Raw genomic sequence first — 72,089 nt, 5'->3', positions numbered from 1 at the left:
TGAGGAGGGGATGATTGCTCAGGCTGGTCCTCTATCCAGGCCCAGCTGATGGAACCACTCTATCTCAAGCAGAGGCCAGCCTGGGAACCAAATATTCCAGCCAGCAACTACACATAAGATTTCTTATCATCCCTGGCCTGGACAGGTGGCCCCACCTTGTGCCCAGAAGGAAGAGGAGGGAAAAAAATCAGAAGAACAGCAGTACTGATTCCGTGGCTTTCATTGGTGAGCAGGGGGCCAAGCATCAGCCCTGGCTAGTATAATGTCGTGTAAACCCAGAACTCTAGAAGCCATGTTTGTGGATTTCAAACATGTTCAGGGAGCAAAACTTTGATCATTCCAGAGTCCACTGCTTTCCAAGGAATGGCCCCTTCCCTATTTTCAGTATCTGGCCACACAAATCACTAACAAATAAAAAGGTCTCTGCTTTGCTTCTTTCACAGGCTACCCCTTCTAGGTCTCCATTGTCATCCTTTCTCCCACAGCCAGAAGGTCTGGAAAGTTCTGTCCTGGGCCTCTTCCCACCCTGAATGTTCTCCTGGTGACTCCAGATACTTCCCACGTATCCACAGTCTCCGTATGGGTATCTTTACCCAGACCCCACATCTGGGCTGACCCATGTCTGGGGCTGCTGCCTCTACCCTGGATTGGGGTGACCCGAGGTCTCACCTGTCCACCCTGCTCTCTGCACATCAGCTCTGCAACTCCCGGTCTGACTGATCTTGCCACTGTCTCTCAGGAACCACAGCCACCACCCTAGACATCTGGGTGATGGCCTCTCCCTCCCCCACACTACAACTCTGCCCCTGAGTGGCTCTCAACTCCATTCCAATGCCATCTCCCTCTCCAGATGAGCCATTGACATGTTTTGCCTAAACTGCTACGACAGCTGCCAAGTTAATCACAGAGCATCCAATCCAATCTACGCTCCGTGGGGCAACCAGAAAATCTTTTATACTGCCAATCTGAGCATGTCACCACTCAGCTGGAAGCCCCACAACTTTCACTTACCCTTGGGCTGAGGTCTGAACTCCTCCATCTGGCCTCTCAGGCTGGGCACCTCTCTTGCTACCTTCTCCCGCCACGGGCTCTTCTCCCTCGATTTCCCCTGCCTGCCTTTGCCTCTTGGACAGGACAGCCTCGTGAGCAGACAGTCCAGGGCAATGTGTTTGACTTAATACTTGGTTGTCACCATCTTAAAATTCCTAATTTTTTTTAAACAAGAGGCTCTGTCTTTCCACTTTCCATTAAGCCCACCAATTTTGTAATGAACTTGTTCCTGGAGAGGGCTTCTTACAACTCAGGACCTTGTGCAAGCCCTAGTCCCTCTGTTGAGTATGCCATTTTCTCTCCTTCTCTCCCATTAGCCTTCAGTTCTTGGGATATGTTTTTTTCCCAGAAAACCTTCCCAATCCCTGGGATCCCAGAGCCCCTGGACCCTTCTTTGTAGCCCTCATTATACACGTGAACACTGATCAGTCTTCTCTCTAACCTGCAAGTTACAAGGGTGGGATGTAATCACAGATGTGATTACAGTGTGGTCAGGCAACACATGCAGAGAATGGGAAGGAGACGGACTCAGGACATATTTGGCTTAGACTCAGATCCTGGCCTAGACTCACATCCTTCCTGGCTGTGTCATTTTAGGCAAGTCACTTAAGCTTTCTGTGCCTTAGTTTCCCAAAAGGTTAACAATAGCACTGAGTTAAGTTTGAATTTTAGATAAACAAGTATTTTCGAGTAAGTGTGTCCCTTAAAATATGTGGGACATATTTATATTGAAACATTATGCATGGTTTATCTGAAAATGAATTGTGAAGGGTTATTGTAAAGATTAAACAAGTCCAGCAAGTTGAGAACTGAGTTCCACTCTCTGTATGATGCATGTGGTCCAAGCACCATTTACTGTTATTATCAGGAGCCCGTAGTCAGGGCTTGGACATTTGCCTAATCATCAGGCAATTGTTGAATAGATAAATAATGCCTTCAGTGAGAATTAAATACCATGAAATACATAAGACACTTAGCACAGTGCCTGTTACACAGCGAACATTAGATAAATATTAGCCATTATTATTTTATTGTTAGAATAAAGTTTCATGGTAAAGAAGTGTTTGTCGGAAAAGCTGTGCTGTAATGAGGCCCAAATCACCCGGCCAGGAAGTGTTTATCGGAGTTAATTTGTGTTGCACATTTGCCTCAAGGGAATGTGAAATGTATTTTTCAGATTCATGACGGGAAGCAGCTTGGTAACTGGGACACGGCTGCTTGGGACATGCAGACCCAGATGCCCTCCCCTCCCCAGCCTCGAGCCCTGGCCGTCCTGGTGATTTTCTGCAGAGTTTTAGCCCCCTCTGAGAACCTACAATGCTGCCTCTCCTGGACCACCCACTTAGGGACCCCCAAGAGGCAATGGGTGGACATGTGAGTCCTCTCCGGTTTCCTCCCTGCCAGTCTGCCACACTTAGAGAGCAGAAATGCAGGGAACCCAGTTCAAGTTGAATTTTAGGTAAATAACCCTATCTAAGTATAAATATGCCCCCTGCGCTATTTGAAATATACTAAACAATTGTGCAATGCCTATCTGAAATTCAAATCGAACAGGGCATCCTACCTGGCAATGCTACACCAGTCTCCCCTATCCCCACCCCGCGTCCTCCAGGCCCCGCATCGATTTCCCACTCTGGCCCCTGAGTTCTTCCTCAGCCCGAGAGGCATGACCCATGTGCCATCCTCAGCACCACTCCCTTCTTGGCTTTGATTCCTCTTCCCTCACGCCAGGTGAGTCCCTCTCCCCAGCTGACCACAGGAAATGTGGTCTGAACCTGGCTCTGAGGACAGGATAATGGTGGCCACAGAGACACTTGCCTCATCTGCTCTGTCTGGCTCGTACGTCATTTGTTTTCCATCAGGAAAGCTCTTCCCTTCCCGGGTGGGAACATTCATCCCTTTCGCTGTCCAAAGACCCATCCACCGTTCCAGGAAAGCTCCCTTCCCAGAGTCAGAGCTGTAGGTCCCGGCCACCACCTCCCCCGTGGTCTGTGGCTTTTCAAGTCGCAAAAGGAAGCCAGCCATGCTGACAATTTCTTCACTACTCAGTTACAACCCTGTGGATTTTCTTTCCTTTTCTCCAGAACAATTGAATCTCCTTGACTTTCTTTTACACATACGTTTCTCTTCCCATCTGTTTCACTTATCCAGAGAGTCTCATCAGTGTTACAGGATGATAACCGGATTCTGGAAAATCGTTGCACTGCCTTCACTCATTTTGTGAAATGGGAAAGTTCTTTTCTCAATACTGAGCAATAAAGGATAGCTTTATTTTCAATGATAAAACTATTTCAGAATTTTTAAAGGATCTTTTATCCTGGTGAATCTTTGGCATTAGGGTTACAAATTAACTTAACATTTCCTTAAATTGGAGGTTGTCAGTGAATAACTACATGTGAATCCTAATCAAATTGTTCATGTCAACGAGGTAGTTCACATCAAAGTGGAAAAGGCTTTTAGCGCCTCATAATGAATTTTGCGTTTGCCTCCCAGGGCAATCACTCCAGAGCTACAGATAATTTAATGACCACGATGGGTGCCATCTGCTTTAACTTGCCTTTCAAAAGCCCGTGACTAGAAGTGAAGCCGAGACCAGCCTCTCTGTTCTCTCCTCAGGGCCAGGTACGACAGTGTTCCTCATACCTGTCAGTTCCTTTCAGCAGCTCACATCCTTGAGGCCTATTCTGTGCTGGGTGGGGAGAAAAAAGTCAACAGGCAAGACTTGATTTCTGCTTTTGAGGAATTTACAGGGTGTCCCTTCATTTGGGTCATGCTGATCCCTTCCTATCAAGAGAAGGAACGATGAACATGTACCCTGATGGCTGAAAATGAAGTTAGATCAACTTGAAAATAATGTAAGGTGTATCACGCACACCAAAGAACAGTTCATGAACCGAAAATCGCAAGAGGAGGCTGGGAGCATGGCATTACACGCTGACTTGTAAAACAAAGATGAGGAAGTGCGTTGATCTCCACCGTGCATGCAGAGAGGCATAAGCTTATATGTAATGGCGTCGTGCTGACAAGAAAGAAAAGCTTACGTTTCGTGGCTAAAGCTAGCATTTTCAAGGAAATCGGGATGGCTTCAGTTTAATTACGTAACAGCTGCCCCGGGGGGGGTCCATATCTAAACTGTGGCCTCTATTTTTATTTATTTATCGATCTAACACAATCCCATATAAATTGTTTCTCCTTTGTATGTTTCAGATGTTTAAAGTTCCACAAGTCATCAATATAGTTCCATTTTGGTCAAACTAATTTTAACAGATAAAGTCCCGGTCTGATCATTAACTCTTCCTAGTGTTCGACACCATCATTTTTCTGAGACCAGCTCTTCCTGATATACCAAGCTCTGTGGGAAGAGGGTGGGAGCATTTACGTAGCCCTCTGCTCGGGGACGGGTGGACAGGAACGGGAGAGCAGAGTGGATGGTCTTTTCTTCTGCTCTACCGTCAGTCAAGGCCCACCACAGTTCAGCAACCCTCCACTCTCACGAGGTATCATCTGTGGCCCGTGGCATGTGCCTTTGAGTTCTCACAACATCCTCTCACAGTGAAACAAGACGTAAGACCTCATTACTTACGGATGCTGTTTGTTCCCGTGTTGGCTTCATTGTCTTCCAAATAACTGCAAAAGTCAAACCACATGGCGCACATAGCCGCCTGAATACTTTATCATTTTAATAAAGTTTAAACCCTGTCTTTGACCTAGTAGGATCCACGGCACAGCTCCAACAAAAGCAGGTTCTGTGCTCTTAGCCACGAGCGAGTCCAGCCCATCGGGACTGTTTGAAGCAGAGCAGGGTCAACGGCATGTAGAACTGATCTGTCAATGGTTAATCCAAATCCAAGACAACATGGCTGCACCCTGGCTGACTCTTCCTGGTTTGTGCTCGTGAAGGTTTTGTCATTACGTGCCACAGCAACTCTGGAGGTTCAACCCTATGACATATGACCTGCTTGTGCCCTCGTTAGGCAGAGAGGCCACGGGTAGCAGAGGCACAGAGGCTCTGAGTGGAAGGACGCTGTCCTCAGCCCTGGGAAGGCTGTCTGTGTGCCTCAGTCCAGCTGTTGACCAGTCACCCTCACACCTGTACCAGCAATGGCAAGTCGATACCCCAGAGCCTCAAACTCTCCCAGAATTCTGGGCTCAGATGACATACTGCATCCACTCCTTCGGATGAAGCAATGGCCGGAATCATTAAATCCTCTCCTTCCCAGCATGTTCCATGTTCACTGCAGGTGCCAGGCCCGTGCTGTCTGTGTTTGCATGGATGACCATGCTTCCATCACTCGGAGAGTCCATGTCATTACCCACTGTCATCAGGAATCTGTTCAAGGTCAGAAACAGGTGGAAACTATATTCAAATTCAGAACGGAGAAGTTTCTGAGAGCAGAATCTTGCTCTTTCTTTTTTTTTTTTTTTTTTGAGTTGGAGTCTCACTCTCTCGCCCAGACTGGAGTGCAGTGGCCGCTCCCGGCCACCGCAGCCTCGACCTGCTGGGCTCCGGCGATCCTTCCGCCTCAGCCTTCCGAGTAGCCGGAATTACAGGCATGCGCTACCACGCCCGGCTGATTTTTTTGATTTATTGTGGAGATGAGGTCTCGCTGCCCAGGCGGGTCTCGAACCTGCAGGCTCAGGAAATCCACTCACCTCAGCCTCCCAAAGGCGCGGGATTACAGGCTGAGCCACCGAGCCCAGCTGAATCTTGCTCTTAAGACACCACTCTCCCCCCTTCTTATTTTGAAGATGGACCTAGATGTCTATTCATAGAGAACTAAAACCCTATCACCCAGTAGACGAACACATGCCATCTGCTCACTGCATCTTCTGGCAGGGATTCACACAATTCCTTTGTAAAGCAGTCCCTGCAAGTGTGTGCAGCACACCTGGGCACCCTTGACATCAACCATCAGCCAGGAGCTACGTTTTTCCTCCAGGAAGCCATCTAGATGCTAAAAATGCTATAAAGGAGGTCACACGGTACACGGTGCCTGCTACTTGACCTAACAGGCCAAGGAAACTGACAACAAATCTTCAGATGGAGTTTGCTGCAAACATCCGTAGGCCTCCTGCAAGGAAGAAGCCCTCCTGCAGGAAGAAGGGTGGTGGTTGCTTGCTCAAAACTACCTAAGGGCTCTCCCAAGTAGCAATTAACACCTTGGGCAAATATCTGCAAACTAGAGATTGCCAATTACTTTTTTCTCCTGTATAATGAGTCTGCATTTAGATTAATTGTATAAAAGAACCTGCAAATAATTGAATTGCTGAGGACACTGCTCCACACATCGTAGAAGTTCAACAAATACATTTTAATTGAATTGAGCTTGACTCAAAGAACCTCATCTGCGCTTCAGTCCCTATAGCAAAAGACAAGGTGGCACGACCAGGCCAAATGGACCGGGCAGGCCGGGCTCGGTGCCTCAGCCTGTCATCCCAGCGCTGTGGGAGGCCGAGGCGAGTGGACTGCCTGAGCCTGCGGGTTCGAGACCCGCCTGGGCAAGTTGGTGAGACCTCATCTCTACAATAAATCAAAAATTAGCTGGACGTGGTAGCACGCGCCTGTAGTTCCAGCTACTTGGAAGGCTGAGGCAGAAGGATCGCTGGAGCCCAACAGGTCGAGGCTGTGGTGGCCGGGAGTGGCCACTGCACTCCAATCTGGGCGACGGAGCGAGACTCCGACTAAAAAAAAAAAAAAAAAGCAATGCACCAGGCAGCTGGGGCGATATGGGAAGACAAGGCACAGGTGTGCCACATCTGTTCAGGGAATCAGGCTGCCTGCTGAATTAGCCTCAGGGCCCTATTTCAGGCTTACGTGGGCCTTCTCCACCTGGGCTTGGCCATGACCGTCCATGACACATATCCTGGATGCTGTCTACCTGTGTTTTCCATGGATGCCAGAGCCCTAGTCAGATGACTCCAACAGGCAGCCAGAGTCTCAAGAGGGCCCTTGGACTCATATGGCTCAGCCAAGGCCATCACAACACAGGAAGTCATCAGAGTCAGCTTCTTTCATGGTCGCCTGCACTGAGATGTGACTGGGCCTCGTCCAATCAGGAAGACCTTAAGAGAAGAAAGACTGACCTCCCCAGAGGAAAAGAGAATTATTCAGCAGACAGCATTCAGGCATGAACTGCAACACTACTCCTCCCTGTGTCTCCACACTGCCCACTCAGCCAGACACCCTGTTGGTTCTGCTTTCTCTGGAGAATCCCAACTAATATACTCACTGAGGCCATGTATCTGGGGACAGGAGGGAGCATGACCACGGAACAAAGATGTCTCTAAGTGAAGAGCTGGTCTTCTCTGAATGCCTTAGAATAAACCCACATTTCAACGGATGCTCTGGGAAATACATGGTCTCTAGGACGGAATTTGTTGTGCTCTGCGATTAAGTCAGGGACTTCTGTTTCATGCCCCGTATGGCATACGGGGGGGGATGCAAATTTGTCCTCACTTTTTAACCTTCTTTTTCCCCATAGGACACCTTGGGGCTGGTCTTCTGGGCACTGTCCCTTGATACCATCCACCAGAGCACTCTTCCTGAGACACGAGGCGGGACTTCTGGCTCTACTGACTTCTGAGTGGGGATGGAAGCCCTTGGTGAATCAATCCCGTATAGCCTGGGCCTCCTGGCTGAGCACACCCGTGCTCATCTTGAACCTCAAGAAGGAGCAGTTTCTCTAGTCAAAATCTGCCCATCCAGTATGTACCCACTCTCCTCTCCTAGTCAGATCCTGTCTTTAAAGGCATTTCTAAATCATGTGAATGTTTGAAAGACCGCAGCTCCTCCTCCAGACGGGTCCAAGTTTCCTCCGGCATCAAGGACATTTCCACCTCTGGGCTTCCAGACGTGTTGCCACCTTGGTCCCATGTCCGGATCCTGCCAACCGCAGCCCAGATGTCCTGCCATGTGGGGTCTTCCCTGGGCCCCCAGACCAGTCAGTGACCGCCCCAGACCCAAACCACCCCGAATCCCTGCTTTCCCGCAAGGGCTGTGAACTCCCAGAGTGTGGGAACGCAGCTTATCCATCTCAGTGATTCCAGACACCTGGACCATGCAGAACCTTGGATGGAGCTCACTAAATGTTTGCCAGGTGGATTGGGAGCAATAACATCTTCTCCCATTTGTGGAGCTTTTCAGGGTTTACAAAGTGCTTTCACCTACGTTAGCTCATTGCATGGGATTGAGAACACCTCTGCTGACCAAGTGACCTGGTCTTTCACTCGGGCTATTTGTAAGTGCTGCTGCACGCTGAACGCTTTCTGTGCCTCCCATAGAGTTTCCAAGCGCTGTCCTTGACATTCTTCTACTCTCCTGGCTGTGATCTCTGCACTCTTCTCTAAAGCCTGGCATGTGCTTTGTAAAGCTCTCCATTCTCTGCACTGTACAATAGAGTGAGTGAACTCTTCAAAATAAGCATTCCCTGGTGTTGGAAATTAGAGCTTAAACTATATTTTAAATAAAGGAATAAATAATTGAGTCACAAGTGACTGAAGAGCTGGGCTTGGTGGCCGCTCATTTGCAGGGGCCACACAGGGGTTACGGTTGGGATTGATGCAGTCTTGTGGGCTGATCTGGGGAACCCGGTCTCTCCAGCATTTCTCACAGGAGAACATTCTGTTCTGAGATGAACTGGTAACTCTGATTTCCCTAACTCCTTCAGAGGAGAGTTTGCACTTCTCTGAGTACCTCTAAAGAAACAAGATGACTCTGAAGGGGTTAATGAATCCTCTGTGGGGTGAGGGTCAATCCATGCAACTATTTAGCCATTTCTTGGAGTTTCTGAAATCCCACTGAGGCTTTGAAAAATCTAATTCCTGCTGAAACAACTTTATTGATCCATTTTTTTTCACCCCGAAAGGGGAAAAAGCAACAACAAAAACTGTCATTTAGTGGTTTTAACCTCTTGAAGACAGGTTCATTTTGGAGGTGAGTTGCTCCTCAACATGGAGCAAGCTAGGTAGCACCAGGTAGTTTCAAGCAGCAGATGCCACTCTCTGTAAAATGTGAAATCCAAGGGTGACCCACATTCTATGTTCACCAGCACCACACTTGAGCCCCAGTGTCCCACTTGAGTAATCTGTGCCCACCTGACACCTGTGCCCCACCTGAGTAATTGTGTACAACTTTAGTACCTGTATCCCACCTGAGCACCTGTGCCCGACCTGACACCTATGCCCACCCTGAGCACCTATACCTTACCTGGGCACCTGTACCCCACCCGAGCACCTATGTCCCACTTGACACCTGTGCCCCACTTGGCACTGTGTCCCACTTGAGGACCGGTGTCCCACCTGCTACCTGTGCCCCACCTGAGTACCTGCGCCCTATCTGACACCTGTGCCCCAGCTGAGCACGTGTGTGATGGACTCTCTTCACAGGCTGTTCAGCACCTTGGCCATACGCACAGCGCCAAAAGGGAGGGAGGTCTGCTGCCCTGAGGACGCCCCTCAGTCATCTGTGAGCTGTCCTGGCCTCCTAGCCTTCAGGTAGACAGTCCTGGGGACTTCTCAAGGGGTCTTGAGGGATAGAGTAGCCTTGGCCCACCGTGGCGGCCTCAGGGTGCCTTCTGGGGTGGTGTTCTCCTGTGTCCCAGATCATCTCCCAGTAAACTCCCTGCTCTAAGTCCAGGCTCTGCTTGAATAGAGTCCAACGAAGACAATATCCAGATGCAAAGTCATCGCCATCCTTGGTTCTTGGGAGACTGAGGGTGTGACCTTGACATGTTTCAGACCAAGAAGCCGATCTCTGCCAGAAAATGCGGGTTGTTGCACGTGGTTTTTCAGAGCTGTGTCTCTGCATTCTGGAGGACGGTGAGGACATGCCTCTTCCTCTTTCTGGTTCCGCTCTGGCTCTAGGCTGGTGCTTGCCCTGGGGACCTGATGTTGGGGACACTGATAGGAAGAGAACCCATGGGTGGCTTTCCCTCACATCAAGGGAAAAAGAAAGACCATGTGGCCAACAGTGAGACATTCGTGAACCTGCATCAGCCAGAACAAGCCCACTCACTATGCTTTGTCGTGGACCTTTTCCTGTAGAAGGTAAACATCCTCACGCTCTAACCACCTGGGAGGGGTGACCCTGAGGCAGAAGAGAGGCAGGGTGGGGGGCATCTGGGAGAGCGGGAAGGGCTGCTCAGGGGGCCTGGGCCCCACCCTGAGCGCTGCCGTGGCCAGGCAGGGAGGCAACACGGGAGGGCTCCAGAGGGGACCGAAGCAATGAGGGGCAGAGACCCCACCGTCGTCTGCATCTCCTCAGACTCACCAGGCGACAGCAACAGCCTGAGGGAGGCCCCAGAGGAGGTGGCGTGCAGATGGGGAGACGGGGCCAGAGGAGATGGTGTGTGGGGACGTGTGGGTCGCTTGGCAAGAAGTTCAGAGTAGAGAGGTGCCAAGGAGTCCACAGGTGCCTGTAAGACAAAAAGTGACGGGTGACCTCAGACACGTAGATGCCCCCTGGCCAACTTGGGCATGGAGTGAGTCGCTCTCGTTAGAATGGAAGGCACCGGGCTCGGTGGCTCAGCCTGTCATCCCGCGCCTGGGGGAGGCTGAGGTGAGTGCATGGCCTGAGCCCGCAGGTTCAAGACCCGCCTGGGCAGAGAGACCTCATCCCTACAATAAATCAAAAAATCAGCCGGGCGTGGTAGCCTGCACCTGTAATTCCGGCTACTTGGAAGGCTGAGGCGGGAGGATCGCCGGAGGCCAGCAGGTCGAGGCTGCGGTGGCCGAGAGCGGCCACTGCCCTCCAGTCTGGGCAACGGAGTGAGACTCCGACTCAAAAAAAAAAAAGAAAATGGAAGGCATGAGTTCGTGCAGAGCTTGGGGGCTGATGGAACCAGGCGCAGGGTGAAACTTCTCTCCCACTTATATGGGGGTGGCAGAGGGGCATCAGGGTTTGGTGGGACATGAGCACTCTTCAGGGGAACCCGCCCCAGCCCCAAGCCCCAACCCAGCATCCACGGTCCTCCCTGCAGACATGACTGAGATGTGAGGACCTGCTTCTAGTCAAACTGGACTGCATCCCTGATGGTCCCAGGGCCTTGCTCTTCTGCAGGTGTGTCCTCCAGGAAAGCCCCAGGTGTGTGTGTCAGCTTTCCCCAGGACATCCTTCTCCCCAGGAATGAGGAGTTGCTCAATCCCAACTTGCCACGGGAACCCAGAGAAGAAGTCAGGGAATCCAGATGCCTGCACACCCCGAGGTGCCTTCAGACAGACAGGCAGGGGCAAACCCTTCACCATTCAAATGACCAACACCTTTCCTACAAGTCTATTTTCTGGGGCCGCAGGACACCTTTATCAGGAACTAGAAGGATCCGCTGACTGCAGCAAATCCTGGGTCCAAACTGGAATTACAGCAAGTCCTGGGTGCAAACAGCGCCCTGACTGTGCCACATAGGACCGCCTCTCTCTTGGTTCCTCTTAGCCATGACTTCCCAGCTGGACCAAGTGGCCCGGTGTGGAGCGTGTCTCTGCCTGGAGCCAGAAGCCTTGGGCTGGCAGCTGATCAGACTGTCTCTGTGGAAACCTCTTCCCAGCCAAGATTCAACCAGAAGTTCACACGCGCTTTCTTTTGGCTGGTATCACGCTGGCCAATGCTCCTACCCACACGTTTTTTAGGCTCCTGTGGTGTTTTTCTGGACCTCACCCAGAGGGCCCCTGCAAGTACTGCAGGGAGACACACAACCTCTGACCTCGAGGTGACAAGTCCATTCTCAGCTGGTGGAGAAAGCAATTTTCCAATAACACTGAAGAGCCTCCCACTGAATCACCCGCCAGGTTGGTCACTAATTATTGTTTCAATATCTGGGTCGCTTTTCCCTTCCCCTCCCCTGCAAACCGGGCTCTCGAGCCGACTGCTCCCCACATCGACTGCCCTCATGTTTCACTTCCATCACCTGCCACTGCCACCGCCGCAGGGGCCCGCCCCCCTTCCGTGGGTTTCTCAGTAGTCCTCTGTCCAAGGGTCCAAGAGAGGCTCACCCTGGCCTCCGCAGACACACAATGCATTGTTGTGCTTGGGGTGAGACATCCCCTGGCCCTCACCTGCCAAATCTCAGCTCTCACTTATCACATAAAGCATCTCAATCCCCCTTAAGCTGTAGGAGACATTAAATAGAAACGGTGTGTTGCGGGATACCAGCTCTTCTTTTGCTAACGTATTATAACACCTTGAATGAAAGTCCTATTTTCCTGGTGCTGATCTGATCTTTTTTTTTTTTTTTGAGTCGGAGTCTCACTCGGTCGCCCAGACTAGAGTGCAGTGGCCGCACCCGGCCACCGCAGCCTCGACCTGCTGGGCTCCGGCGATCCTTCCATCTCAGCCTTCTGAGTAGCCGGAATTACAGGCGTGCGCTACCACGCCCAGCTGATTTTTTGATTTATTGTTGAGATGAGGTCTCTCCAAGTTGCCCAGGCGGGTCTCGAACCCGCAGGCTCAGGCCATCCACTCACCTCAGACTCCCAAAGGTGCGGGATGACAGGCTGAGCCACCAAGCCTGGCTTGCTGATCTGATCTTTAAGATAATGCCCACCTTACCTACTATGCACACGCACTAAGCAATTAGGAGGAGAGATCCTTCAGGAGTGTCACATGCTGAGCCCATTCTTTGCAAAGCCATCTTTTATGAGTTAAAATAGGAAAGAGGGAGGGTCTCCTTGTGTTCTGACAGAGGTCCAGAAAGGCCCCCAGCCAATGTCAACAGAGTCCGCGTTCTTTTTCACCCCCATTTTGAAATCACCAAGTGCCAGGGACATCAATATCCAGAGACGCTCGGAGAGGCTTCGAGTTCACCTCAGCCCCAGTGGACGTGCACAGCCCTCTTCTCTGCAGGCTGCAGTGCAAAAGCCCCTCCAGACCATCCTCACAGGGAGCTCGGGGGCCAAGTTCCTCTCACTGTCAAACCCCGGCCACAAACCCTCTCTCCGCTTCTCTCTCTCACACACACACACCACCCCGCATACAGCCACACACACACCAGCATACACTCAGCCTCCTCCTCTTTGACTCTCTTTATCTGTCTCTTGTCCCTCTCTCTCCCACACACTCATTCTCTCTTTCTCTCTCTGTCTGTCTCTCTCTCTCACATGCATTGTCTCTCTCACTCATACAAGCATCATCTTTCTCTTACACACACATTATCTCTCCCTCTGTCTCCCTCTGTATCTGTCTTTGTCTCTCTCTCTCTCCCTCCCTCTCTCTGTCTCTCTGTTTCTCTCTCTCTCTCCTTCTCTCTCTGTCTCTGTCTCTCTCTCTCTCTGTCTTTGTCTTTCTGTCTCTCTCTCTCCCCTGTCTCTCTGTTTCTCTCTCTTTCTTTCTTTCTCTCTCTTTCTCTCTCTCTCTCCCTCCCTCTCTCTGTCTCTGTTTCTCTCTCTCTCTCTCTCTCTCCTCTCTCTGTCTCTGTCTCTCTCTCTGTCTGTCTTTGTCTTTCTGTCTCTCTCCCCCATCTCTCTGTTTCTCTCTCTCTCTCTTTCTTTCTTTCTCTCTCTCTTTCTCTCTCTCTCCCTCTCTCTGTCTCTGTTTCTCTCTCTCTCCCTCTGTTTCTCCCTCTCTTTCCCTCTCTGTCTCTCTGTTTCTCTCTCTCTCTCTCCTTCTCTCTCTGTCTCCGTCTCTCTCTGTCTGTCTTTCTGTCTCTCTCTCTCTCTCTCTGTTTCTCTCTCTCTCCCCTTCTCTCTGTCTCTCTTTCTCTCTCTCTCTCCTTCTCTCTCTGTCTCTGTCTCTCTCTGTCTGTCTTTCTGTCTCTCTCTCCCCCCGTCTCTCTGTTTCTCTCTCTCTCTCTCTCTCCCTGTCTCTCTCACACTCACCCACGTTCATATCGGTGTCTGCCTGGAACTTACACAGCCGTCCCTTGAATAAGAGCAAAGACAACCGCCTAGACAGGCCGCCCCTCCCTGACCGCCCGGCAGAGATCACCAGCCTCGGCTGAGGAAGACATGATGGTGGCCACTTGCCCACCGGCATCCAGGCCTAAACCCTAAATCGACCCAGCAAAAGGAGGCCTCACTCTTCCCCTGGATAGAGGCTCCTTCATGAGAAGACCGCAGATGGAGAGGGACCCAGAGGGAGGAGCCCCTGAGGAGAGAGAAGAAAGACAGGAGCAGCTGCGGCCTGGGCATCCTGCCCTGCCAGGTTGCCCAGACTCTCCTTGTGAAGAGCTGAGCAGCTGGAGGGCCCCGGTCTCGCGAGGAACAAGCTCAAGAGACCCTGTGGAGTAGGAATAGGTTGTGCTTCTTGACAACGCTTTCTCTCAGTGTAAACCACACAGCTCGAATGACGTCACCACTGAGGGTGCCTCAGTGCTTCTCTGGCCTTAATAAGCTACTGTGGCTGAGGAAAAAGTCAGTCTTTTATCACACAGACAATTCTTTTACTTACCCAGAAACAACCTATATGCGCATGCATGCACACACACATACACAACTCTGCTGTGCCCGACCCATAGGAGAGACTCAAGCGCTGTTAAGCAATTAATGCCACATGAAATAACTGAGGCTAGCTTTAGAATAAAATACAGACTTTCTGCTAAGAAACGCTGTCGCTTTCCCCTCTCTTCTGCCAGCAGGACTGTGTCACCACATCCTTCTGAAGTCACTGCCCTGCGTCTGCATGCTACATAAAACGGATGACTTGCCGGCGGGCCAAACTGTTCTGTGAAACCCGCATCTCCTTCTGAAGTATGGCGGCCTGTGGTCCGAGCCGTGGTGATACTCAAACGCCTAATTTTTAATTAGGAAAAATAAGCCTCAGAGTCCTGGCAGCAGTGTATCCCTTCCAGTGCTCATGCAGCAGGAGGCCCTGGTGTGTCATTCAGCCAGGCGGACAGCAAGGGGAGTTTGGAAGTCAAACTCTGTCACCATCTTGCCACTTGACAGACTGAAACGAGGGGTAAACGGAGGATGCACCAATATCTCTCAACAGCTGTGAGAAGCATCTTTGCATCAATACTTCTTCAAGGGGTTGAGATGGAGGTGTCAGGAGTCAGGATGTGGGTGATGAGAGAGAAAACCCCTGGGATGGGGGAGTCACCTTGCCCAGCTCCAGAATGCGAGGGCATAACATCAGAATATGTATATATTCTGAATAGAATATATGAATAGAGGGGACCACAATTCTCAAGGCTTCACTTCCTGGGAGATAATGGAATTTCGCCAATGCTAAGGTGAACTTTTAGCTTTTCCACTTACAATTTGCTCGCTTTGAGCTACCCTCAGAATGGATGCAGGATTCTCCCCATTTTCATCCCTTTTCCCTGGAGACAGCCTGGGTCCCTTGTGCACCTGGGGGCTCTTCTGGCATCAGGGGGCAGTGGCAGGTACCTGCGCATTGCAGGTTCTGGCGGCAGTCCTCTTCCCACCCTGGGGGCCCTGTCTTCGACCTCCTCACCTGTGACAGCAGCCACGTGTCCTCTTCCTTCAGCTCCCCGGGCCTCTTGCCCTCTTCTGAAGGCACAGGGAACATTCAGACACTCCCCGTGCCGCGGTTGGGCACGCCGGCTCCATCAAGCTGTCCTTGATCCATTGAGGCAGGGGGCGCCTCCTCCCATTCAGCATGGCCTGGTGCCCTGGCAGGGCTGGGCTCTGGGACAAGAGTCACAGCCACTTTCTCAGGTCCTGGCCTTGGGTTAAGTCCTTATCCCCAGATGCCAAGATGGAGATGCTTAGGGCCATGCATCAGGAAAAAAAAAACTGCACAAACACACATTTGTCTCTCCTGATGTTTCAGCCCCTTCCAGCACAGAATCTTCACCAAGTTTGATAAAACAAAAAACAAAAAAACAAAAAAAAAACACATCACCTTTGATCTCCAAGCCTTATTAGCTCAGGGCTCACCCTTTGAAGCCCAAAACACGATTTCCTCTACACAGCAGTGCGGGCCTCAAGACCATCGAACCTAGTCTCTTCTGGGTCCCCAAGACACCCGTCAGAGACACAAGCACTCTCTGTTCTCAGCCCCATCCATCCGACTTCTGAGGAATAATCACTAGCAACCTGGAGGGTGGACAGCTGCCCGGCAACATACAAATGGGGAAACAAAAAGCTTTGGCGGCATCTCAGAGTTTTATCTTCCAAACGCTGACCAGTGTCCTCGTGAGCTGAGTCGTGCGTTTCAGCGGATGTCTTCTTGGCTGGTGGTGGAGTGGCAAAGATGAGGTGAGACATCGTCACTGACTTGGTTTCGTAGAACTCCATGCTTAGTGAAGGTGGTCACCCCGGGTTTCATTTCAACATGGAGCATGCTTGAACTTATCAATGCAGATGCCAAAGCCATCTCTCCAGTTGTTTAGGGACCCATCACCTATGCGTGCAAAAATATTCTCAGGGGAGGGCCTGTTATTTAAATTTACCAGTTCACAACAGTTTTGTGCTTTTTTGTGCTTGTTGGTAACATAGCAAATTTGCAGTCTTCTAACCTCCCAAACTGCTCTCCAGGTCACAATGATGCTTATAGTGCTCTAGGGCTGAGCGCCATGGGAGGCTAACACATGTCCTGTTCTTGGTGCCCAAAGACTTAGTCACCTGGAAAAACAGGTGGCCTTGGGGTCTTGAATGCCATGGAAATAAGGGTTTGGGCCAGACGACATTTTGAAAAGTACACTGCAAGTAGGAATAGTATCTCTTTTGCCTGATAGGTGTGAATCCCAGAACTTGCAAGACACGTTCCGCTAGCATGGCTGTGAGCAAGCTCAAGTCCAACTCAGCCTGGGTATTCCTGCCCCTGACAAAATGGCAGAGGGGAGGCTGACAGAGGTGGCATTCCAACTCCTAGTCATCCACCTGAAGGTGTGTCTGTCCTGGGAAGTCCATGAGGGCCTCTCAGTGCCGCTGTGTGTCCTTGTGACCCACCAGGCACAAACTACAAATCCCATGGTCGGTCTCACCCGAGAACTCTGAATAGCGTGCAGTTCTCTGTGCTCTCATCCAGACCACCTTGTCCTCTCTGGAAGAGAGGAGGCTTCAGAAGACCCCACAAGCTTGCCGTTGAGAGTCTGAAACCTCTGAGGGAGACCAAAAGGTGTTCCTCCTCCAGCGACCCTGGACTTAGTCAAGGATGGCTGTACATTTCAAAGGATAGTATTTCAAAGACACAGTGGGAGTTTCTCAGCAGAAAGCATTCCCTCTGATCGTTTAAATACTTTATTTTGGTTTATAGACACCTTCTTTCCGAATTAGACTCCTGCCCATCTGAAATCCCAACCTCAAAACACACTGAATCAGAACCACGCATCAGAACTAGGGATGGGAGCCACAAGCAAAAGCCGTTGTGTGTCTTTTGAAAAGCAAATTGAAAATGAGGGATAAAGTGCTTTCATTTTACTATGCTATAACCAGGAACGTGAGACTCTTCTACAGAGACGAACAAAGTCGTCATCTTCTTGGAGCCTAAGTCCTAGTCAGACCATAAACAAGGAAATAAGTAAGTCAATATTAGAAGGCAAACAACCAAGTGCCATCAGGGTGCTCAACCAGGAACAGGACACAGGAGGCAGGCTGGGGTGGTTTGGAGGTGGTGGCCAGCCGCCCTCTGGAAGGTGACTTTGAGCGGGAGGTGAGGAGAAGCCATGTGGACATCTAGGGGAGGCGCCCCTGGGAACCAGAGAGCAAAGCAGATCCCGGGGTGTGGTAACCTTAGACTTGACTGCGTGGCCAAATGGAGTGGGCGTGGCTTGATGGCAGATGAGGCTCGCTAGAGGTAAGGGCGACATCATGGAGCTCGGAGACCTGGGGCCAGGAGAGGGGAGGCAGAGAACTGAGCGTCCCTGGTCTCCATTTGTGTGAGAGCTCATTCCAGCAGCTGAGGGAGAAGGGCGAGCTGGAGGCCAGCGGGCCCAGGTCGCCCACAGAAAGGTGGTGTGGAGGTGGTGGGAACAGGGTAGGATGTGCCTACAGATGCACCCTGGGTGTGAAGAAAGGAGGGCAAATGAGGACCATCCCTAGACTTGCACAAAGCCCCACGGAGCTGGGAAGCAGACTCCGGGCTCTGCCGCCGGGATGCGGGATCTGAGCTCAGTGGCAGACACTGTGTCCAAGACCTGCTCATTGGGCATTCATGCTCTTACCGCTCTGGGGCTCTTTAGTGCTTAACTGAGCCCCGCTTCTCTCTTCTCAGAGAACAGACGCTTTGTAGGATAAGATGAATGGAATTCGCTTGGTCTGAGCACCTTTGGGCGTCCCCTGAGACCCACGGAGATGATCCCAAGGGGTGCAGAACCAGAAGTGGGACACTGTGGTTGAAAGTGTGTGTGCTGGTGACAGCTGCACCCAGGTGCTCTGCCTGGTTCTGCACTCAGTCTCTGGGCCAGGCAGGTACAGCCTGGGATTCCATGCGGTCTGACAGCTGTGGCACGGAAGAGGCAGAAGGAGGGAGCAGGTCCTGCGCCAGAGAGGCCAAGGTGGTAGAGCAACCCAGAGGGAGGAAGTGGGGACAGGAGTGCCTGGTCTCACTGCACGACTTTCACCTCTCGGCGTCTCCATCCCTGACTGACAGAGGTCAAGGGGGCCGCTGACAGCGTGTGGCCCCCCCCGGAGCTGAGGGTGGGTCTTGGAATTCCCACCATCACTCCCCCAACCATGAAAAACAATTGTTCAATGACATCAAATAAATGACAGATCCAGAGTCCCAGTGAAGGAGCGTCTCAGATGTAGCCCGTTTCCAGAGGTTACAGTCCCAGGCCATGGTGTCCCCTGGGGGTCATCACCAGATCCCTGGCTCCAAACAGGAACCCAGGCCTTTGACTGCCAGTCACTGCCCTTGTGGGCACAGGTCCATTGGGGCACCTGTGGCTTTTGTTCTAACTGAACCCTCCTCTCTTTTCTATTCCCATCCATATATGTGCACTTGCATGTGTGTGAGTGCCCTGGGCATCTCCATAACTATGTGTTTAGAGGTACCCCCATTTTTTAAAGTATGAACATGCACACATACGCACACATGCATACCCACATACACATACATGCAAATGCACATATGCACACACCACAAATGTGAACATGTGCCTGTGGATTCAACCTGAGTGTAAAGAAAGGAATCCAGGAGACCTCACATTTCTGCCTGAGAACTTGGGTAGATGGAGATGTCATGGGGAGGAGGGCATATGAGGGTCACCTCAAGACTTGCTCAAAGTCACATGGAGCTGGGAAACAGACTCAGGGCTCTGCCACTGGGATGTGGGATCTGAACTCAGTGGCAGATACTGTGTCCAAGACCTGCTCGTTAGGCATTCATGCTCTTACCACTCTGGGGCTGTTTCATGCTAAATAAAGCCCAGCTTCTCTCTTCTCAGAGAACAGACACTTTGTAGGATAAGATGAAATGAATTTGCTTGGTCTGAAAACCTTTGGGCATCCCCTGAGACCCACGGAGATGATCCCAAGGGGTGCAGAACCAGAAGTGGAACATTGTTGTTGAAATTGTGTGTGCTGCGTGACAACGGCACCCAGGGCAGATCCCACATACGGGCGTCAGGGCCCTGGGTCTGTTTCCCAGCTCCGTGTGACTTTGCGCAAGTCTTGAGGTGATCCTCATACGCCCTCCTTCCCACGACATCTCCATCGACCCAAGTTCTCAGGCAGAAATGTGAGGTCTCCTGGATTCCTTTCTCAGGGAGAATTCACAGGCACATGTTCACATTTGTGTGCACGCATATATACACAAGTACACCCATGCATATACATGCACAGATATATACATATGTGTTTGTGCACACGACATGCACACACGCATGCACAGGTATCCACAGACACATAAACGCACACACATACACTGTACATGTGTGATAGGGAAATACGCAAGCTTAGGAGCCACACAAGCTGCAGTTGAGCAGATGAGTGGACCTGCCAGTCCTCAGGTTGCAGGTGTATACTGAGACGACACTGGCACTAACTCACAGAAGAAGTTACTCCAGATGTAAAGAAGAAGGCTTGAAAGCACCCGCAGTAGAGGCACATACTTATGTATGGGTCTGCACCCACAAGCACCACACACACAGGCACACACACGACTTCTTGAAAAATCAGGAGTCCAAGAAGAGCCCTGGTCGCCGACCAAGGGCCTGCTGTGTCTCCGTGCATGTCCCCTCCCTGCAGCCACCACAAGTGCTTCCAACTGGAGGTCTGGACACAAGAATTGATTTTCTGATAAATGGACAAAGATAACACGCTTGATCAATGACAATGGAGCCCCATGGCCAAGAGGGAAAACACAGCAATTAGCCCAGCGCCACCGTCTGAGAAGGGCTGGAAAGCAAGTGGAAAGAATGTCTTTGGCATGGACCACAGGCAGCAGGGGAGAAGGAGCTCAAATGCGTGTCTGGGCTCAAGTATCCACCTGAGCCCCCAAGCTCATGTGCGGCCCATAAAGAGGACGGCCTTGGGGACTGAACTGAATGTTCCCAAGTGACTCAGAGAAGCCAAGGACAACAGGGGAGCTGTGATTCTTGAGATTCCAGAGCCAATAGGTGGAGAGCATGATCGTCCTTGGAGCAGCCAACCTGTGCAGGAATGACAGCTGTCGCTTTCTCAAGGGTTGGCCTTCCATTAGGGAGGAGTCTGACAAATGTCCCCTGGGTTTGAATGAGAACAGCAGGCCGGGGCTCCTGCCTGTTACTGGCTCTATTGCTGATGGCCCTGGAAAGGCTAGGGTGGCCACCTCCTCAGGCTTTTGTTTGTTTGTTTTTGCATACTATTTTAACCCACTTTTATTGAGGTAGGATTTACATACATTAAATTAACCAAGTTCAAGTGTACAAATCGATGAGCTTAAGCAAATGCATATAGTTGTTTAACCAGCACTGCAATCAAGATACAAAACAGTTCCGTTCCACAAAGAACTTCCTTCCTAGCCCCTGTGCATGGATTGCTCCCCTGACCCCACCCTCAGGCAGCGACTGTAATTTTGCCACTGTAATTTTGCCCTGTCCACAATTTCAAGTAATTGGAAGAATTCAGAATTCCACTTTGCTTCTGTGGAATCCTTTTTTCCACTCTGAATAACATTATTGAAATTTTTCCATGTGTTTGTATGTATCAGGAGTTGTTCTTTTTATTGCTGAAGAATATTCCCATTGTGTAGATATACCACAGTCCATGATATAGATGCAGTTAACAGAATACATGCAATTATTCCAGCACCGTTTACTGAAAAGACAACTCATTCTTCCCCCTATTTTTCCCTCTTTAAATTTCCTTGTCAGATTTGTTCAAAGTTAATTAATCATAGTGTGTGGGTTCATTGCTGCACTCCTCGTCCTGCTGAGGTTTGTGTCTCTCTGTATACCCGTTCCGCACTCTTGATGGAATAACTTTATATAATAAGCTCAAAAGCAGTGAATGGTTCCACTTTGTTTTACTTTTTCTAATTTTATAATAAGTTCTTTAAATTTCATTATGCATTTAGGAAATGAAGTCTGCAGGGACTTTAATTGTGCTTCTGTTGAATCTGTAGATCAATTTGGGTAGAATTGACATGCTAGCAATATTGAGTTTTCTTTATGAAAACATGTTTTCTTCCTTCATTTATTTGGGTCTTTCTTAATTACTCTTGTGATATTTTGTAGTTTTCAGCCTACAAATCTTGCATACATAGTAAATTGTTAAATATATTCTTAAATACTTCATATGAGTGAGTATGGGAATGTTTAATTTAAACATCACTCTATTCACTTTTTAATTTTATTTTTAGGATTCTCTAATAAACAGCAACTCAAGAGATTAATTTAAATTGTTTGTTTATAAAATATAAAAAGTAAAATTAATTTTTTGTATACTGTTCTAGAGTCCGGAGACTTTCATACTGGTTGATTTTAGTAGCTTTTTTTTTTTTTTATGCATGAGAATATTAAACAAAAACAATCATGTAGTCTGTGATTAAAGACAGTTTCACACCTTAGTTTCCAATACATGACTCTTATCTTTTAACTTTTTAAAATTTGTCTTATTGCACTGGTGATTTGGGGTGAGATTAAGTATGATATTGAGTGTAGAATTTTTTATTTTTTTTAAAGATGTGGGGTACAATTCAGGGTTAGGTACATAAGTGGTTATCGTACAGGTAAAGTTTGGGCCTCCTATAGGTCCTTACTTGCCTTCATTTGGGATTGTAATGTAGGTTTTTATACTAACTGCTAATTGGGTCAAGGGAGTTTACTTCTGTTTCTAATGTCTGAGAGGTTTTTTTAAATCATAAGTGGAAATTGAAATTTGTCAAAAGGTTTTTCTGCATCTGGTAAGACAACTATATGGTTTTCATTTTTACTGTTATTATGGTGCTTGCCATGATCAATTGTTTAATGTCAAACCATCCTTATATTTATGAAATCAAACTCACATGATCAGGCTAAAATAATCTTTTGAAATAGTGCTAGGTTCAACTTGTTACCTTTGCATTGAGAATTTTTGAAAATATGTTCATGAGGAATATTGGTTTGCAGTTTCATTTGTCATATACTATCCTGATTTTGATATTAGGGTAATATCAGCTTCATAAGTTGAGTTGGGATGCATTCCTTCCTTCTATTTTTTTATTTCTCTTGAGATTCCTTCTCTGACATGAACACACACAAAGAATGTTTAATTTTTTTTTAATTTGGGAATTTGTATTGATTTCTTGCATGACTCACTTGTGTTCAGAAAATACACTCTTGACTTTTCCAGTCCTCTTAATTTATTGAGAGTTTTATGACGCAGCGTCTGGTTTGCCTCCAGTAATGTGTTAGAGCCCACTCATGAGTGCTGAGTACACATCCCTTCCCAAGTCCTCATCAAGGGACATCACGTTTGTCTGTTGAAATCAGCTGTTGTGGAAATAAATACTTGCAGCACAGAAATGGGCAAATACTACATATCGGAGATTTGGGCAACCAGCTGTTTTGAAGAGCAAGTGGTTAAATAGTTCACCTCACATCGTGACATGTTTTTGAATGTCCCATGTTCCTTGCTTAGTTCCGGGTCTACATGAACATATGTTAAAACAAACATGTGTTCACAAGACATCTCTGACTCTCATTCAGCACCACAAGGTTCTTTCAAGTCTCTCCTCCTTACTTATTTGTAACTTCTTTTCTCACACTGAAAAACTTAGCTGCTGTTTTCTGCAATTTATTTACATATTTACTGAACCCTCATATGCTCGTGAGCTAGTTTAGAATTGCTAAGCTGTGCCCTTGTGATCAACAAGTTCACCCACTAGAGTACAGTGCTTTCATGCTATTCTTTTTGTCTTTAGCCTTGCAGTATTCCGCTAAAAGACCAATTTCCAAAATAGGGAGGTTAGTTATTTTGTTTCTACCACTTTCAGTGTGAGTATATCTCACATTTGTAATACAGCTAGATGTATTTGGCACAATCTGTATCACATCCTGGGATCGTCAATATCCAGGTTAGTTTTTCTAAATTTTCCCGCAGGAACATTCCCTATTTGTGGCTCACAACACTGTGGGTTTTGAAATGCACATACAATACTTACCATTTTGTATAATCTTCATCCTTTTTGTGGTATCCAATTTTCTATCTAGTGGCATTTCCCTTCAAACGGAATAACTTTGTCAGCATTTCTTATAACAAAGGTCTCTCTCGGCAACAAACCTGTTTAGTTTTCCCTTATCAAAATTGTTTTAATTTTACCTTAATTCTTAAAGAATGTTTTCACTGAATATAGAATTCTGAATAGAGTTTACACCCAGGACACTGAATAGAGTTTGTTTGTTTGCTTGAATGTTTATTTTTGCTTTCAGCATTTTATAGATGTTTTATTTTCTTCTCTCCCCACATGGCTTCTGATGAGAAATATGCGACTAATTGCTTGATAGTTACCTTGTAAATAATGTGTCATTTTTCTCTTGTTGCTTTCAAGGTTTGTTCATTATATTTGGTTTTCAACAGCTTGGTAATGATGCACCTCAGCATGAACTTCTTTTTCTCTTTTCTTCCTGATGTTCATTTAGCATCTTTCTGTTTTATATTAGATATAGAATATCTTGGTCATTATATCTTCAAACATTTGTTTTTCTCTTCATCTGGCAATCCAATTACATGTATTTGAAACTTTTTATATAATCTATCTAACTACTCAGGTCTTCTCTTTTTTTAAAAAAAGCTTGTTTTTTCTGCTTTTCTCTTAGACAATTTCTGTGAATATCTTCAAGTTCAATTACTCTTCTCTCTGTATATTCACTTGGCTATTACACCCATCTCATTAATATTTTCTTTCAAAAATTTAATTTTTTAACAGTGGAATTCCAATTTTTTGTTTTTATGTCTCTACGGAGACTTTCTAGTTTGCTTCAGAGATTTTCTTTAATTAAAAATATGACTAGTTTGCGAGTTAAAACTTGAAGGGGCAGTTTTTTGGGAGGAAGGCATGCCTTTGTGAGTTTTATTTCTAGGAGTCCGACCCATTTCTCACCGTGACAGAAAAATCTCCTACTGTTTCCCACAGGAGCAAGGAAAAAGCATCCGTGAAATATGCACAGAACCTCTGCCCTCTTTTTTTTTTTTTGAGTCGGAGTCTCACTCTGTCGCCCAGACTGGAGTGCAGTGGCCGCTCTCGGCCACCGCAGCCTCGACCTGCTGGCTCCGGCCATCCTTCCGCCTCAGCCTTCCGAACAGCTGGAATTACAGGCATGCGCTACCACGCCCGGCTGATTTTTTGATTTATTGTAGAGATGAGCTCTCTCCAAGTTGCTCAGGTGGGTCTTGAACCCGCGGACTCAGGCAATCCACTCACCTCAGCCTCCCAAAGGCATAGGATTACAGGGTGAGCCACCGAGCCCGGCTCTCTTTAACAATACTTACCCACAGGGGAAACTATTTTACCCAAGTCTGACTGAGGTTTACCAGACCTAATTAATTGGGAAGGAGAAATACCCCTCAGGCTCACTAAAGGATGCTTTCCCTCATACTTTCCCACCGCCAGCAGGGCTGCTGGCTAATAATGGCACCACAGCTAAAAGAACTGCAAGAACCAGGCCAACTTAAGGTATCTTTAGTTCCCTAAGATTTGGGTTTCCACCCAAAGACAACAGAAGAAACAAGAACAAGAACACTAAAGGAAAATTTAGCTCTGACACCTACAGCTACAGCAAACAGTAAACACGGCCCAACTCCTAGCCCGAAAACATAAAACCTCACCCTAAAAGCCTATCTACCCCAGTTCCTTTATCCAGTTCATCACAAGTACTTTCAACAAAAGGCATAAAACAGAGATTGATGAGACAAGCCAAACACCAGAACTGATGAGACAAGCCAAACACCAGAACTTGACTCAAGTATGGCAAAGATTTCAGGATTTTCAAATTGGGAATTTTAAAAAAATTGTGATTAGCATACTAAGGGCTCTCATAGAGAAGTGGGGGACAAAAAGCAAGAACAGACGAGGCAACATAAGTAGAGAGATGGAAACTCTAAGAAGGAATCAAAAGGAAATTCTGGAAATAGAAAACACCATAATAGAAATAAAAATGCCTTTGATGGATTCATCAATACACCAGACAAGGCTGGGAAAAGAATCAGAGAGCTTGAAGAAGCACCAGCAGAAATATTCAAAACTGAAGTGTAAAGAGAAAATAAAATGAAAAATATAAAATAGAATGATCAAGAAATAATTACAAAATACATAACTTTTACATAATAAGAACAGCAGAAGGAAAGAGAGAAAATAAGACATATTTTAACCAACAGTCACTGATAACTTTCCAAAATTAACAACAAATGTCAGTTTACAAATCCAGAAAGCTCAGAAACATCAAACAGGATAAATTCTAAAAAAAAAATCTGCATCTTAGTATATTATATTAAAACCTCAGAAAATCAAAGATGACATGAAAAGCTTAAAAGAAATCTGGGGGTTGGCATGGGTGAGAGGAAAACCTTACCTAACAGGAAGCAAGAATACAAATTATATAAGACTTCTCTTTAGAAACCATGCAAGCAAGGCGAGTGTGGACTGAAATATTCAAAGTGTTGAAATAACAAACCACCAACATAGAATTCTGTATCCTGTGAAATTACTTTTCGAAATTGAAAGCGAAATAAAGACTTACTCAGACAAACAAAAATTAAAGGAATTTGTTGCCAGTAGACCCTTGTGGGGAATATTAAAAGAAGTTCTTCAAATATAAGGCAGAAACCCAGATATACACAGAGAAAGGCAGAGCAAAAAGAAGGAATAAATGAAGGTAAAAGCAAAATGTTTTGTTTTACTCTACTTAACATAGCTATAATAACCTCTTCAAAAAACAATTTTAACATTTTATTAAGGCTGGGTTTCTGGTTAAATTGTCTTTTCTTCCCACTTGAGAATCTATTTCATTTCTTGGTTTTTCATCTGCCATGTGATTTTGAACTATATTTTAGAAATTATGAGTATTTTATTTTTAGGAATTGACACACCGTTTTATTTTGTTTTAAATATTTTTAGGGTTTACAAAGTGTTTATAATTCCTGTAGGAAAACGTTATCTGATTAAATACCCTAATGACAAACCACTGTAAAATGCTTCAGCTGCATTGGCGACAGAGGGAGGAGGGATTATCTTCAAAGCACCCCAGCTCTCTTGATGAGGTCAGAGGTACACTGGTTTGTATTACTGCGACATCCATTAGGTGATCTAGGTTGCCTTTCCTTCAGCAAGGGCTTTTTATCAGAAGGGCATTATGCTTGACCTCCAAACTTGGCTGACAGTTTACTGATGAGATTCGTAACCTTTGGGTTGCTCTGGTATTTTGACATATTTGCTGGGTTCCGGGTCACATCCTGGAAGGCCGCCATAACTTCTGGATCCCGCATGGCTGCAACAACCCTGGATCACTAAGAATTTCATTGAGTCTTGGCATTCCTGCCATTCCAGGCATGCCTCCTCCCATTCCAGACATTCCCCCAGGAAAACTGCCAGGCACTCCCCCAGGAAAATCACCTGCAAAAGAGCCATACTGAGCTCCCAACTGCCCACTGTGATCTGGCTTCTTCCTCCCTCTGGGTCCTCTCATGCTCTCCCAAGCCTTCTTAAACTTTCTAGCCTTTGATCTCTCGCTCTTCACGTTTGGCTTCATACTTTCTCTGATGTTCCGCAACTCTCTGGGCCCTAGGTTGAACTTCCTTCAGCATGGCACCAGCGTCTTCATCATAATCCAATTTACAGGCAAGGGCAAGATTATGGGCTGCTTCTCCCCATTGACCCAGAAGCCTGTGTGCTTTCCCTTGCCACTTGTAAGGCTGAGCTGAATCAGTATTTATTCCAATGGCTCAGTCGCAGTCTGGGATGGCAGCATTTGGCTCCTGCAGTTTGGTGAGGACACTGGCCCTTTGGGCATACAGAGTGGCCAAAACGAGGACTCAACTTCATGGCATGGGGGAATAAGTCAATGGCTTTCTGTAGCTCACCATCCCCGAGAGCTTCAATGGCACCCACTTTCTTCTCATTTTCCTCATCCAACATCTCTGTTGGGGTACGGGACAGGGTGAGGGAAAATGGAGAGGCGCAGGGAGGAAGCCAGCACCGCCGGGGCTGGCAAGCCGGAGGTGCATGCTGGCAACCCAGAGATCCGAGAAGATGCAAAGAATTGCAACACACAGAGGTGAGAGGAGAAAAGATTTATTTAAGAAAAGTCCACCCCCACAGATAGGGAGTGGGCCTACATTCTAGGTGAGTGTGGCCTTGTAGCCCCCCAGAGTCCTGGCTTCAATTCTTTTCGACCCCCTGTGGCTGTCTTGGAGAACCTGTGACACAGAGACCCACTAATGTCCGCCCACATTATCATAGCCCCTAGAGAAGGGTGTGACAAGGATTCTAATGCTCCTGCACCTTCCCGAACGACATTCCTTAGACCTGATGGGTGCACCTCTCCTTATCTCCTAGGCGTTCCCAGTGGGTAGCTTCGGGGGATCCTTGGCTTCCCTGTAGATAGGGCCCCATTGACTGGAAGATCGAATCCCCACCTGCTCTCCCTCTGAGCGGTTATAACTTTTGTAATGACAAGTTTCATGATTTTTACAGTCCTTGCCCAATGCATGATGTCTTAGGCCTTGTAAATTCCCTTTACTTTAGGCAAGCTTGCTTGCCACTATGAGATACCTCTGACACCTGGCACCAGGAAGTCGATTTCTGAAAAGACACAAGTCGGCACAGTTAATTTTACTGAAAGTGTGCATTTCCCAAAAGCATAGCTTCTACTTTCTCATCATTGTGTTAAGATTTAGGGAGAAGAGTAAAGAAAGATGCATTTCCCGCTCTCGGTCTGTCCTTTCGATTTCCTCTGTTTCTCTCTGCATTTTTCATCTCCCATTTCTTGAGGGGCATCAGTGTCTGGTTCAATCACACCTTCACTGTCAATTTCTAGATCACTTTCCTCACTTGACGGCTCGTCTGTCTTTATGTGTTCCTCCGTCTTCTCACTGTCTGTTTTTCTTCCTTGATATTTTCTTCTGATTTAGCTTTCTGAGCAGCAGGGGGTACTGTACTTCCCCTGCTCACCACCCACTCCCTCAGGAAGCGCATTTCTTCGGTGTGCAGAGCGTGCGGATCCTGCTTACACCTTTTCACGAAGGCTCGGAGCTCGCTAACTTTGCAGCGGTCCGAGGTCAGGAGGCAGAGGGCGACGCCAAGGAGGCTGGAACAGATGCCAGGCCCAGGCACTGGCTCAGCATGATCGCGTAGAAGGGGGAAATTATGACTGTTAAAATGTTGAGTTTCTGGGTCCTGTTATTTTATCTGAAAACTGCTGTCTTATTTATCTTAGCAGGTGGTTTTTTTGGCTGGGTTTGAACTTTAAATTCTCTCTGGGGAGGCAGCTTAGTTTAGTGACTTTGCTTCTGGCTGGGCTACATGAGTCTACTCTGCACATGTGTATATCAGGTCAATCAGAGATATGGGTAGAGTGGGTTGGGGATTGCCTCTCTGCCTTTCCAAGAGCTCCCCTACTCTTTGTGGTGTGTAGTGTCTCAGCCTGACTTTTCTGGCGTCTTACACAGAAAGGTGATAGGCTTTCTCATGGGAAACTGCACTGCCCCTGTGCGAGCTGGACTGACAGCACTGAGCGCAGGCTAAGCCTCAGAGATTCCTCAGCTAGTCTCTACTTCTTAGATGAGTGTGTGTTCCCCTCTAGAGCCTACTATTCTATTCATTTTCCAGCACCTTTGGGTAGAACTGTTTAATTTTATTGTGTCCTGGATTCATCCTCGTTTCCTATAGGAGAATGTTACCTGCTAGGGTTTTAGCCCCTCATACTCAGAAGCAGAAATCCACCTTCATTTTTGGAAGATGTTTTCATTGGGTATAAAATTCTCATTTGAGAACGCTTTCCTTTCCGTATTTTAAAGATGTCACTCACATAGAATCCTGTATCCTGTGAAATTACTTTTCAAAAATGAAGGCAAAATAAAGATTTACTCAGGCAAACACAAATTAAAAGAATTTGTTGCCAGTTGATCCTTGTGGAGAATATTAAAAGAAGTTAATTGAATATTTTCTGGTGCAAAGCCTGCTGTCATTTTTTATTCATAACTCTCATGCAACTATGCAATGTGTCCATGCCCTTCTTATGTAAGTGCTTTTAATATTTTTTCTTTGCACTAATTTGATCAACCTGTGACCTGGTGTGATGTTGTTTCTTTCACTGGGGATTTGTTGGTCTTATTTAATGTATCAGTTTATAGCTTTTATCAAATTTCATAATTTTCAGCTATTATATCTTTGACTAGTTTTTCTGTATTCCCGTCTCTTTGCTCCGAGTGTAGAACAATTATGCTTGTTTTAGGTCACTTGATATTCTCCCATATGCCCTGATGTTCTGTTTTGTTTTGTTTTATTTTTCTGTCTTTTTTTCCTTTGTACTTCATTTTTTGTTTTTTATTGTTACATCTTCAAGTTCCCTAATCGGTATGTGTGATGCAATCTGCTATAATTTTTTTTCTTTACTTCAGGTATTGTATTCTAATCTCTAGAAACTCAATTTGGATCTCTTTTATGTATTACATTTATCTCACCATCATGCTTCATTTTTCTATCTTTAGAAATAGGGTGTGTGTGTGTGTGTGTGTGTGTCAGTTTTAATGTTTTTATCTGTAAAAGCCATATTGTTGTCACTTCTTGGTATGTTTCTGTTAACTAAGTTTTCTCCTGACTATGAGCTTATTCTATGCTTATTTGTGTAACTGGTACTTTTGTTGGATCCAGGCACTATGAATGTTAATGCCACTGGTGCTGCATTGCTTCAGGGAGTGTCGAACTCTGGTTGGGCACACCGTGATATTACTTTAATCAGTGTGATTCTTTTGAGGTATGCTTGTAAGCTTTTCTGCAGAAGGTTCAGAGCAGCTTTTCATCTAGGGTTAACTTATTCTAACTTCTAAAGCAGCATCCTTCTGAGAACTCTACCCAATATTCCATGCATTACTAGTCTCTCCAATCCTGCTGGTGGAGGCATACCATTTTCTATACCTGTGTGAGCTCCAGAATTTTTTGTCCATTCTATTTTCTAGTGTTTTTTTTTCCCAAACCCTGAGAAGATTTACTCACACACAGTCACAGATTAACACTGAGGCAAAGATTTGAGAGCAGCCCCTGCAGATTCTCCCTGAAACTCCCTTATCCCTGGCAGTCTGCCCATTCAAATTCCAGTTGCCCTTGCCTCTGAAAGCTGCAGTCTGTGTCTTCTAACTCAGCAAAATTCCTGGGCTCTGTTTTATATTCCACTTTCTGTGCTTCAGCCTATATACTTATTCCAAGCAGTAAGATTGTGTAATTGTATGGCTAGCCTGGTTTGCTTCTTATCATTCAAGTATTGTTTTGCTCTTGCGCTATCTATTGCCTAAGTCTGGAAAGGGTGGTTTCCTACATTTTATTTCATTTCATAGTCATTTAAAGGAGGAGGTAATTGAATGGAAGCAGTATTCTTCACTAGGTTGTTATTTACAGTAGACGAGGTTGGCAATTCTGAAAATGTAGAATTTTCTGTAATGGTGGCATCGAGCAACATGGCAAATACCATGATGATGTTGAATATCAGGTTTCTGACCATTGGCAAGGAGAGACACAAATATGAAACGTAGCAAGGCTGGGAAGAATCTCATTGCACTTAGTAGGACTTGGAGTTATAAATAAGAGCTCATGATTTTAGAGATACAGACATAAATATACGTAGAAAGATACACAGATAGGCAGGTATGCATGTTTCCTTGTTTTGTTGACTGAGACACTAGGAATCAATGACACTTCAGTAGTAATGGATGAATATGCCACATAGATCTGGTTTCCTACTTACTGTATCCCACTAAAAGAATAAGTGACTTAGATAAGTCACTAAACCTTAGGATAGGTCAGGAATATAAGTTAAGCCTGGAACATACTTTTGTACAAGAAAATAAAGATATGGTCAAAAAGTACTAGGAGCATGTCAATGCTCAGAGAAACCAGTCTGAAGGGGTTTCTACTGGCCAAACCTGGTATAATTTGATCTTATAATTAAGAATAACATTAAAAGATTTAACCCATATGATTAATATGATTTTAAAAAATAACAAATAATCTGTTAATATAATATCGGTAACATAGATTCTTAACAAAATAAGAAGAGACTAATAAAGTAAATATGGAAAGATATTTAAAAATGATAAGTTGATGAGAGTTCTTTATACTACTCTTGAAAACCTTTCATAAATTTGAAATCATTTCATAACAAAAGTTCAAAGCATTCAGATCATTCAAATTGAGTCCTAGTCACTGCATCGATTATGGGAAGAAAGTCACACTCTTGACTTCAAGGCATGATGGTGGAGTGTTGCAGCTGGACTCCTCATCACAGAACATACTGATGTTGGTTCTCTCCCTAAATGGGCAGACCCTGATCCTCACAGTGCTGGTATTGAATGAGGTGGCGTGGGGTGCAGGGCGGGGGAGCTTGGGAATGTATGACTTGACTTCTCAGAAGAGGGATCTGACTGGGAGTTCACGCGGTAAAGATCTCCTGAGAGGCGTTAAAATGTGCAGATCATGAAAAACTTGAACCCTGCTTAGAAACTCCCCAGGATTTCCAAAAAATTTTTACAATATAGCATGGAGCATGTTTCTGTGACAAATGAAGTTTTAAAACCGTAAATGCCATAACCAGCTTTTTGTAAGGACAGTTTACTATTGAATTGCTAGTCTGCCTCTTGCAAATCTTCCCTCTTTCCGTTTCACAGGCTTGCGAGAGCATTTCTGAGGTTTTATAAGCAAACCTATGTATTATTCACAACACTTCTATTGCAACTTCCCTCATTACAGACCTTATTTAAATACAGGTCTCTCTTTATCAATCGCCAAAGGACTGGTAAATACAGTCCTTGATATTTCCACCCTTCAGCCAAACTTGGTGTATGTGAAGGAAACCGCAGACCACGGAAATGATGATATCTGCTTTGATTGTGGGTCCTCTGTGAAGACCCAGAAAGCATTTCATTTATAAAGAATCAGGCAAGTCAGCATTCCGGTGTTCACACTGGCAAGTAGAGGACTTTGGTGCCGTCCACTTGTGTTCAGGAAAATGCCACCTGCCTGACTTTGAAGCAGAAGGGAGATCTGGGAAATGGAGAAACAACTGATTTTGGAATGCTAGCCACTCTAAGAAGAAACAGATCATTTCCTGGCTGTCTGGAGAAAACCTGATCCTCCCAGGAGGTCCATGGATTGTGAACGAAACGAGGGTAGGACCCAGTGGAGTCTAGAGACAGGAGATGGAATTGCAATTCTGCCACAGGAAGAACTTGAGTTACAGAGAAATTTGCAGGGAAAGGCAAAGGATCAATTGAGAACTAGGCGTGTACAGAGCAAGTGACTCACACAAACCAAAACTGTAGAAAATCAGGAACTATATAAAGACACATGAGGAAGAGGTAAGAAGCTGCAGCCTCGCAAAAGGATTCCCTAGAAAAGTTCCAGATCTCCCACATGGCCACACATCCCGGGAATTCGGGCCAGCCATATTTAAAATTCTTTGAGTGATAAAGGATCTCTCGAACGACCCCATGTGGGTATCCCCCATTTGGATATAGGTTAGTCCCTGTATGTCCTTTACCATAGGGACATTTCTAAGAGGCTAAAAGCAGATACAGAGTTAAAGAGGCTGCTGAGTTTTGCTGCTGTTGTTTGTAGAGATAAGATCTTGCTCTGTTGCCCATGTTGGAGCACAGTGGCATGATCATAGCTCACTGCAGCCTCGAACTGCTGAGCTCAAGCCGTTTTCCCACCTCACTTCTAAGTTTTATAAGAGAAGATCAGGGTTGTGTTGAGAGCTCCAGAGCATTCGGAAAGTTGAGCAGAGTGTGCTGTGCCCTGATGCACACCAGAGAACAGGGTCACTTTCATAATGGAATGGACATCAGACCAGCTTGGCTCCTACCTCTTATCTCTGCCCAAGGATAAGGGGCAGAATGGTCCAGGGTGAGAAAGTGATATCCAGGGGGAAAATGCACTAGGTCTTGCGGAGCTATGCCCTGGTGAGGTCTAAATCAACCCAAAAGGTTACTAAGCGCCTCTGGAAAAGGTCAGTGTAGCAGTCGCAATTTGGGAGCTTCCTGGATGAGCTAACATGTATCACTGCTGATGGAACATGATGGACTTCGATAATTTGACTTAACCCACATGTCTCTACATTTGAGACTGTTGTCATGGCTACCACCAAGGACACAGTCTTGCTTTTTGAAAAGGAAGCCTACTGGACAGGCCTTCAAAATTTTGACTGAAACCGTTAGCCTCTGCAAGAAAACCAGCGATGGCCCATTTGTCAGAAAATGCTAGACTTTCTCATCAGACTCAAGAGAACACCATGGACCAGAAGTGCACATTCTGAACAAGGCCTTGCTGGGCTTGGCTCTCAAAGTATTCATGAGAATGGGGAAGCTCTAGAGCAAACATCATATCTGTATCACTTTCTAGGGCTTTTTCTGCATCCATCCATATGGTCTCAATTCAAACGAGTATGTGAGCGTGCAGTTACACATATACACCCATCTATATTTATAATATACACACATATGCTTGTGTGTCTGCACAATATATACGTATTTATATAGATGTTTTACACATATATCAATATCTATAAAAGTATATGAGTGAATTTATGTGTGTATATGATATATAGAAACATACATTTATGTGATCCGATTCCTTTAGGCACATTTTAAGTTAATGACAATGGCTGTGCTTCCCTAATTCATCATGGTACCAGGATAAAATTTTCCCATTTCAGTAGAATTGCCAAATGGCCACTCAGATTTCCAGTCTGTAGGAAGGAGATAGGGATGTACCTTCTAGCTAGTAGTCTTACAGGGATCATGGACAGCTTTTTTTTCTACCAGATTTACAATGTTTTAATGAGTAAACCAGTAGCAGAGAATGCCATTATCCTCTCCTTCCTTAGACAAAGGAAGGACAGGCCACAGCAAAAGTTCATACAAACAAATTGAGGCAATTTGCACTATTGCTCAAATGCTTGGCTTTTTAAATCCCTCTGTTTCAGCCTCAATTGATTCAGGGGAAGTCCACACTTGGCATTTTTTTCCCCTAGATGATACATGAACTTGCCCTGCCCTCGACCCCGCTGGTAGCCAGAAGAAAATATTGAAGAAGCATTTGGCAGTAGGGGATCACGGTCGTGATTCAGCCACAAACTCCTCGGCATGGCTCTCAGCCTCCTGCTGCAATAACTTTGTTTCATAAATATTTGATACTTTAGCTATGCTTTCTTAATCCAAAAGTTGACCCTTATTCAAAGTAATCATATAAGTGATCAGTATTTGCACTGCCTAAGGAAACAGGAAATTTGCATCTGGCTTATCTGAGCCAAAATTAAACATTTATATATTTTATTCGCATTGCTTGTCGTTAGACCCAACTTACTACAGCTCTCTGCCTTCAGTTCCACACTAGAAAAATGTTTCCTCTTTGAAATAAAATTACCTACGAAAATTACACTTGTTCTAGCAATGGTAATGTGCCCTCTAAGATTATCTAAAGGGTCTCTTCAAGGAAGCAAATGTTTGCTGGGAAAATCCACTTGACCTCACTTGGAGAATTCTACATCTAAGAAGGTTCACATTTCGTTAATTATACCCCAACCTTGTTTGTTTGTATTGTTTTTTAACATAATTCAATTCATAAGTAACAACTTTACATCTAGAATATTATCTCCCGTTTTCTCCTAACAACCGAGGAAGAAAGAGAGGAAGTTATAGAGAGAGACAGTCGATAATAGAAAAGACAGGAGATGAAAATGAGGATTATGAAAATGAAAGGACGGAAAAAGCCAGAATGAGGTTACCTTGGCCATTGCAGGCAGGCAGCGCGGCGTGGGCTCCTATTTTTGGCTCTAGCCCTCCTAAAATTTTCCCAAGAGTGTTTTACTCCCATCCGAAGGCCTTTTTATTCCCTAAGTCCAAGGACGTTCAAAGCTTTAACGTTTGTGTCTTGAAACTTTGTGTTACAGACCTTAGGCTACTCTCCCTAAGTGATCAACTGCCTGAAACCCTGGCTGCTGCCTGCTGGGCAGTTAATCGCCATGACAGCAACTGTCCCTTCCTCCCCCACTATTACATTTCCCGGAGAATGCTTCTGTTCTCAGCCTTCCAAAGGAAGCCTTCTAAGCCCCCAAGCTTCCAATATTCAGCACCAAATCCTTCTTCAGTGCTGGGGCCCTCTTCAGTCTCGAGTAGGTGGATCCACCCTTTTTCTCTCTTTTTAAATTAACTTTTTCTCTAATCTACTCTTTGTGCAATTCTTTGCCTCTTTCCCATAACGCCGGCACACCGACCTCACAGAAAAGTTGTAAGACGCCCAACACCTTGGGATTGAGTCTGAGTCACCTTTTAAAAGCTGAAATTTGAGTTACTTGGGTCTTACTCAGCCCAAGACTTAAGCAAAATCTTTAAGAAGATGATGTGACCAGCATCCATGAACTTAGAATGGTCTGTTCCTTGGAACTTCTTTCTCCCATTTGGAGTTTCACAGTTATCAGGACACTGGATTTGATTTGTCCTATGAGGCCTCTAACCTCTTAGTGACTTTTGTGGGACCCTAGTTGGTGAGTCTGCAAGAATTCCTTGTGAGATTATCTGATTGGTCATTCATTTGCCTATGATTAATTTCCAACCATTTCATTCCATTTTTTGAAAATTTTACTTGGCTTTTAAATTTATTTTAAATTTTTATAAGTATATAATAGTTATGCAAGTGACATTTAGATATAAGCGTACAATGAGTAATGATCAAATAGGGGAATTGAAATCATCTCAAGCATTTATTATTGAGTTAGAAACATTCCAATTTCACTTTTTTCATTATTTTTAAATATACAATAATAAATTTTTGTAACTATAGTCATCCTATTGTGCTGCATCTTATTTCTTCTGTCTGTATTTTTGTACCCATTAACCAACCTATCTTTATTCCACACATAACCCAACTATCCTTCCCAGTGTTTGGTAGCACAATTCTACTCTCAATCTCCATGAATTCAGTAATTTTTAACTTCCAAATATCCGTGAGACTATGCAATACTTGCCTTTCTGTGCCTGGTTTATTTCATTTAACATGAATGAAGTCTTCCAGTTCCATCTACGTTGTCACAAATGCCAAGATTTCATTATTTTTTATGGCTGAATAATATTCCATTGTGTATATGTTCCACATTCTCTTTACTCATTTGTTGACAGGTAATTCAGTAAAGTTTCAGGATGCAAAGTCATACAAAAATCAGTAGCATTTCTGTATGCCAAGAGCAAAAATTCTGAAAAGCAAACCAGGAAAGGAATCTCATTTACAATAGCTACAAATAAAATGGAATATCAAATAACAAACTTAACAAAATAAGTGAAAGATCTCTACAGTGAAAGCTATAAAATTGATGAAAGAAATTGCAGAAGACACCAAAAAATGAAAAGATGCTCTGTGTTAATAAATTGGAAGAATAGATCTTGTTAAAATGTCTATACTACCCAAAGCAATGTACAGACTCAATGCAATCCCTAGTAAAATACCAATGACATTCTTCACAGAAACAGAAAGAGCAATCCTATAATTTATATGGAACCACAAAAGACTCAGAATAGCCAAAGCCTTCCTGAGCAAAAAGAACAAAGGAGGCATCGTATCACCTGACTGCAATTATGCTACAAAGCTATCTTAATCATCATTTTAAAAAAACTTACCTGCACGTATAGAAACATCAGCATCAATTTAATGAATTATTATAAAATGAACAATATATAAACCCTAAATCATGCAATAGAACATTGATCAGCATCCCCCAAACTTCCTAAAGCCTCTTCTTAGGCATGACTCCTCCCTCCTTCTCCCTTGGTAATCTCAATTTTGATTTTTATGGTCATTACTTCCTTGCTTTTCCTATATTAGCACCACTTAGGTATTTATCATTAAACACTGTGGTTTAGTTTTGTGGTCATTTTTGCTTTATATAAATGCAACTATCTCCTATATAATCTTTTGCACCTGGCCTCTTTCACACGATATTACATTTGTGAGACTCCTACACATTGAGGTGGAGAGCTGTGTTTCCTTACTTTACTCATCAATTCTACATTTGAGTTGTTTCCAATTTCTAGCAATTGAAGTAATGAAGCCCTGGGCTTTCTGAAATAGATTTTCAAGTGCGCGTGTGCATAAATAGTCACTGAGCATCCACGCAAAGGTGGAACTGCTGGGCCTTGTAACGTGTGTATGTTCGACCCACAAAGATATGCTGAAGAGTTTTCCAGGGTGTTGTTCCAATTTGCATCCTTATCCAAGCATCTATTAGAGCTCCTACCGCTTGAAAACCTCGCCAACACTAGGGATGTTCCATCTTTTAAATTTTAGCCATTGGGTACTATATCCCATTGTGGTCTTAATTTGTATCTCCCTGATTTCGAACCAAGTTGAGCAAGTTTATATGTTTATCAGTCACTCTAGCCTCTGTTTTTATTTTTCCCATACGGAGTAACAGTAGATTTTTAAAAGGCTGTTCCTGGCTCACTCTGTAGTGAGTCCCAGCGTTGTAGAACAACTTTTTATCAATCAGGATGCAAATCGTCATCATGCAAATCATCATGCAAATCCTTATTTTTGGACTCAATTCTGCACCATATGTTTGTATGTCCATCCTTGTGCCAACACCGCCTTGTCTCGATTACTGTAGTCCGGACACCTGGAAAAGCACTTTGTTCTTCTCCTTGAGGATGGTCTTCGCTTCCTTGAGACACAGAACACAGCAGTACAGCGAATGCTTGGGGAACTTGTCTGAGAATAAACAGGTGTTGAACACACCCTTCTCCCAGAGTGGGACTAACCACCCATTACCTTATTTTGACAAGCTGGTCACACGGTCCACAGTACACGATGCTGTTCCTCTACCGAGAATATAGGCGTTAGATTCAGACACATATTCGCCATTTTACCATTCTTTGCTCTTCCTGTATCTCTTACATTGGGATCGTGTGTTCCTACTCTTCAGTATTTTGTCCAATGCACAAATGCTAGTGACCTATCTTTGGGCTGGGTTTGCCTGAAATCCGCTGAACCTGCACCCTTTAAGGACGATTCTGCTGGGGCAGTATTTGCTTTCGCTCCATTGTTTTCCACTCTTTGTTGGCCGGTTGAGGAGCGGCTGATTGAGGAGCTGGCTGTCACCCACTGATGCTTCCTTTGGCACCTTCAAGAGAGTCTCCCCGTCTGTCTCTAGTGTCAGGTTTCTTGACAACATGTGTAGGTGTGTCTTTCTTCAATGTATGCTGTTTGAGGTTGGGTACTTGATGCCCTTCAGGGGTTCCAGAAAATTCGAAGTCATTGTCCTTTCAAAGTTCATTTCTGGCTCATGAGGCCCTATCTCTTCTGGCTTTGCAATTCAGTGTATATTAGATCAACTTGCTATGTCCTCTGCTCTCCCTCCCTCCCTCTCTTCTATCTGTCTTTCTTTTTTCAGTTGGAATCTCACTCTATCACCAGACTACATTCAGTGGCACCATCATGGTTCACTCCATTCTCAACCTCCTGTGCTCAGGTGATCCTTCTGTTTGGGCCTTTTGAGTAGCTGGGACTACAGGTGTGCACCGCCATGCCCAGCTGACTTTCTCTCTTTCTTCTTTTTGCAGAGATGAAGTCTCAAACTCCTGGCCTCAAGTGATCCTCCCGCCTTGGCCTCCCAAATTGCTGGGATTACAGGCATGAGCCAACACACTCAACCTCTATTTCTCTTACCTTTTTAAATGTGTGTTTGATTCTTGTGGCTTGCTGTGACTCATTCCAGAGAGATTATTTTCAAATATCTTCCAATTTACAGATTATCTCTTATGCTGTGTCTAGTCAACTATGAAACTACTTCATTGCTTTTTTTTTTTTGCTCTTTCATACATTTTTTGATATGTATTTTATTTAAAACATGCTTGGTACAATTCAGGATTAGGTATACAAGTGGACATTGTATGCACAGGTAAAGTTTGGGCTTCCCTTTGGTCCCCACTTTGCCTGGTTTGAGATCAGGTACTCTTTTTGATGTTGTGCTCCTCCTGACTCTGGCAGTATCTCACTACTGCCAACCCCTTTCTTTTTTTTTTTTTTTTTTTTTTTAGTTGGAGTCTCACTCTGTCACCCAGACTGGAGTGTAGTGGCCGCTCCCGGCCACCGCAGCCTCGACCTGCTGGGCTCTGGCGATCCTTCCGCCTCAGCCTTCCAAGTAGCTGGAACTACAAGCATGCACTACCACACCCGGATAATTTTTTGATTTCTTGTAGAGATGAGGTCTCTCCAAGTTGCCCGGGTGGGTCTTGAACCCACAGGCTCAGGCAATCCACTCACCTCAGCCTCCCAAGGCGCAAGATTACAGGCTGAGCCACCAAGCCCGACTTTCATTTCCTTTCTTATAGTTTTATGGCAAATATTCAGGGTATGCTTATGAGTGAGAACATGTGATACTCTGTTCTTTGCTTCTGTGATAGATCACTGAGTATGATAAACTCTAAATCCATTCAAGTTGTTGTGAACTCCATATATTTGTCCTTCTTTATGGCTGAGTAATATTTCATTGTGTATATGTACCATATTTTTTTTATCCAGTCCAGTTTTGATGGACAGCATGGTTGGTTTCATATTTTTACTATTGTGAATAGTCACTGCATTTTTATTTCTTTACTCCTAGAATTTCTTTTTTCCAAATTTGCTGTCAATTTTTATACCTTCCAGTGGCCTATTGCATTTTTGTCTTTTATCTTCTTGAACAAGCAAACAGAGTAATTTTTAAATTGGTGTCTGATCATTATAGATAATTTTGAAGATTCCTTAGAATTGTCTGTGTAAACAATCATGTCATGTGCAAATAAAAAGTGTTTTACTTCCATCTTTATATTTTTGTTTTCTTCTTCTCCTTCTGCTTCTCCTGCATTTTTTTTTTTTTTTTTTTGCCTTAATGCCCTGGCTAGGACTAACAGAACAATGTTGAATAGATGTACTAAGTGCCAACATTCTTCCTTGTTTCTAATCTTAAGGGAAACACATTTAATTTTCACCATTAAATTGTCATAGCTCTCCTTCTTATAAATTCAACCCCAGCTTCCTTCTTGTTGTATCCCTGACTTGCTACCCTTGAACTTGCGATTTTCATGTTCTAGATAAATAAGGCCCCATACCCAGAACCTCTTGACCAGCTTTCTTCTGCTTTAAGCCTGGTGAACTCAACGATATATCTTAAGGCTTACTTCTAGGCTTACTTCTAGCTGGTCAAGAGGCTTACCCTAGGCTTGGTTCTCTTCAAATTAGCTAGTCCAACCCTGAGAATAAACAGGAAATCCACCCATGTGATGTCTTGGGCCCCAAGTCTCTCTCTGTTACTCATCACCCCACTGGTTAAACACATGTGTTGCAATAGTTCCATTTCGATGGGTCCTTCAAGGCATGCTACCTTCTTCTCTCTGGGACCCATGAGTCATACAAATACTTTCATTATTCCAGACTGACCGTCACTCAATGTGTCACACCTGGCTATACCAAACCTAATTTAAATACCTTACTTAACAAATCAAAAACTAAGTGTGATGTCAGTTGTAGTTCTTTATGTAGATGTCTTTTATCAAGTTGAGGACTTTTTTTCTGTGCTGAATTTGCTGAGAACTTTATCATTAATGAATGTTGAATTTTATCAAATGCTTCCGTTGTGTCTACTGAGATTTTGCATTAATTTTCTCTTCTTTTATTCTAGTATGGTGAATAACACTGATTGATTCACAAGTGGTAACAAACTTTGCATTTCTGGAATACATCTCATCTCACCATGACATGTATATGTAGGTGTATATATATATATAGTGTATGTATGTAGTATGTATGATGTGTATATGCATGTATTTGTGTGAGTGTGTGTATATATATATGTGTATATATATGTATGTATATGTATATGCACATAGGTGTGTATAATACTGGATTTTGTGTGCTAATCTGCTGTTTAGATCTCTTATATTTCAAGAATATTGGCCTGTAAATTTTTTTTATTTTAACGCTTTTGCATGGTTTTGAATTTAGCCCTATGCAAACATCTTTTTTTTTTAAGTGAGAAAGTAGGATTTATTAAGAAGACAGAAAAGCTCCCACAGCAGGAGAGGACCCGAGGAGGTTGCCCGCTAAACTCTTAAAATGACTTTGGAATTGTTCCCTCATCGACTATATGCTGAAGATGGAAGACTTTTTTTCTTAAATATTTAACAGGGTTGGTTGGTAATGTCTTTGTCCTTGAACCTGAATGGTGACTGTGTGATGACATAACTTGCCTTCAAGTCAGGAGGACACATTTGTCCATGTGCAATGGAGGCTTGGTGCATCCACAATAATTTACTAAACCCAGGCTGGGGTCGTGATCACTGTTGGAGGCACGAGCAAAGTTCTGCAACAGTCTGTGTGAACAGCCAGAACGGTGCCCTGGCCCTCCTTCAGGAGAGCAAAAGATCTGGAAGAAGTGAGATTTGAAAAACCCTGATTTACTGTATGGTGGTCTGAAACCCTTGACGCATCACTAAGATTTACTCTCATTTTCAGGATATTTAAGATACTGTTAAAATCTCTAATTCTCCTTCAGTGGATCGTCCCAGAGGGGCAAAGCAAGTGCTCAGTTCTACAGGCAAAACCGAGCGTGGCCCATCTGGGATCTTCAGAAGGAGCTCTTAGCCAAGAGTGCAGAGTCAGAGAGGGAGGCGTGATGGTCAGGTTGGAGAAGCTGGGCACGTGCATACCTTTCAGACCCTGGCTGCCATGCTGAGACACTGGAACTTGACCATGAAGTCTTCAGGGAATCCCTGGAGGGATGCTGGAGCTCTGGTGCAGGCAATTGGGCTAAGGGCTGTGCCTGGCCTCAAGTCTGCCAGTAAAAGAGCACACACACGTCAGCCGGGAGGGAGAAAACAAATTCAGATTGGCAGACTGTGTGTTGGAGGGACCCTGAGACATCCAAGTGGGCGGACCCAGAGGCAAGAAGGGAAAGGTCTGGGTAGGAGAAATACCAGGGGTGGACATAGAAAGGCAGATCGGCGCCAATGCAGAGCCCCTGCCTCCATGGAGGTGGATACGTGTCCACAGTGAAACGAAAAAGAGGCAGGACACAGACCAATAGGAATCCCAACATTCAAGGCCCAGGAGAAGGAAAAGAAACTCTCATAGGAGGCCAGGAGGACCCCTCAGAGCTATGGGAAGGAAACAAGAGATTGGCCATGTCGCCTATAACCAGAGAGGGCCAATTAAGGGAAGAGAGTGTCACTCCTCTTCTGACTAGAACCTCTGCTTGTCCCGAACCACTTCCCCCAGAATGCTACCCACCACCAGAACCCGGAGATGACGGGACCTATGACTTTAGTCCCACAGGGCATATTCACTTGGGATTTTCACGACAAGCGTGCACACAGGCATCCAGCTGCCATGGTCTCCTGCAGCCCCAGGGATCACAAACACACCCCAGAGGAACTTGCCAGAGTCATTGAGTGGTCGCGGTCATACTCAAGAGGCACGTCTCACATCTGAGTTCGTGATAAAGTCCCCCTTTACTTCGTGGAGTTCATTAAGGACGGGAGAATGGAACACCCTTTCCTCAGTGACCAAAGTGTGACTCTAAGGTGGTCCTGGAGGAAAATCCTGAAGCTCAGTACTTTCTAATTTGTTTTGTGTTAGGGCGTGGCAATGCCAAAACAGCGCTTGGGAAGAAAAATGCAGTTAGGAAGTTAGATGGAGTGACATGGAAATGCCCCCTGAAAGAATCTGCATCTCTATGTCCACCCCTGGTAGTTCTCTGTCCATGCAGTTGGCTCAAGACAGAGAGAAAGGTGTAAAAAGCAAGAATATCACAGACGGAAATCACACAAGGGCTGTAGGGATCGTGTCATGGTCCCAAGCCCCGACTGCTGAGTGTGGAGCTGGCTTTACTATTTACCTGCTGGGTGACTAGTAATATTTTAAGCCTTTCTAACCCTTTAGGTCTTTAAAAATCTCTTCTAAGGAGCTCATAATGCCTCACCTTCTTAGTTGGGGTTTTGTGAGGGTGAAATGAGATGAAATAAGGTAACCTGTGCAGACTGCTTTGCACGGGGGAGTGTGTGTGCTGACCACTCGGAGGGCTGGGCCACTTCTTCTCAGTGTAAATTAAGTCGGGGTAAATGAGATCCTACACTCAACTTCAAAAGACCGAACACACAACAGCGGGACAGCAGGGATTTAAGTGGTCAATAAGGTCAAGTTGAGTTAACAGTGTGTTGTTGTCACAGCGAAGCCCATGGTCTTGAACACTGACCAAACAAACACAAGAGCACCAAGGATGATGGAGGTTAGGGCCCCAGCTCCTCTGCTCCTCCGTCTTCCATGACACTGTCAGCATCAACTGAACCATGATAAACAAGAAAGTGTAGAAGGCGCTGGCATTCGGCTGGATGCATTAACCCGTCAGACTCTAGACATCTGGGCACCCTCCAAGAAGAGTGAGGAGGAGATGAGGGGAGCAAGAAACAGTTGAAGAGACATTTAGCTGGCACAGCCTCCGGGGGTGTGACTCCCGAGAGGCTTGTCAAGAAGAAGCAAGACCAGGCTTGTTCTACATGGCTCCCGAAAACAGAAATTGCAAGACTGAGAGGCAGGATTCCCAGGGAGACAGATTTTAATCAGTTCAAGTAGAAGAAGCTTGGTAGTGGAAAGCAACTGAAGCTCAGTGGGTCTCTTGCCAGGGCAGCCCACACACAATCTTAGCGGTGCAAAATCCCAGGCAGCAAAACTGCTGGTGTCTGACATGGCAGAAGGTTTTCAAGTTTGGTTGGAGGGGAGTTTAGACTGGATGATGTCCAGAACCTTTCAGCTACCCTCCAAGTGCTGGAGAATTTGCAATGGGACAGGCACAATTCCCCAGTTGGTTCCCAAGCTCTTTTTAGGGCCCCGTAAATACCTGATCTGCAAACCAGACCCTGAGGCCAATCTCTGGGGTGATTACAGACACATATATCTTTTCTTTCTGAAGAGTGGCACATAATACCTTGAAAACATAATCCAGTCTAGTGTGGACTCTGCCTCCGTGGTCATGTGACAGATGTGAGGGTGGCATCAGGGATTGGGCAGGTCCTGAGCAGGTCCTGAGCATCTCAGTTCTTCAGGGAGAGCTGTTAGCTGACGAGCTCCAGGACACTGGAATCAACATGGAAAGCAAGAAGCCAGGAGAATCAGACACACAGTAAGAAGACTCCTGCTGGCCACCGCCTCCAATGGGACCAGTAGCCCTGCTCTCCTCTCTCACTTCGTCCGGTCTGGCAAAATAAAATGAACATGCAAACCCACCATCCCCTCATCCTGAAAGACGTGAAGCAAATTCTGTGCAAGAATCCATCTCAAATCTCATAATGGATAACCACAGACAACGGCCCTCTGTAGAGATGAATTAACAAGAAAAATCTCCCTACACCCACAATGATTTAGTTACTGAAAGGAAAGCAATAATCTGTGTAGTCAAAAATGTCCAAAGACTTACTGCAATATCCAAAGGAAAAATTTTGAATTCCTGTTTGAAATTTCTCTAATAAGATTTCAGATGGCAGAGCGCTGTATGATTAGGAATGCTGCTTTCAGTAGAAAAACTTGATTGCCGAATCAAAAAGGACAATGGAGGAAGAGAACGGAATTGAACTCTGGGAAAAAAGGTCATCAGTGAATTACATGACCAGCTGGAGGATGTCTCCCTAGACTTCAGAGATAAGGGCTAAAGGCGGAAATAAAAATAAAATAACATGTGTATGTGCCCTAAAACCAAGTGGTGAAAAGCGCAGGCTTTGGAGTTGCAGTCCCTAGAGTTCAAATTCAGGCTTTGCAGCTGACTCCATGAGAGTAGGCAAGTTCACCACCTTCAGAGTCTCCAGGTTCACATTCAGAGCATTGGGTTGCTCACCAGGCTGTTCTGAGGATTGAAGGAGGCGAAAAAGCCCTCAGGACATTGCCTTGCATGTATTAAGCACACGATAAATAACAACTACTTTAATCTTAAATAACACCAGCATTTACAATTAAGACGTCTACGGAGATGCACATCTAACATAACATGGCAAAATCTGTCAAGTTTGAGATTCATGAAAAGCTACTATAAATGCTTCCACGGCGAAAGCAGCTTAACTAGGAGAGAGTAAGAATTAGGTTGGTTTCAGGCTTTTCTCCTTCTCAGAGGGTGTTGACTATGCCTTCTCCATCTCTTTGTTTGCTCCTCCCTACTGACACCACCCTGGTCCATCTCATGTCATGTGACAGGGCAGTCAACACCTGGGGACGTGACACTGCCCTTGCCTGTGCCAGGCTCCTGCTTCTTGGTCGTGGAGGACAATGGAGACAGCCCACATGGTTTCCACAAGTTCTGCAACTGGCATTGAGCACTACGGAAAACAGATGAGTATGCGCCACCTTAAAAATAGATCAGAAACCAAACAAATGGATGACATGCCATGCTTTCTCACGGCAACAAACAGTGCCTACAGCAATGAACAAGAAATACAAGCTTTAAACAACACAAAAACAAAGTGAATAAACTGAGCATCTCATACAAAGAGCCAGAAAAAGAACCGTGAAATAAAAGTAAAGAGGGGCAACCCCTAACCCCCTCGGGTCCCTTTCCACTGTGGGAGCTTTTCTGTCCTCTCAATAAATCCTGCTTTCAAAAAAAAAAAGTAAAGAGAAATACAGTAAAAAAAAGAAAGAAAGAAAGAAAGAAATTCAATTAAAGTAGTAGTGTTTATAAGTTTTGTTTGTGGGATTTTAATTATGGCAAAAATTGATCATAAGAAATGAATGATTTTTTGAAAAAACATGAGAATTCTAGTCAAGCAGGAGAAAGGGGGTAACGAAAATATAAAACACTGGGAATGACAGCAGACTATCACAGACAGGGAGCAAATTTTACAAATAATCATAAGATGATATACCCTAAAAATGAGGACTAATTTTTTCCTACATCTGTAAATATGTTTGAACGTTAGCAGAATGAGGTCAGGGGTTTGGGTCTGTTTTGGTCAGAGATATACGCTAAGCTTCTACAGAAGTGCCTGACACTAAGCAAATGTTTGTTGAATGAATGAAAGTTGAAGTGAGTGAAAGGAGGAAGAAAAAAAGTTAAGAAAATCTGGATGAGGCCAGGCTCAGTGGCTCAGCCTGTAATCCCAGCACTTTGGGGGAACGAGGCGAGTGGACTGCCTGGGCCCGCGGGTTCGAGACCAGCCTGGACAACTTGGCGAGACCTCATCTCTACAGTAAATCAGAAATTAGCCAGGCGTAGTAGTGCGCACCTGTCCAGCTACTTGGAAGGCTGAGGCTGAAGGATCGCCGGAGCCCAGCAGGTCGAGGCTGCGGTGGCTGTGAACGTGCCACTGCACTCCAGTCTGGGTGACAGAGTGAGACCCCAACTCAAAAAAAAAAAAAAAAAAGAAACGAAAATCTGGATGAAAATAGATATACTTTAGGAAAGCCAATGTTTCCAAACTTGTTTAAGAAATGCTAGAAAATATAAATGAATTAATAACCATTAAGGAAACAGCACCAAAGGTTGAACTAAGGTTATTTCCATTATGCATTATGCAATAGTGAAATATAGAATGAGATCGAGCTATAAGTATTCATATGGAAAGATTTTTAAGATTTATTACTTTTTAAAAGAGCAAGCTTCACAATATATATTCAGAATGATTCAATTTTATGAAAAAAAAAACACAGAGAGGAAAATTTTGTGCTTCTATAAGTGCTTATATATGTGTTGAAATACATAGAAAAAAATCTGCAAGACTATAAACCCAGTTGATGTAAAGTGTTTGCTTCTGCTGAGGGAACAGCAATTGGGACATGGAATAATTAAGAGGCTTTTGATTTATCTATATATTTGAAATTTTACATAACAAGAGCATATTCATATATGGCTTAAAGTTAAAAAATAACTTAAAACATGAAATGTCTAAAGTTGCTCAACAGCTAACCTCATAAAATATGCCAGATGCAGGCATTTTTATGAGAAGTTTATTTCCAAACTCAAAAAAAGATCATCCTTATGCTATTCAAATTATTTCAGCACACAGAAATTTGGAACACTTCCCAGTTTACTGTACATAATCCTGACACCAAAAACTTTTAGATGTATAAAAATAAAACTATATAATAACCGCAGCTATGAATAAATATTTCAAACAAGTATCAGCAAAAGAATTGATCTATCAATATATCTAAAATAACAGAAAAGGACCAATATATATTTGCAAAAATTTAGTAAATTTACTAATATAATTTATCAGATTAAGTCCAAGGAAAACAAACGATATAATTATTGTACTAACTTCCTAGAAGCCATTTGGTCAAGTTCGACATTTATTTCTGATTTTCACAGATTATCTGTAAAATATGGATAGAAGAATATTGCTAGAATATTTTAAAATAAAATAAAACAGATGCATCTTAAACTATTAGTTTTTGCAATTTGCATATAATGGGGGAAAAACTGTTTTCTCCTAGTATACTCTCAACACTCAACACAAAATACTTCTGTGGCCAGTTACCTGGAGAGTCCAGTGGACACCAGTGGACAACAACTGGGTGTCCTACACGTCACCTCAGTTCTGACACTGACCAGAGTTTGTACAGACCCCACAGGTTGTGGTCTCAGTCCCACAAGACAGCCTCCACCTCAGATGCCAATTGCAAGACTGGGCCTCCAATACTTCTGACTGACAAACTACAAATCGGGGGTTCTTACTACCCTTGCCCTCGGGTTTGATTATTTGCTGGTAAGTCTAGCAGAACTTGGGGAAACACTTCAATTCACTGGCTTGTTATAAAGAAAAGTACAAAGGATAGAGATGAACAGTCCTATGGAAAAGATACCTAAGGGAAGGTATAGAAGTGGGATGGGGTATCACAGAGCTCCCATGTTCTCTCAGGGGGCACCGCCCTCTTTACACCCCCACATATACAGCAACCTGGAAGCTTTCTGAGTTTCCTAGGGAGATTTCATCATGTAGCCATGATTCACTATTATCTGAACATCCAGTCCTTCTCCCCTCCCTGGAAGATGGAGGGTGTAGGGTTGAAACCTCCAAGCTTCTAATCATGGCTTGGTCTTTCTGAAGAGCAACCCCCAACCAGGAGCCCACCAAGGGTCACCTCATTAGAACAAAAGACACTGCCATAAGGAATTTGGGAGCTCTATGTTAGAACAAAAGATTCTCCTAGCACCTCTATTGCTCGGGAAATTACAAGGGCTGTAGGAGCTTTGTACCAGAAATCACATCACACAATTTTTTTTATTATTTTAAAGATGGTGGTACGATGATATAATTCAGGGTTAGGTATGCAAGCGTTCATTATGCAGGTACCCTTATTGATGAGGTATGCTCCTGCCTCCTCTGGCAGCTTCCCACTACTGCCAATCCCTTATAGCATTATGATAATTGCTCAAGGTCTGCTTAAGAGAGAGACCATATGGTACTCTGCTCTTTGTTTCTGTGATAGGTCACTCAGTATCATATCACACTATTAAAGCAAAGTTGCTCATTATTACTACTTTTCCTGAAGTCAGTGCAAATGTTTAAATTATAATATTAAAAATCCTCATTGTAATTTTTATAAATGCTATGTCTTTTTACTTTAGAAAATCAAATAAAAGGCATTAGAAGAAATTGCTTTACTGTTCATACTTTTAGCAGACTCTCAACCTACTAACTTTGCAATTTGTCCAGTAACAGACAAGTGTGATGTAAGAATATGAAAGACCCCATTCACAATAGCAAGAAAACCAACAAAGTTCCTAGAAACAAAAAGGTTCTGAATTGTGTAAGCGCCACCTAAAAAAAGCTATACATAATTATGAAAACCATAAAAATGACTTGAACAAATAAAATTTTACCATGTTTCTGGAGGAAGCATTTTCATACTTGAAGGATGTCATATTTCTCCAGCTAACTCTACAGATTTAGCAATTTCAATAGAAATCACAGATAGAAAGTTTGTCTTGACAAAATTTCTCAAAAATTATTTTGAGAAAGATAATAGATAAGAACATTAGCGAATAAGATGTAAAGAGGAGTAACTTGCTGTACATTTAAAAATACATGTATGGAGATACATTCATTAGAATAAAGTATGTGTCTCACACATGGACACAGACGCACACACACAAAAGGTGTGGGGAAGTGGTATACAGGACTGGTATGAAAAAAAATTAAGAAACAAATCTAAGTACACATAAGCACCTAAAATATAACAATGGAATTTCAGAAAGGTGGGAGAAAGACAACTTATTCAATGACTGGTATTAAGAAAGCGGGAAACTACAGGAAAGTGATGCTGAGGTCCCTTACAACCTACTTCAAAATACATCTTTGGTGGACTGAAAACTGACATGTGAATTGAGTCATAATTACATTAAAAGAAAATGCAGCTGGGCTCGGTGGCTCAGCCTGTAATCCCGCGCTTTTGGGAGGCTGAGGTGAGTGGATTGCCTGAGCCCGCGGGTTCAAGACCCGCCTGGGCAGCGAGACCTCATCTCTACAATAAATCAAAAAAATCAGCCGGGCGTGGTAGCACGTGCCTGTAATTCCGGCTACTTGGAAAGCTGAGGCAGAAGGATCGCCGGAGCCCAGCAGGTGGAGGCTGCGGTGGCCGGGCGCGGCCGCTGCACTCCAGTCTGGGCGACAGAGTGAGACTCCAACTCAAAAAAAAAAAAAAAAAGAAAATGCATATGACTTTAGCATATATAGGAAAGGAAAGTCTACATATAATGAGAAAGTCTACATATAATGAGAAAGTCTACATATAAAAGAGAAAACAGCCACATTTGACTATATAAAAACACAGAATTCTGTATTTGTAAGCACCATAAACAAAATTAGAAAGTGAACGAACTCTGGGGAAATATTGATGGCACACATTTTAAAGATTTAATATTCCTAATACATGAAACGTTATAACATATCCATTTTAAAAGGTTACTACAAAATAGAAATACATGCAAAGTCATTCACAAGAGAGGAATTTTGAATAGCTCATAAACATATGAAAATTTTCAATCTCAGGAGGAATCAGAGAAATGTAAACTATAACAACAATATTAAAACTCAACTTACAAAGCAGATTGGTTCCGCATTTTAATATACTAATAAAAACAAATACATAGCCCAAGTAATACTTTACATAAAAATAAAAGTCAATACTCGTAATGCATTTGATACAATTGGACACCCATTTCTGATTCACAAAAAAAAAACGTTTGAAAATTCAATATATTCAAATAGTTTAATTACATGTAAAATCACGATTTATAATGAAAAATGAAAAGCCTCTAGTAAAAATAAGGAAAAGTCAACACATTACCTCTCACCATAATTACATAAATTCTTTCACAAGTGAAGTCAATGCACTAAATCATAAAATAGAAAAAGAAAAGATACATTTACTTTGAACAGAGTGTTTTTTTTTAAATCACAGAAGAAGGCAAAAATTGCAGCAAATTGAAATGATCATGCAAACTCTCCCCAAAATAAGGTTATAAAACCCAGATAAAATATTTAAAAAGCTACTAGAAGATAATTAGCAGAAAGCAGTGGACAAAACCCAGCGATGAGTTCATACCATTTTTTAAAAATGCAACTGATAGAAGTATGAATTGTGAATTTATGGCATCTGGGGCGCAAGGGAACTTCCCAACACATGTGCAGTGGCAGCAGAAATGACAGGTAGCTTCACCATCTGAAGGTTCAGGAGATCAGAAATCAGGACAGGAAAAGAAGCTGGAAGTCGCAAAGGGAAACTCTGGGGGTAAGGGTCCTGCAGAAGGAGTGAGACCAAAAAATTAAATGTAAAGTACACCCAAGTCACTGACTGACAACTACACTGTGCATATGTGGGGACATCACAGGGAACTCCGTGGAAAAGCCCACAAGACCTGACAGGGAGCTCTTGTGGAAATCAGAGCTACAGAGATGAGATCTGTGAGTTTGCGGCATTGTTTACTGAGGGCATCCCCAGGCCTGTAGCTCTGATGGCAGAAAGCTAAGGTCTCATGGATTTGGCATGTCAGAGGACAGAGCCTGGGACAAGCAGACCTGCCTGAAATTAGAAGCAAATCCCTAGGAACAAGGAATCCCCAGTGAAACTGAGCCCCCAAACCTGAATATAATCTCAGCCTGAATCTTTGATGGGTTGCTGAATTGTTCAGGTGCAATTTAAATACCAAGTACATAAAGAGCTGTGACAAATTGGTTTTCAAAGATTACAAGGAAATATAAATATTGGCAAGTGTAATTTACAAAAGTAAACAGCATAATATCAGCTGAAATACTTGAAAACAAAGTGGAGATTTCAGCAGCTGCATAACACAATTAAAGCATATTTTGTAATTAGAGACCAGGCAAATTAGCTATACGTTAGAACAAAAATAAATAAATACTCAGAATGTAATAGACTCTAGAATCATCATACCATACCATCTACAATGTCTACTTTTTAAACCCAAGTTACTAGTCATGCAAATAAACAGAAAAGCTTAATCTATACACAAGAAAAAAAGGTGACCTAGATGCTAAATTTAATAAATAAAGATTTCAAAGCACCTCTTATAAATAGAATTAAATCACCAAAGGAAAAAAATGCCTTAATAATTGAAGATACGGAAAATCTCAACTGGATGAATGGAAAATATAAAAAATGAAATTCTAGTGCTGAAAAATACAATAACTAAATTTTCTAAACTTCACGATTAAGACTCAACAGCAGATTGGTGATGACACAGAAAAAAGAACCAGTTAATCTGTATATAGATTTTTTTAAAAATGAATGATTCTGAAGAACAGCAAGAAAAGGGATTGAAAGGCTCAGAGAGAATTCCAAACAATCCATAATACATACCATTAGAGTCCCATTGGGACTGAAGCTCACTACCACTTGGAGGCTAGGGCAGTTATAGGGCTTGGGGGGAACATTTTGGGGTTGGCGTTAATAAGGGGTAACTCAGGCTTGTGGTTAAGTCAGTTGAGAGGAAACCTTGTGGTTAGGCTAGATGTTCGAGAGAATGCCTAACCTGGTTGATAATTTCCCATCCCAGGGCAGCTAGCAAAGTGGCAGGTGTGACTAAGATGGCATTACCCAGACTAACACTTTGTTTTCCAAGGAAGGTCCTGAAACCAATGCCCCATGGATACCAAAAGACGAACATACAGAGCAAAAAATATCAACTATATGGTCAAATAAAAACGGTTATACTTTTGGTCTTCTTCTTTTCTCTAAAAGACGCATGATTGTTGAACCAAAAGTCATAATGCTGGATCAGATTTACAATGTCTATGACAAGAGCAATAAGGGTGGAAAAAATGTAAATCTATTTTGCAAGTTTCCTATACTTTACCTCAAGTAATTCAATATTAACTCTATGCAGATTGAGATAAATTAAAGATGAATACGGTATTCCCAAGAGTTTGCCACCAATAATTAATTCAAAAAGATAATATAGCTAGAAAAGCAATAGAAGAATTTAAATGGAAAATTCTATAGTTTTTATTAATACAAAATAAGGTCAAAACAAAAGAAGAATAGATAAATAAGTGAGACAAATTAAAAAGTGACAAAGTGGCAGGGCAAAATAGTACTATATTAAACATAAATGGATTAAACACTCCTAATCAAAAGGCAGATTTTGCCAGGGGGGAGGAAAAAAGAGAATAAACTAATATTTATAAAGGTTGTGGCTTAAATACAAAGACACAAAGAGAGGGAAAGCAAAAAGATAGAAGAAGACACACAATGTAATCAGCAAGCACAAGCAAGCTACTGTTACTATGTTAATATGAGACCACGTAGACTTTAAGACTTGGAGTATTATTAATGACAGAGATGTTTTACAGAGAAAACAGAGCTAATAACATCAAGAAGTATAATAATTATAATAACAATGCTCCAGAAACATACATTTAACAAAAGCTGAGAGAATTACAGAGAAAGATAAAGTTACGAAGTTAGAGGCTTTAACATACTTTTCTTCAATAATTGGCACACCAAGTAAAGAATGAGCAAGAATATAGAAAATCTGATGTTGGCACTATCAACCATTTTAATAGACAGTTGTGGAACACTGCATCTAATGACTACAGAGCACATTTTCTTCAAGTGTGGGTGGAACAGTCACCAAAATAAACTATTGATATACACTGAACCATAAATGAAGTCTTAACCAATTTCAAAATAAATACTGTAGAAAATATTATCTGACTACAACAGAACTAGATTAGACATCTACAATAGTAAAACATTTTTGAAAGTCCAAATATCTGCAGATGAAACATTTCAATTTTAAGTAATCAATGGGCAAAAAAAGAAATAGCAAAAAAATTGAGACAATACTTTGAACTAAATGAAAATAAAAAGGCAACATATTGAAATGTGAGCAGACTGCTAGGAAAATGCCTAGAAGGAAATTCAGAGCATTAAATGTTAGTATTAAAAAAGAAAAACAATTCAAATTTAAGAATGTAAGTTTCTACTTCAAGTAGGTAAAAAAAGAAGTAAATATAGAGAGAAGTAAATAATAAAGATAGGATTGAAAATCAAGGGGATCAAAAACAGAAAAATATAGAAAAGCTGGTTCTTTGAAAAGACCTATACAATTGAAAAAAAACTGAACAAGAAAAAAAGAGAGGGCACAAGTTATGAATACCAGGAATAAATGAGGAGACACTACTACAGGTCCTATAAGTATTAAAGTGATAATAATGCAATCATAACAGCAATGTCATATGAATAAATTTGATGTCTAGACTTAAAAAGCATTAATTATTAAAACTGGCACAAGAACACACAGAAATGAGCAAAAGTGATAAATGAAAAAACAGAAAATCTGATCATCCCTCTTTCTACAAAGAAGATTAAAAATCTTACACAAGAAAAAAAGTTAACACTAAGCTGGAATGGTGGAATCTATGAAATATTTAAGGACAAAATAACACCAGTCCACAAACTCTTTCAAAAATGGAAGAAGGGCCGGGTTCGGTGGCTCAGCCTGTAATCCCATGCTTTGGGAGGCCAAGGTGAGTGGATTGCCTGAGCCCACGGGTTCGAGACCCACCTGGGCAACTTGGCGAGACCTCATTTCTACAATAAATCAAAAAAATCAGCCAGGCGTGTAGCGCGTGCCTGTAGTTCTGGCTACTTGGAAGGCTGAGGTGGAAGGATCGCTGGAGCCCAGCAGGTTGAGGCTGCGGTGGCTGGGAGCGTGCCACTGCACTGCAGTCTGGGAGACTGAATGAGACTCCAACTCAAAAAAAAAGAAAGAAAGAAAGAAAGAAAAGAAAATGTAAGAAGGAAGAACTACCACTCAGTCATTTTATTAGGTCAGTATTACTTTGACACTAGAATGAGACAAAGACATTGCAAAAGGAAAAAGAAAATCACCAAACAATAGCCCATGTGAACACAGACACAAAATACTGTATTAGCAAATTGAATACAACAATATGTAGAAGGATAACATATGGAGAGAACTTAGAAGTTTTCCCAGTAAACCTTTTTGTTTTGCTTTGCTATTTAGTAGAAGAGCCTCCATACTAGAAAGGACAAGATTACTATAATAGTTTTAAAATCCATCTATATAAAATGCTGTATTAAAAGATAACAAAATCATATATGATTATCTCAATATAGGAGAAAAAACACTTCACAAAACTCAAACCATTCATGGTGCAAAATTTCAGCAAACTAGGGGAAAAAAGAAGCTTTTTTTCATTCAGTTAAGGACATCTGTGTAAAACCCATAGCTAATTCATACGTTAAAAACTGAACTCTATAAAATAAAGCAAGGATGTCTGCTCTTACCTCTTCGATTTAACATTTTTCTAGAAGTCATAGCTGTCAAGAAAATTGAAATAAAAGGACCATGGTTTGGAAAAGAAGAATTAAATCTGTCTTTTTCTACCGATGACTTGGTTATGTTAGTGAAAAATACTAAAAAAGTATACTAATAAGTTAGTATACTTTTGAACTAATAAGTTAGTTTAGTAATATTACTGAAAGCCAGGTCAATACAGAAAAATCAACTGCATTTCTATATACTAGCAGCAAACAATTGAAAATGAAGTTAAAAGGTGTAATTTCATTTACAATACCATTCACAATAATGAAATATTTAAGGATAAATTCTAAAAATATGTATAAAACCTATACACTGAAAACTGCAAACTATTGCTTGAAGAAATTAAGACCTGAATAAGTGGAGAGATGTAACATACCCATTGACTGGAAAACTCATATAAGAAAGATGCAGATTTTCCTCAATGGGTCTTGTTGTGTATTGTCTTTAGAAAACGACTCTTCATGCTAGAGGAGGGGAAGATACTGAGGATTGTTGGTTGGAAGGACCTTGGTACAATCCTTTGGGAAACACATTAGAACACAAATCTTTAGAAGCACGTGTGATTGGGCTTGTCAATCCACTCTGGGTGTCAGCCCTGAGCCAATAATCACATTGATGAGCATACTAACAGCCACACAACAGGGGCGGTCAACATGCCCTGGGGACTTTTGCTGAGACAGCCACACTCCTCCCGTGCCCCATCCTAGGGTGGGACTCTGCCCGCTTATAAGGCACACACATCCTACAGGTGAGGAAAAGGGAGCACCGACAGATTTCTGTAAAGTCACACAGCTGGTAAGTGGGGAGGTAAAATTTTAACTGAGATGGGTGGACCCCAGAGCACACACGTCCTATGCGTCAATACCTTTCTCCAGAGGAAACCCTAGTTGTAGCTAAGAACTTATACACAAAACACTCATTTTATAACACTCATGCCTTAGAAAACCCAGGAGCACCCCTGGGAGAGTGCTGAATAAAATATGACATGTCTTTATGACACTATTCAATCCAGTTGTTGAATTGTGCTAGTGACATGTGACAACGCTTTTGATATCTTGTGGAAAAAATGAGAATAAAATTCTCTGAAAATGTATGCACAGAAGGAAGGAGAAATATTCAAATCTTAACATTTTGATCTCTTAACTGTTCATTTTTTAAATTTTATATTTTTATTATTTTGGGGTGTTTTTACCATAAATATTTATTATTCTTTACAGAAAGATCCATTTTCCTGCTATAATTAAAGATGCATTTTATATTTTGCCGTGCCCATCTTTGCTTCAATGGGTGAATGATTTTGAGACACGTTGTAGGGTGCCCAGGCACGAACAGCCAGGACGCACATCTATCAACGTGGTATAAGCAGCCCCGGCATTTCAGTTCACTGACTTCACTAGAAGAGGAGAGGAACTGGCTGTCACCACTCGGATGTCCACAAAACGCTGATTTGTGTCTGAGGAGAGACCTCACTGCATGTGCTGGTCCTCTGGGGTGACTGGGACTGGGCGACACGTCGGGTGGGGACCACGGGCAGTCTGCCAGCTGAGAAGAGCACCCCCCCTTTCACAAGGACTGAGAGTAACGCTCTGATGGAGCACGAACCTTCGGAGAAACTGGATTGTGAGCGGCAGTGTGGAGGGCCATTCAATCTGTTACTGCGGCAGAAGGGTGCTGTCCCCATTCCCTGACACTGTCCGGTGACAGTGGAAGGGGGCTCTGAGCCTCCTGGGCATGGCAGGGCAGGAAGCTGCCGTTGTGGCCCTTCCGGTGCCTCCCTCTAGCATGCATGGTACTATGCTCAACCTGGTGCATTGTCACTCTGACCCCGCAGTCATGGGGCCATGGCCTGGTGCAGGGAATGCAGGGGACGGAAGCTGACATGCAGCCCATTCCTTAAGAGGCCAAGGGATCACCAGGCAGCAGACACACACATCAAGACAACAGTCTACCCTGGCCAGGACCAGTGAGCACCATCCAAAGGCCACCAAGGACAAGGAAGACGGACAACATCCAGGAGGAGCCTCCTCGAGCCCCTTCTTCTGCTTAGCCCCCCAGGGAAAGATGGTGCCACAAGCCCGCGGGTTCTTTACCTCTGGAAGACCATGCCTTGTCTGCCGTCCCAGAAGGTGTCCTAAGTCTAAATCATGGCAAATACATGAAATGCTTTTTAACTGGAAGAGTCATCTTCTAGGGTGTTGAGTTTGCAAGAGGTCTCAGTGGTATTCCCCCTCTACTCAGATGCATGTGCCACGGGAAGAGTGAGTGGTTTTTATGTCTTTCTCGTTATTTCAAAATGAAAACGGATCAGGGGTGCTCGGAGGCCTTACTGGGCAATGGGTTTTTGTTTCTGGAAGGATGAAAATGGCGTCCAGGATAAAATGGGCCCAACGCAGAAGGACGTGGTCCACCGTCATCTCCTGTCCACAGCAGGTGAGTCTCATTGCTATTTTGCACACGAGACATCGCAGATGAGGGGGTCCCAAGACCACACTGCCGGTGAGCCACACGGCCATCGTTGCAAGCCACAGGGAGGTTCCTCTTCAATCTTTTTCCTCGGTTAAGCATCCTGGTTTCCCACTGTGAATAAATGGGAAAACTAGAACCAAAAGGAGATATCCTTTTATGGAGGTATCCCAAGTTTCTCCCTTGCCTTCAAAAAGTAAATTACATACTGAAAAACAAACCACAAAAAAAGTTATAAATGGGGGCTCCAAGTCGATCAAAGTGACAGCAGTCCCAGAAAACGAGTCAGTTCAAAGTACTCCCAGGTGCCAGCAGCCACATTTCGCTGACACAGAGGTGATGGGTGGAAATTGGTCCCTCGAGCCTGCAGCCAAGACCGGGTGTCAAGTGAAAGGTACTCAGCCAGCGAGAGAATGAGCTCTCCTGCAGCTCATCCCAGATCCCTGACAGCAGCCCAAGACGCAGCTGATGAGAAGAAACGAAAGAGGTAGAGAAACTGCAGCTTCAGGAGCTCGCGACGTGCAGAAGCAGCGACTCAGGGTGACAGCTCGCTTGCTGCCATGACCGAGGACTTCCTCTTTGGGAGACCTGTAGCGATTCCTGAGGCGGGGGCTGCACTTCACTCAACTTGGGAACTGAAGGTTGGGTTCCCAGTGCTGAGCAGACAGATAATGAATGAATGAATGAATGAATGAATGCATGAATGCAAAAACGAACGAACCGATAATGGCTGACTAGACATGAAGGTTTTCCGTTCTTAAAGCCAGGCAAGCCAGCCAGTGGCCAAACGGAGTTTCCCAGCAATCCTTCGGCCCCTTTGAAGAGCCTGGCTCACCCCGCCCAGCCCTACTCAGTGTCCCTCACCTCAAGGGGGAGCTGGACAAAGAGGTGGCTTCTTGTTGGGGCTCCCTCCCCCTCCCTGGGTCTCCAGCCACAGCCACAGCACTGTTTTATTCCAGCTGCAAAGCAAGAGCCACACAGCTCCCATGACCTGACATCTAGTGATGAGGACGCTGTGTCAGGGGCGTGGGGGTGGCTTTGTGGTGGCATCCCTGGTCCTTGTCAGGCCACACTGCTGCCCCAAGGGCTAAGGCCCTGGCAAAGCTTTGCCCCCGGAAAACAGGCCCAGCAGGAAGCTGTTGTCAACGGCTGCTTCTCCAAAAGACGCAGAAACCTGGGGACAAAGCAGCTGGCTGTGTATCTGTCTATGCACATAATGGAACGCCATTGCGGTCTGCTTGTGGGGGCCAAGGCAGGAGAAACTCCCTTTTATCTGCAACTCAGGTTCAGTGTCATCAGTAATAAAGTGCTTTTCTCATATATTTTCTTACTGGGTGCTAGTTGACAACCTTAGAGCAAATCAGACATGACTGTTTCTCCAAATTTCTCTGATCGGAAGTAATCAGTTCTGAGTTGTCTCCAGGCTTGTGTGTGTAACCCACAGGGCGCTGGTCACAGAAGAAAAGTACCAGCTGCTTCTCTAGGATGGGTGTGTGTGCAGAACACGTGATCGAATGGTCAAACGACAGGGACAGGCGTGGGGGTTGGTCCTTCAGTGACTTCCCAGCAGCCTAATTGCCTCTTCCCCAGCTCCTGACCATCACAGCATGCAAGGAGCACATCCCGAGGAAGACGTAGCCCATAAAGAGAGAGCTCCTGGAGAACGCAGGTTGGCCCAGCACGTGGGACATTCCCCAAATCAGCAGCAGCACCTGTGGGTTCAGAGGCACAGGCCAGAGCAGTGGGGACATGGGAGCAGCACACGGGCTCCACGCGTGTTCTCCCCTATTCTCAGTGGGGAGGGAATGCACGTGACTCCTCTTGGTTTCCCATAGTATGGAACTCTGATTAGGAAACAAGCCAGTTTTTCAGGGCCACAGACCCGGGCACTCCCAGCTCGTCCTCTTCTACGTCTTGTGTGAAGAACGTATTCTGAAGGCACAAAAATTAAAGCCATTTGAATTCATTTATTGGACACATATCCATTTGGTACCCACCACAGGCAAGGCATTGTTCTGATGGCGGGAGATGAGGTCACAAAACTTATATTGCAGGGGGAGAGACAGGCAATAAATACAAAAACCAGCAAAAGGGTAGGAAAACTTAGAGTGTGATTAATGCAATAAGGAATATTTTTTTGAGTTGGAGTCTCACTCTGTCACCCAGAATGGAGTGCAGTGGCCGCTCCCGGCCACCGCAGCCTCGACCTGCTGGGCTCCGGCGATCCTTCCGCCTCAGCCTTCCAAGTAGCCAGAACTACAGGCATGCACTACCATGCCCGGCTAACTTTTGATTTATTGTAGAGACGAAGTCTTGCTAAGTTGCCCAGGCAGGTCTTGAACCCGTGGGCTCCGGCAATCCACTCATCTCAGCCTCTCAGAGTGCTGGGATTATAGGTTGAGCCACCAAGCCCAGTCCAATAAGGAAAATTAAGCAAAGGTAGAGAGTGGCCCAGAAAGCAAAGCTGCCTTGGTGAAGACAGCATGGGAAGCTTTCCTTGAAGAACAGACATCAGAACTGAGAGGAGAATACTGTCAAAACATGCATGGTGCAGAGGAACACAGGCAGCCCATGAAACAGAATAGGGAACACAAAACATATAAGCATAGAGAATATGATAAAGGGAGCATTTCAGAGTGTTATGAATATATGGTTTACTAGATATATAGAGCTGGGGAAATTGGCTGGTAATTGGACAAACAATGTTATTTCTCTTTCTTAAGCAAAATGCAATATAAACCATGTATAAGTTAAAGATTTAAATGCAAAAGTTAATCACAGCACAGCCTCCAGAAGACGCTATAGGGTTTTATCTTCTTCCGAGGTGAAAGTCCTCTCAGAGCCGAGGCCCAGAAGATACAGTATGGACCGGTGGCTCATACAGACCATGGGCATCAGGATACCCTGGTGGGTTTCTAAGTCTCAGAAACAGAACATGAGGAGAGAAACCACGAGCAAGAAATGGTAGATGCAAGCCGGGCTCGGTGGCTCAGCCTGTAATCCCGCGCTTTGGGAGGCTGAGGTGAGTGGATTGCCTGAGCCCGTGGGTTCGAGACCCGCCTGGGCAACTTGGCGAGACCTCATCTCTACAATAAATCAAAAAGTTAGCCGGGCATGTAAAGCAAAAAGATAAATACATTAAATTTTAAAAAAACCTCAAAAATGCAAATTCTTCCCAATTTTCAAAATGAGAATCATAATAAAGCCAACCTCATAGGGTTTGAGGTGGAAACCGTTAGCAAAATAAATCAATATGTATTTTTTGTTTATTTGGTTTTTTTGAGTTAGAGTCTCACTCTGTCGCCCAGACTGGAGTGCAGTGGCCACTCCCGGCCACTGCAGCCTCGACCTGCTGGGCTCCGGCGGTCCTTCCACCTCAGCCTTCCAAGTAGCCGGAACTACAGGCAAGCGCTACCACACCCGGCTCGTTTTTGGTTTATTGTAGAGACAAGGTCTTGCCAAGTTGCCTGGGTGGGTCTCGAACCTACAGGCTTAGGCAATCCACTCGCCTCGTCCTCCTGAAGTGCTGGGATGACAGGCTGAGCCACCGAGCCCGGCCTTTTTTTCGAATCTGCTTCCTGTGCAAATCTTTGCTTTACCTGTCAATGGGGAAAAAATAGGGGGAAATGAATGTGGACAGACATGTATAAGAATATGTCACAGTCACGTAATTAAATTAATGCAAAATTTACCGAGATAACGTTCTTATGCTGTTGGCCAAAGATTTCAAAGCGTTTCATATGTGTTGTTGATTAAGTCATAGAGAAGCACAAGTAGAGCGAGTCGAAGTTCTAGAAATCACTGGAAACCTCAGGTCCCCAAAGGTTTGGAGTTAGGAGGCTAGGAACAGCCGTGAAGAGTGTAGGTAGATCTTGCCTTGAAACCCTGCGGTGGAGTCGGGGACAGTCTGGCGAAAAGACCTGTAACGGGTAGCCCTTCGAAGACCTGGCCTTGGTGCATGGCTTAGGCCTGGAAATGCTCCAAGAGCTGACTTGGCAAGAGGTGAATGGTGTTGTTGGTATTTTTTGAGGCTCCACTGTGTTTCAGATCCAATTTTTTAAAAAGAAATATTGTTTCTAAGACCTGAAGTCTTGTCAAGAACTCGGTGTCTCCTCATTCTTAAAGGAGCACCTGCAGAAAGACCTTTATATTAGAGGCATTGATTTTTCTGGGTCTCTCATATCTTTGCTGAAGGACTTTCCTCGAGGAGCTGATATTTTCCGCACGGATGTCCTGACACACAGATCAACAGGTGTCTCGCTGGGCGCCAGTTCTATCAAGAACAATAAACCTCAGGCACATTCCTGGCTAATAGAAGTCACCTCCAGCCCCTCTCCCAGATTGAGATTCCAGACACCTGTGCCCGTGCCTCTGTAAAGCAGTAGCTCTGGCTTCACGCCTGTTTAAAACATATTTCCACACGGTGCATTACAGGGCTCCCTCCTGCATCCTGGACCTTATTAGCAACAAAGCTGAGAAGGATCTGGCTGGATCACGGATCTTGAATAGCCCTGTTATCACACTACGTGGGCCTCTTTCCCTCGTTACTGAGGAAAGTATTTATGGTTCCACAGGATCATAAGTGTTATGACAGTGAGGAAAAAGCAAATCAAGCTGAGAATTTCTTGTCTGACTCAGCACTGTCGACACATCTATTTAGATCTCGAAATTAAAACTGCATGCATGCAAAGCCCTCAAGGATGCAGACAGGGCACCATGGTGCTACATTTCATGACAGAAAAACCTTCGATCATATGTACCTCATGTACAGTATGCTGCATAAAAGTAATCCTCTTTGTTAATTTGAGTCACCAGAATTTATCAATCACTTATTGTGTGTGAGGCTTTGTTCTGGGGACTATAATAGAAGCTGAAATAAAATTGGAATAACACAATGGCTCTGCTTCCTGTGGCAATCGCAGGCTGGCAGAAACACGTGAACAATTAAACTCCATTAAGTTCCAATACAAAGTAAAAAGACTTAAGAGCTAAGAGCCAGAAAATCACAGAAGCCAAGAGAATGGAGCAATTAACTCTGAAATAAAAAGGAAGATCTGGGCAGAGATAGCAAAGTCACCTTTTCTCTCCAAAGCTACTTTTCCCAGGACTCCCTGTTCCAAAGACAGACATGATGCCACCCGTCACCTTTGCCAGACCCCAGGGGATCATCCTGGTCTGCTCAATCCGGGAGAGGGGCTGGAAGGTGATGTCTATTAGCCAGGAATGTGCCTGCCGTTTATTGCTCTTGATAGAACTGGCGCCCAGTGAGACACCCATTGATCTGTGGTCCCCCCTTCCCCTTGGGTTGATTTATCCCCAGAGCCTCCCTCTCCAAGCCACTTCTCTCTACTTCTGGTTGCCAAGAATCTACTTCCGGTTCCCACTGTCCCTCACATTCACAAGGCCCCCAAGTCCAGTCTTATTCCCTTGACCACACCAAAGTTGAAATCAATTTTAAAAACAAAAGTCAGGCCGTGTCAGTGCCTGAACTAAAACCTCGAGTACACGTACAATGTGCATGGTTCCACGTACTCGAGATAAAGCCCAAAGTTTTGGGGTGGGACTGGCAGTGGAGGGAAACTGCTAGGGGAGGGAGGGGCACACCTCATCAACAAGGGGACCTGCATGATCAATGTTTGTATACCTCACCCTGAATTGTACCCACATCTTTAAAATAAATAGATAAATTTTTTTAAAAAGCCCAAAGTTTTTAGACTTGTAAGCTCTCTTCTCTCTTCCCTCTGAGCTCACACCCAAGTCTGAGCATCATTCAGCTTCTTGCATGTGTCGTGTCTTGCTCTGTGCTAGGTCCTACCCACTGCTCCAACTCCAACCCCACTCGTTCCCATAACATCTATTCACCTCGGTGTCTCCCCACGGAGATCACCTCCTCTGTGGCCCAGGCTGGACTGTGTGTCTCCCAACTCTTCTCTACCGTAGACCTGGCATCTGACTCAGCCTGTGACACCCCCCGCCCGGCCTCACCACACTGTATCACGATGGCCTGTGAGCTAGTGCAGGAACTCCTAGATGGCAGAGATGGTGTTTGCCAAGGTGCTATTCTTCTCCCTAGCACCTAGCCCAGGACCTGTCCCACGGAATATGCGGAAGCCTTTAGCACAGTGGAAAGAGTGACCTGGACAGTGAAACATTGAAACTGATCACCGGAAGATAATGGGGAAAGGTGCTTAAGAGGCACAAGGGATCAGAAGCAGAAACATGTGGGCTTTGGAGGGCTTCGAAAAACAGGCAAATAGTGAGAAACTAGGTCGGGAAGTGAAAGGACCCAAGCCACGTGGAGTTACTTTGGCCATCCTCAGATAGAAAACTTGGCATTGGCTATTACTTTTGTCATGTTACAGTGAATAATGCCTTCTTTTCTAATAGGCTCTGTTAACTCCCTTGCTGTGAGGTAAGCTTGATTAACTCCTCTGTCTAGAGTCACTGATAAGTAAGGCGGTGACCTACCCCAGTATCTGACACCAAGAAATTATAATTAACGTCTTTGCTCCCGGGATTTGTTTCTAGCTATTAGCCCCGCCCTCCTGTTTTTCATGACAGGCCATCTGGTCTCTGAGATTAAAGAAACAAGCCGGGCTCGGTGGCTCACCCTGTAATCCCGCACTTTGGGAGGCTGAGGTGAGTGGATGGCCTGAGACCACGGGTCCGAGACCCGCCTGGGCAACTTGGCGAGACCTCATCTCTACAGTAAATCAAAAAATTAGCCGGGCGTAGTAGCGCGCGCCTGTAGTTCCTGCTCCTTGGAAGGCTGAGGCGGAAGGATCGCTGGAGTCCAGCAGGTCAAGGCTGCGGTGGCCGGGAGCGGCCACTGCACTCCGGGAGCGACCACTGCGACAGAGTGAGACTCCAACTCAAAAAGAAAAAAAGAAACAGACCGCCATGATGGCTCCAGCCCTTTTGCCATCTCCCCCAGGAACGTTTTTCTACCCCTACCGCGCTTGCTGTCTCACCCATAAGCAACACACTCCCAGCGAAGTATCTTTTGGTTTCCTAAAATCCAAGGACATTCAAAAATTCACATTTGTGTCTGAAGAGTTTATTTTACAGACCTTGGTCCAATTTCCCTGACTACACAATTAATTACCTGAAACTCAGGCTGCTGGCAACCTCAACAACTAAACACCATGACAATGACAGCTCTCCCCCATCACATTCCACAGGAATACTGTTTGTAAAAAACAACTACCATTCCCAGCCTCCTGAAGACAAACTTTATAAGCCCCCAGCCTCAAATATTTGAGATCACGCTGTTCTCTTAGTGTCTGGCCTCCCATCTCCCTTGATCAGTGAATACACTTTTTTTTTCATTTTCTTTTGTTTTTTTTTTTTTGAGTTGGAGTCTCACTCCATCACCCAGACTGGAGTGCAGTGGCTGCTCCTGGCCACTGCAGCCTCGAACTGCTGGACTCCGGCGACACTTACACCTCACCCTTCCAAGTAGCTGGAACTACAGGCATGCGCTACCACACCTGGCTAATTTTTTATTTATTGTAGAGATGAGGTCTCACGAAGTTGCCCAGGTAGGTCTCGAACCCACGGGCTCAGGCAATCCACTCACCTTGGCTTCCCAAAGTGCTGGGATTACAGGCTGAGCCACCGAGTCTGGCCTTTTTTTCTAATCTACTTTCTGTGCAAATCTTTGCTTTACCTGCAGCACTGCCACAACTCACCAACCTAACCGAAAGGTAGGTTGAGCACAGGTGGTAGAAGGCTTTGAATGCCAAACTAAGGAGTGAGGAGAAAAGACCTCTGCTACCACGGGAGGAAATAAAAGGAGCACGATTTATTGTCTGAAAAGTAGGAGCCCCAAGAACCTTAGAATAGAAAACCTTGGTAAAATCATCCTAGCAGTAGTGCAGCCATTTTTTCTCAGCCCCAGCCCTGTCATGTACTGCTGAGCCTTTACTGCCGACCAGTCTATTCTTTTCCCTCTTAGTCATCCACAAGAAGTGAAATGCCCTCCCAGGGTGAGGACCTGGCAGTTATTTCTAGCCCGGCCCCCCACCCTTTTTTTGCGTTGGAGTCTCACTCTGTCGCCCAGACTGGAGTGCAGTGGCCGCTCCCGGCCCCCGCAGCCTCGACCCGCTGGGCTCCGGCGGTCCTTCCGCCTCAGCCTTCCAAGTAGCTGGAACTACAGGCGCGCGCTACCACACCCGGCTCATTTTTTGATTTATTGTAGAGATGAGGTCTCGCCAAGTTGCCCAGGCGGGTCTCGAACCCCCGGGCTCGGGCAATTCACCCACCTCAGCCTCGCAAAGGCACGGAATTACAGGCTGAGCCACCGAGCCCGGCTTTTTTCTAGCCCCTTAAGCATGTCTCTTCCTAATTGCTCTTCTAGGTGTCTATGCTTCCAGCAATGATGTATTGTTATCAGTCTTCCATAACCAGCCACCCGACCACCACCTGGAGTCACCAATGCCTGGGAATGTCTAGAAACAAGACTTATGCGACTTCTGTTATCTACGTCCAAGAATGCGATCTCCAGATTTTCTTCTTAGCCCCAAAAGAACCTTAAATATAACCAGCTTCTCAGCCTTCAATGCCATGCTCCCCTATGAGCGCTGGTCCCTTTCTGTCCATGGAAAGAGGATCATAAACTGTACTTTCCCTGAGTTACAGATCTTTGCTTCATTCCCGTGGCACCAAAAAAAAAAATCTCATCTTGCCTCAGTTTACCCTTTCACTGTCCCATCTGAAGCAATCAAAAGAAGAAATCAGGCAAAACACGCAAAGCAGTGGTTTTCAGGACACCAAACACTGGGCAATGAAGAACAGCAGTCTGTGAGAGACAGGCTTATGAATCATGTGAGGCCTGGGGCACTCCTCCTTACCGCCTTGAGGGAACCTCCAGGTCACAGCACAAGGAATGGGCGCCCAAGTGAGACCAGCTGGTTCCCCGGAGTTAAGAGGATAGAAGCGAGGCTCTGGGAATCCAAGGTGGTAAGAGTTTGGCAGAGCAGAGTATTGCCACAGAAGGAGCCCGAAAGTTTGCCAAAAAGATTCCCAGCAACATTCAGCAAAGTACTGATCAGCTGTTGATAAGAGTGCTGGGGGGAGTCTACATGAGGCGAAGAAAAAAGCCACCCAAAACAATGAGGAAACGGTGCTTCATAGAGGACCACAAATGGTGCTTATTCCCACCAGCTACGTCTACGCCTGGAAATCTCATAATTCTGGGTGCTCTGGGAAAAATACTCAGGAAGGTCTTGCCTCAGGAGTAGACAATATTTTTTTCTTGATAGTGTACTCCTATAAACCCACCTAGCAAATCATAAAACCATAACCTGAAAGACTCAAACCCTGATCCTATTAACCTTACTGTGTCCCAGAAATAAAAAGGCAATAATATTATGGGAATGCCAAAAATATCCAGCACTAAGTAAAATGACATCCAATCAAAGATGCACAGATATATAAAGAAATGGGAAAACACAACCCGCAAGGAGAAGAATAATCAATCAATCAAAACCAACCCAGAACCTACACAGATGCTAGAATCAAGAGACAAGGACAGTAAACGTTATTATAAATGTATTCCATAGGTTCGAAAGTTTCCTGGAAACATGAAAGATATAAAATAAAGAACAAAGCAGATATTCTAAAGTCAAAAGCTTAAATGTGTAAAATGAAAATTACACTGAATGGGCAAATTAGATATTGCAGGAGAAAGCAATAGTAACCCTAAAACATAGCAGCAGAAACTGTCCAAAATAAAACAAAGAGGTAAAGTAATAAAGAAAAGTATTTTTCAAAAAATCAGTTCCTTGTGAGCCAACTTCAAAAGATTAGATATATATGTACATTGAGTCTGTGGAGGAACAGAGGTGGGATCAGAGGAAACGTGAAAAAATAGTGACTGAGAACTTTCCAGTTTGATTCAAGAACTTTAATGAATCTCAAGGCATATCATATTTAAAATGATGAAAAACTGTGATAAAGAGAAAAATCTTAAAAACAGAAAAAAAGGGCCGGGCTCGGTGGCTCAGCCTGTAATCCCATGCTTTGGGAGGCCAAGGTGAGTGGATTGCCTGAGTCCGTGGGTTTGAGACCCAGCTGGGCAACTTGACGAGACTTCATTTCTACAATAAAACAAAAAATTAGCCGGTGTGGTAGCGAGCACCTGTAGTTCCAGCTACTTGGAAGGCTGAGGCGGAAGGATCGCTGGAGCCCAGCAGGTTGAGGCTGCGGTAGCCGGGAGCAGCCACTGCACTCCAATCTGGGCAACAGAGTGAGACTCCAACTCAAAAAAAAAACCAGAAACAAAGAACTCATTGCATACAGAAAAGATAAGGATGGCAACATATTACTTATCAGAAATAATGTGAGAAGACAGCACAGCAACCTCTTTAAAAGACAGAAAGAAAAAAAAACTGTCAATCTAGAATTCTATACCCAGACTGTCTTTCAAAACAAAGGTAAAATAAACTTGGATGGACTTAGAGTCTACAATACCGAGTGATCTATCACAGAAACAAAGAACCGAGTACCACATGTTCTCACTCATAAGCAGATCTTGAACAATTATCATAATACTATAAGAAGGGATTGGTAGTAGTGGGAAATTGTGGGGGGGGCACACCTCATCAACAAGGGTACCTGCAAAATGAACATTTACATACCCAGCCCTGAATTGTACCCCATGTCTTTAAAATAAAAAATTATTTGAAAAAAAACTGAAAGAAAAAAAAGGCAAAATAAAGATTCTTGAAAAAGTGCTAAAGCTGAGAAAATTTATAATGATAATTATGTATAATGAATAGCATTAATGCCTGCACTACAAGCAATGTGAAAGAAGTCTTCTGTACAGAAAGAAGAAACTGATACCAAATGGAAACATAGGTCTGCAGAAAGAAATGACAAGCACTGAAAATGGTGCATAAACAAAATTACAAGGAAGATATATACCACGCTAACACTTTAAAAAGAAAGCTGGACTATTTTATATCAGACAAAAAGGTTTCAGAGCAAAGATTACTAACAGAGTTTTAGAAGGTCACTTCATAACCAAAAGGGACTCAATTATCAAGAGACTTAAGCAAGTTTACACCTTTATTAACTTAATAACAGAGGTTCATAGTATGTTAAGTCAAAACTGATATAACTGCAGAGAAAAATAAGTGAACAATTATGATCTGAAATTCCTGTACTTTTCTCTTAATAGCTAACTGAAGAAGTAGAAAGAAAATCAGCAATGATATAGTACACTTCAGTAATGCTATCAACAAATGTATCTGACATTTCTAGAACATTCTACCTAACAACTGCAGATTGCACGTTATTTTCAAGTGCACACATAAAGTTTACCCATTAGAGCATATCCTGGACTATAATATGAATTTAAACAAATTTCAGAATGTTCAAGTCATGATATTATGTGCTCCGAAAAAAAGTGAAATTCAATTAGAAGTAGATAACAGAAAGATGTGCAAAACATGTTCAGATATTTGGAAACAAAATAACCCATTTTTAAATAATCCATAAGTTAAAGAAGCCAAAGGAGAAATTATAAAGTATTTTGAACTGAATGGAAAGGAAGCACATCATATCAAAATGTGTGGGATGCAGCTAAAGCAGTAATTAGAATGATGTTTATAGCACCAAATACCTATAATAAAAAAGAAGAAGAGTCTTAAATGATGACAACAGCTTTCTATTTAAGAAACTAAAAATAGAATAGCAAATTTAAACCCAAAGCAGAAGAAATAAAGTTAAAAATGGAAACCAAGAAAATGAAAACAAAGGCTAAATAAAACCAAGCTTATTCTTTGAGAAGATCATAAAATGAATAAACTGATCAAGAAACAAAGAGAGGAGAAAATGTCCAGTATAGAAATGAGAAATGACGTCACTATAGATTCAATAGGTATTTAAAAAGATAATAAGGAAGTGTTATAATCAGCTTTAAGCTTATACCTTCAGAAACATAGATTAAGTGAAAGATTTCATGAAAGATACAAACGACCAACACTCACTGAAAAAACAGACAATGTGAATAGCCTCATATCTATTTTTTAAATGAATTTGCAGCTAAGAATGTTCACACACACACACACATACACACACACACCCCTCAGGGATCAGATTGCTTTGTTAGTAAATTATACCAAATATATGAGGAAGAAATATATCATTTCACCATAAACATGCTCATCAAGTTGAAGTGGAAGTAATATTTCCAGTTCATTCTTTGAGACCATCATTACCCTGATTTCAAAATACATTACCAGAAAAAAAGGATGGGTAAATATCCCTCACACACATAGAAGAAATAATCTGAATGCAATTTTAGAAAATTATCCACCAATATATTTAAAATAATAATGTTACAAGACCAAGTACAGTTTATCCCAGAAATTCAAGGTTTGTCTAACTTTTGAAAATCAATTAATATAAGTCAACATGTTAACAAACTAAAAAATACAAACATTTAACAAACTCCATCAGCAACTCCCCTTAAAAAAACTCAGCAGACAGGAAATGAAACTCTCTCAGCCTGATACAGATAATCTATAAGAAAAGTACAGCTAATATCATACTCAATGTTAAATAGTGAATGCTTTTCCCCTAAGGTCAGGAATAAGACAAAGATGTCCACCCTCACTATGTATATTTAATATTGTATCCGAGACCTTATCCAGTGTACTCAGGTTAGAAAAAGAAATAAATAGCATGCAGATAGACAAGGAAGAAGTAAAGCTGTCTTTATTTTTAAATGACATGATCATTAATGACAAAAATTCAATGAAATCTACAAAAGCTACTAGGGCAAATAAATGAATTTGGCAAGATTGCATGATACTGCATTAATACACAAAATTAATTGTATTACTATATCCTAGCAAAAGCAATCAGAAACTTAAATTTAAAATCAATGTCATTTATAATAGCATTAAAATATGAAAAAAGATAAATACAACAAAAGATATAGGTAAACTAAAAACTACAAAATAAAACTAAGAGAAATAAAAGACTTCAGTAAATAGAGATACATACTTTTTCATAGATCAGAAGACTTGTTAAGATGTCAATGTCTCTCACATTGATTTAGAGATCCCAAACAAAATTCCATCAAGGCTTTTTGTTGAAACTGACAGACTAATTCTAAAATTCATATGGAAAAGACCCTAGAATAATAAAAAGGATGGTGAAGTAATAACATTGGAAGAATAACTCTACTTACCTTAAAACCTTGTTATAAAGTTACAGTAATAAAAAATGTATTACAATTTTCAAAACAGACAAATAAGTCGAAGGCACAAAGTAGAGATTCCAGCAGTAGACACATAAATATGGACACTGATTTTTGACAAAGGTGCAAAGTCATTCAGCGTGGAAAGGATACTTTTCAACACATAGGGCTGAAACAATAAATTTTCTGTATGGTAGGGTGCAAGCCTGCTTAAAAATACATAAATCAACAAATGTAATCTATCACATAAACAGGTACAAAACCAAGACCCACATGACTATCTTGTTAGACAAGGAAAAAGCATCCCATAAAATACACCATCCCTTCCTAACAAAAAACTTCAAATCCCTAGGGATTGAAGGAACATTCCTCAAAATAATAAGAAGTTCTATAATATTTTAATATAGACTTATTATTTTGATGCTTAATAAGCAGAATCTGGAAGCATTTCCCCTAAGAACGAGAATAAGACAAGGATGCCTACTCCACCCATCCTATTTAACATAGTACTTGAAGCCTAGTCAGAGCAATCAGGTAGGAGAAAGAAATTAGGAGTATCCAAATAAGAGAAAAAGAAGGTTAAATTATCCCTCTCTGAAGATGTTATGATTCTATACCTAGAAAACCCTAGAGAGTCTGTCAAAAACTTCCTTGTACTGATAAACAATTTCAGTAACATCTCAGGATATAAAATCAACATGCAAAAAAAAAAAGTTGCATTTCTATATACCAACAACAAGCAGGCTAAGAAACAAATTTAAAAAACACAATCTCACTCACAATAGCCACAATAAAATAAAATAAGACACCTCAGCATCCATCAAACCAAAGAGGTGAAAGACCTTAGCAATGAGAACTACAAAACACTACTCAAAGAAATCAAGATGACACAAACAAATGAAAGAACATTCCATGCTCATAGATTGGAAGATTCAGTATCATCAAGATGTCCATCCTATGCAAGACAGTCTACAGATTCAACA

General features: G+C 43.7%; 1 pseudogene across 1 annotated transcript; it reads right to left on the bottom strand.

Annotated features, from left to right (window-relative positions):
- Positions 1 to 26,660: 26,660 nt before the first annotated feature.
- On the bottom strand, positions 26,661 to 57,946 carry LOC103265044 (annotated as a pseudogene). The gene is made up of 4 exons (XR_002482221.1): positions 57,761 to 57,946; positions 38,369 to 38,418; positions 28,312 to 28,712; positions 26,661 to 27,500 (listed from the first exon to the last, which is right to left on the bottom strand). The product of XR_002482221.1 is annotated as a hsc70-interacting protein-like (transcript).
- Between the last annotated feature and the right edge of the window lie 14,143 nt (positions 57,947 to 72,089).

This window comes from Carlito syrichta, unplaced genomic scaffold (assembly GCF_000164805.1).
Source record: "Carlito syrichta isolate Samal-C Ts95f unplaced genomic scaffold, Tarsius_syrichta-2.0.1 Scaffold305810, whole genome shotgun sequence".
Taxonomy (NCBI): Eukaryota; Metazoa; Chordata; class Mammalia; order Primates; family Tarsiidae; genus Carlito; species Carlito syrichta.
The sequence above is the reverse complement of the archived record's forward strand: the minus strand, read 5'-3'. Positions and strand labels throughout refer to the sequence as shown.